Source organism: Triplophysa dalaica, chromosome 13, assembly GCF_015846415.1.
Source record: "Triplophysa dalaica isolate WHDGS20190420 chromosome 13, ASM1584641v1, whole genome shotgun sequence".
Taxonomy (NCBI): Eukaryota; Metazoa; Chordata; class Actinopteri; order Cypriniformes; family Nemacheilidae; genus Triplophysa; species Triplophysa dalaica.
Window position 1 is genome coordinate 4,177,269 of NC_079554.1, and position 72,089 is coordinate 4,249,357.

Genomic DNA, 72,089 nt, shown 5'->3' on the forward strand with positions numbered 1-72,089 from the left:
TCATTTGTTCGTTTTTTATCACTCCGTAGATGTGGTGAGGTTCTTCAAAAATGCATCACTTTGATTAAACAGCTAATAGAGATAATTAACACTTTTTGTCAAAGATTCCGTCCAGATTACACTCAGAACAATCATTAAAAACCGCTAAAACATATACATTCTAGTTTCTGGGATTCTGTACTTTTTCCCAAAGGTGTGTAATAGCACTACATGCTGTAAAACAGTACAAACACTGATTGCCGTAATAGCTCGTCTTTGGCAAAGAACCGTTTTTTTAAATGACGAGATAACTCGTCAATGGTGAAAGAGTTAAGGATTTGAAGACGGTATATGTTGGGAACAATTTGGGTGGGAGGACCAGAAAGGGCAGAGCGAATATCATACATACCTGATGTGTAAAAATCCAAAAATGTATTGCACTCCTCTTCTGTAATGGCAGAGGATTTTGGTTTGAGAACGTGGTTTACAGTGGAAAAAAGCTGATTGGAATTTCCTGGGCTATTTCTGAGGACATCGGAATAGAACTGTGACCTTGCCTCTTTGAGGGACTGTGTATATTTTTGTTGTTGCTCCCGGAAGAATTGTTTGTGAACAGTGAGGGCAGAAACTTTGGAGCGTCGTTCAAGGACCCGCCCTGCTGCCTTCATTTTACGAGCCCATCTGTGAACCAGGGAGCTGAGAAGGTGAAGGTGACTGTTCTTGTTTTAGCAGGGGCATGGAGGTCCAGGAGGCTGCTCAGATGGCTGTTGTAGTAGTCCACTGCTTCGTCAGCTCTTAAAAAGTGTGTGGAAAGATGCTGAAAGTCTGCTGCCAAGAGTTCTGGGTTTATGTTTTTTCAGATAAAATTTAGGCTTAGGCTTGGATAGGCTAGATGAGGATGACATATCCATAGAAATGGCCTTGTGATCAGACACTCCTAGGTTATACACCTGCAGGTTGGTGAGAGGAAGGCCCGATTAACACTTCACTGTACGCTGGGCAACAATATTCAAGGGCCTCGTCATCATGACCCCAGGATCACCTTACCATCTGGCAAAATACAGAATAAATAACAGGAATACAGTAAATATACTCAATATTTTAAATTATAACTAACTGTTATCAAGTGCATTTTGATGTACAGATGTGAAAATGTTCATAGAACTACAAAAGCACCACTATGTTCTCTTGTCAAAGCCACTCACTCATGATGTTATGAAAACAAAACCCATCGGCATCAGTATAATCTGGCAAAATTGACTCACTACATAGAGAGCAAAGGAAGTGTCCTGCATTTTCACCAAAAAATACATAAGCAAACACTTTCTAAGCTTTCAATATTTATTTAACAACATCTACTCTCAACACAAATGTATTGAATTGATAGAGCCATCACAGAGGAAGTCAACAGACAAGACACAAACAAAAATCCATAATCTCCTAGAATCAAGTAGCATCTTGGTCCTCAAATCATTTTAAACAGAAAACACCCTGTAATCTCAGAATTCAACAGGACAATCAAGTTAAAGCGCAATATAAACATTTTGAAATCTACTGTTTTCTCTCAACAACAATAAATAATTTACAGCATTTTCATGGAGCCACTGCAAGGAAAAAGGAACAAATAAATAAAATGTCAAATCATTTTAACTTGTTTTAAAACAGAACACAACCTGTCACATCACAGTTCAACAACACAGGCAGGGTTTTAACATTTACGTGCAAAATAAACATGGAAATCTGTCAATTTCTCTAAATTAGACAAGACAGAAAGACAAGTGCAAGTACAACAAAAACATTTGGAAACGTTGTCTTATATCCATGTCTCTCAAAAGCTTGCAGCAGCAGTACAGGTGAAGTCTCATTCTGCACAAAGTGCTTGAACTGAATAAGTTTGTCTGACAAGGAACCATCCAGATCATTCGGATACGTGGAGCACAGCTTAGCAGCTCTTTCATGCACATCACAATCATTGCAGTCCCTCTAAAATAAAACTACAAAGAGGTCACACATATGTCTATGGGCTTCGATGCACTTGGATATGCACGAACAAAGTCTGTCAATGATGACATAATATGTTTCAACCTTAAATCTCTGACTACTATCAGTAAAAGCTACTTCGCTGTCATCCCTAGACTCGTCTGCAAATTTCTTTATTTTTCTCACACGTCGAGTGTCAAACCTTTAGTTTTGTGTGGCACTAACGGTGCGTTCGGATTCTTCGAGCTCTAGAAACTGTTCACGTAGAATGCTAACATATGAATGCAGTGACCGCAAAAGGCCAAGAGCAGTAGCTAAATCCATATTGCTTTTTTGGAGTTGGTCACTTGTTGCCTTAAATCTAAGCTGTATCCGGTCCTACAAAATAGTCATTATTACTTGTCTCAAGTTTATCAAGTTTTGCGACCAATGCAGCAGCTTCGAGTTTGGTTTGTGTTTTCTCAGTCTGAATCAATTTTCATTGAGAGCTTTTGTGTAGTCTGCTCTGCAAGTCCATCGAGTGGTGCTGAGGGATTTTAGAGTGTATCCAATGTAATGTTCGCTATAATGGAAAATTTAATTCCAGCAATGTTTTGATGCTCTGCAAAATGTATACAGGGACTGCAACAGTTAAAAAAAAGAGTTAACCTCCTCATTATCAATACAGTTAACACCTACGAGGTTGGGCGAATGGGCTGCACACAGTGTATAATAAATAAGTGGGTTTTGTTTTTTCAAGTGCGCTTGGAGCCCTCTGTATTTACCAGACATATTGCTAGTGTTTTCGAAACTTTGGCCATGACAGTTTGACAAGTCTAACCCCAAGCCTCGACCCATTTCAATCACACATTCAGCTAGGCTGCAGCTGTGTGGCTGTGGATGGGCTCAAACCCAATGAATCTTTTCACCACTCTGCCATCTGCACTGACAAAACGAAAAACAAATGTGAGCTGATCTATGTGTGCTACATCTGGTGTTGAATCAACGATTACAGAGAAATAATTAGCGTGTCTCATTTCCTCTGTTATAATTTGCTTAGTTTTGTCACCCACAGTTGAGGACAAGTAAGATGGTTTACCTCTACCCTTATTGCCATGCTTCTCAAGGTGCTCCTTTAAAAAGTGGTCGAACTCCGCAATCAGTTCAAGCAGTCCCAAATAGTTCCCATTGTGCGTGGAGCCCAGCACTTTGTTGTCGCCCAGCACTTTGTTGTCGCCTCGAAATGGCAGTCCTCTCACTCCCAAAAAGTTTACAACGGCAACCACACGTCTAAGGACTTCTTTCCAGTATTGCTGTTATGCCTCACACTGTCCAGCAAGAGAAGTGTCAACTCTGCATGCGTATTTAGACCTGTGCAATAAAGACCGAATGTTTTTTCTGTGTTCTGTACTCTTTTCATGATCACTAATCCTCTCTGGATGCTTCCAATCACAGAATCCACTATTAAATGCATGCTTTTGGGATGACAGGAGTTTGCAGGCATAGCAATAGACTGATCCAGTAAATGGCGAGTAAAGAAGCCTTTCCCTTGGCACAATTTGATTGTTTGGGACACAACAATAAAGCCGATCATTGGTGGGGGAGCGTGTCCTACTCCCAAGTCTGGACTCCCTCACTGATGCAAGATATTTGACAGCCCGGTTCTGGAATGCTGCAGGCCCTCGGAAGATCACCTCTTCACAGTGTGGCTCTGTAACCGGCCCCCACAGTGCAGGATCCCCAGGGACTAGAGGCGTTGAGGTACAGGGGCTGCGCCCAGACTCGATGAGCGGTTATCATGGCGGTGAGACTCGAGACCAATCACCCTTTCCCTCAACGGTCGCACTCGCAGCAGAATCCGGGCCGTCGGTTGAATATGCTGCCGGGGGCTCTTCTCTCTCGGGGCTGTGAACATTAGCCAGCGCCGGCAGTGAAGAAGTGTCCTGGCTAGCTGAGCTGTCCTCGTTGACGGATGCTGCCTTAGCAGAACAGTTGCTAACGTTTACTTGCTTGAAGAAATTCCCTGTTTTCAGTATTTATTTTAAATTTCTGAGTTCCTGATATCCTTCTCCTTTTATAATTTCCGTTTAACGCTCCCACTTTGCTTCTCCATGTTTGCAAATTTTGAGTTGTGTTGTGTAGCGGCACAACCGGCTCAGTGCACTTTTGGCTGGCGTCAGCGCCCTGGGCCACTTAGATTGCCCAATTGCCCAAATGGTTTATCCGGCCTTGGTGAGAGGGGCAGAGTTTCTAATTACCAGGTCCAAGGTGTGCCCCCTGGTGTTTGGACATCAAAAGTTGTTTAAAATTAAAGCAGTACACGAGTAGTAGAAATTCAGCTCAGCAGAATGAATATAGCAGAAACACTGTTATGCAAAATCTTCTTCCCCTTGCTTGGGCCCTAAACCCACTTGGGCCCCTAGTGCCCATTGGATAACCCAGCCCTGTTCCTTGCATGTTGTTATGGAAACAATAGCTCTCGTTACTCGCTTGTCATTGGTCAGCTATAAAAGGGCGCTTGACGTAAGGCATTTCTTCAGAAAAGTTGATTTTTTTTCAACTTCAAAAGAAAGAAACAGTGGCTGTGGTGTTTAAAAAAGTGCTAGGACTGTTTTGAAAACAAGCTTGTATCTTCAAAAAGTAGTCAAATGTAAACATAGCCTAATGTTTGACAGCTGTTTTCTCATAGAAATGTTGATGCCATTCAAATGTTGCGTGTAAAAACACGGGCAAAACCCTGGCTATGCCTCTACCTGGCGCTTGGGAGTTTCACACATAGATGTTAAAGCTGATTTTGCAGACTGAGTTGTTCGTGGAACCAAATAAAATCTCAGTTTACAGCAATGCACTTAATGATGAAAGTACAAGAAAATATTCTTCAAAATAGAAACATTTACGAAAAGTTCATAACAACATTAGGGTGAGTAAATAATCATTTTTTGTTGATATATATGTGTGTTTGTGTGGAAGGCAGCATGGTGTTTCCATTACCTTCAAAAGGTTGAGAGACAGACAAGAGAAAGGGGGAGGGCGACTGTCAAGGTCAAAGGTTAAAGTGTCAATCAATCCTGTTCTCTGACAGTCTGGCAATATTACTTTTACATAGGATTAAAAGAGCAGAATTTATACTCCACATCCTTTAAGGTCTTTGGATTCTTTACACTAACTTGCTCTAAGCTGGATTTGATTTTCATGCAAGATCTTGTGGGGGAAGTCTGTGTGAAGGGGGGGCTGGGGTGTGTGAGGGAGGAAGTCCACAGAGTTTGTTTTACAGGACCCAGAGCTGGGCAGGGCACAGGCGAGAGAACGAGAGAATAGCAGCACAGCCTGGAGAGGCTGAAGTTGGGAAAAAAGTTTCCAGGGGAGAAGCAGACGTGAGAAAGATAGCCTTACAGCGGGGAACATTATCACACTCGCTGCCAGGGTAATCAGACTCTCTCCCGAGGGGAATTATGGCCTCGTTGGTGATCCGAACAATCTGTATTTTCTTCATACTGTCAGCGGTCAAGAACAATGCTTTCTCTCAACAGTTAAATACAGTTCACATGGTAAGTCCTCTTCTTATTGCCAAGAAAACACAAACATTTGTATTCATGTCACTTGGTAAAGCGCAAACTCTTTATCTGTTCCAATAAAATAACCACAGACACGGAATATATATTTAATCAACTGTTTTATTAGGCCTGCTAATATGCAATGTTAAATCCTAAATCATTTTCAGTTTTGACTTAATTAGTAGGAATTTTTACCTTTACTGGGTTAGACAAGACCTATGTTTCTCAGATTTGTGAAGATGCCGAAAAGCAATTACATTTTAGAGAATTTAACATGAACTCCCAACAATTCTATGAAATATGTAAAAATGCAGTCATACATGTTGCTGTTTACTGTAACACATCCGAAATGTTACGTCAGTCAAATCCGTTTTTATTTCTATTGCGAAAAACATCTAGTTCGAAGTTGGTAGTTGGAAAATTAAATCTATTAAACCTTTGAAGTTATGAATGACTAACGTCTAAGCATACATTTTTCCTTGGCTGTTGAAAATGCAACATAGAGAGCTATTTGGCTATTATATGTGTTATATGTTTGAATGTTTCGCAAGAGACATTTCTTTGCATTGAAGTTCTGGGTTCAATTTAAATATGCCATGAAAATTGTAAACTGTTGATAACAGAGAGAGGGGCATAATGTATGTGTGTGTGTGTGTGTGTCATGGTCTGGAAAATTGTTCCCCCAAGCAGCTGTCGAGAGTGTAGATACTGAATGGCTGACCGTGTCACTCCCCACCGGAACCTTGTCAGAGGCAAATGAAAGCCAGCTGGTGCCCTAGTGTAGTGTTCAAGTTGTATCATTGCTCTTGAGGGGTCTCCTCAAAGGAATAGTTCACTTTCGAAATGAAAATTCTGTCATTTTGAACTGTGTGGTTTTCTTCTGCAAACACAAAAGTTATTTTGAAAAATGTTAGTAACAAAAAAACATTGATCCCCATTTAAGGTTAAAAAAAAAAGGGATACCTCAAGCACGTCCAAAACCCCCACCCCCCAAACATGCTCAAAAATAGTATTTAATATTATGAGGCAATTATTTGTCAAAAATATTTTTTTATCACTTTGCAACACAAAAAAGCCATTATAATTCAGAATGGATATTTTGGTACTATCACAATGTTTACCAGTTTAGTTGTCACCTAAACAATGTTTAATCATATTGGTTGATGCTTTGTGCAAATATTTTATGCAAATGTCAAATAAAAAAAAATGGCATCCATTGAGTAGTTTAAAGAGACGGGCAGAGTAGCCAAAATCTTTAATCAAGAAAAACAACAAGTAACTAGAGAAATTGTTACTCAAGTAAAAGTAAAAAGTCACTTATTTTACTTGATTTAAAAGTATGCAATGAAAAAACTACTCAAGTAGCTAGTTAGTTACTTTGTATCTGATTATATACTATATAATACTATATATTAATGGCAATATTTTAATATTATATTTTAATCAATATTTTTTAATTATTATTATCATACGCAGATATCTTCTGTGTTTGTCTTTTCTTTAGTCACTGTCTGCATACTCATACTCAGAAAAGAGAAACACAGAAGAGACAACCATTTCTGTAAATTTAATTTAGTCCCAATATGTCAGCCAGCCAACACCTAACTTATTTAGAATAATAGACCATGTCAAACTAAAGTGAACCTGCAGAGTTTTACATTTACAATGCACTGAACTAAACTCAGAGCATTTCTTAAGATGATCTAGTATTAGAACATCCGCAGTGTCTGACGAACAGATCAAGTGGGCGCAATTTTTATCATTGCTGGCAAACAATATGAGGCTTTTACAGTTTTGGTTTGATAGAGATTCATGTCCAATTCATCCGACACTCTTTGTATTCTGCATTTTCTTAAGTTCAGATCGGGCTGCGAACTGAACAAATCATTTGAACTGATTCATGAACCTATTCACACAGTTTTGCCCATTGTTCAATTAATGCTTTCAAAAGAATCAATCACTCGTGAATACCCCAAAATTTTCCAAAATGTTACTCAAGTAAATGTAACGTGTTACTACCCACCTCTGCTTTTAATTTATAGTCTTCAGCAACAATTAAATAAAGGGGGATGCAACAGTGTTTCATGCTGGCTTCTCATGCTTAACATGCAACTTGTCAGATAACGAGTGGGACGTATGACGTGATATTTATGTGCTCGACACACTCCCACAGCGATCGTATAGCTTTCGGAAAGTTTTATTCGAACATGAAAATCCATTTCGTAGCATATTCTCTTAGTCCCTTATTGGACAAGAATGCATTTGGGTAATGAATGTTATATAAACGGGGATATAATGCTGGATTGACAAAAAAACACAGACATTTGACGGTTTCACTTACTGCATGCGGTTCATGAACGGCATCTTTTAGTGCTTGGTGCACTCCATCTATCAGTTTCAAACAATTTCCAAATCCAGCGTTTTATCGATATTTATACAGTATATACAGTATATATATATATATATATATATATATATATATATATATTAGTATTTGGGACGATATGCAATCTCATCATTGAGATGATATAAATGTACACATATTTATTGTTATGAATACTTCTGTACTACATGTCAAGATGTTTTGTGTGACAACTTTTTCCTCCACAAAGATAAACATAAATAAATAAACTAAATACACAACCATTTACTAGTGATTCGATGACGACTATAGTAGATGTGGAAAGGGAAATGATGATGACACCTCAAAAAACAAAGCATAATCTTAAATTAGTTATATTTAAGCATGGAAGTTTGATTGCTACTAATTGTTTTCAGGCTAAATGGCAAATATTATCTCCCTAATTCTTGATCTATTTTTAGCTCTGATATTATTAGTGAGTGGACAACTAATACATTTTATCACTAGGTAATCTTTATTAGAATTCATTTACATTTGGCAGACGCTATTATCCAAAGCGACTTACATTGCATTGAATTAAACATTTGTTTGACTATCTGTAAACAACAGGAATCGCACGCACGAACTTGGCATTGCTAACGCCATGCTCTAACCACTGAGCCAAAGGAAAGCTATTTATGTGTGATTTCTGAAACAGTGTTTTGATGGCCACCTTCTGTTACAAATAGATGAAAATATTTTAATTAACATACCCAATTAGGAGTTACTCCATTTTTAGCTGTAGTGCATTCCAAACGGATCATAAGACAGCGAGAGGGTGTGTGGTGTATGAAGGTCGTCTTTGTTCTTGGCTGCACTGAATTAAATAGCCCGAAGGTTTTACAATATAGCACAGATAGTTAGCATTGCTGTCATTGTCCTCAATAGCACTGAAGTTATTTTTAAAAGGCATTGGAACAGTTTCTTGTTAGACAACCAATTTGTTAAAAAAGACGCAAAATAAAATTCAAAAAATTGTACTGTATCTAGTTCGGATAAGCGGTAGAAAATGGATGGATGGAGTACTGTATCTTGATAGTACTGTCACATCTTCTTAAGTGATCAATCATGACTCTCAACGTCTCAAATCTTACACACACACACTGCTTGTATTGCTATACTAGTGGGGACATTCCATAGACCTCCAATGATTTTATATCAGGCTTATGATATATTCTGTCCCCTAACCATACCCCAAAACCTAAACATCACACAAATGTGCAAGACATTAAAGAAAAACGAATTGACTGAAAAATAATATTTAGTGAGGACCAGTTAAATGTTCTAACAAGTGGGTTCGCAGTAGTTAACTGTGGTACTGAGAACATTTAGCCGTCAGAAATATAGCTAAACTTGGGAACACACACACAGTTCCTCTAAAGCAAGATTTATCAGTTAGGAAAGAAACTTCTTCCCATGAACTTTTGCTCCGTGAATCCCCTGTGTGTGCATTCTCAGGACAGCCCTTTTAAAAAATACATAGTGCAGCTTAACTAGCTAAGCTTTCTATCAGCTTGAACAATATTCACACATCTAAGTTTTGACATCTTAATGAAAGCTTTCTAAATTGTTTTATGAAGGATGGTTTGATATCATATTGGTTCATTTAAAATATACCAAAAATACAATATTTAAATTGCATACTTGATTATAAGGTCATTGCTTCATAGCTGGAGGAAAAACAACAGGAAAACTGGAGGCGGCCAACACAAACCAGTACAGATTCGGGCTACATAAGGGTCCAAGGGATACATTAGGTCCTAAGTAAGTGACCTAACATGTTAAAATTTAATCTGAATTTTTTCCTAGTCACTGTCAAAAAGCAAGCAAACAAATCATGCTATTTGCATTAGTAATGCGGTCAGGGGGTCATTCTGCCTCCACTTAAGCTCCGCCCACTAAATGCGTCACAATGTTTTACATGGTCAGTTCTTTTGGTTGCTTTGCAAGATGATACTTAAAGAATGATTTGTATTAACTTTAACATATAACTAACATAGTAAAAGTGTGTGTACAGTTCAAATGCCCATGGTTACAGATTATTTAAAATGTTTATAATGTTTTGATGTGATGTAAGAGGACCAGTGGTTTACAGAAGACTGGTCATAAAAATGTTGGGATCATGGGCTCAATTATCATGATCACAGAAACTGTTCAAATGTTTACCATCTATTTTCTGTAATTTGCTTTGGATAGAAGCACCAGCCACTTGCATGAAGGTAATGCATTGAAAGTTTACTTTTAAGCAGTGTTTGAATTGTGTTAAGGCTCTTGGTGGGTCTCCAAACAGTCCTCCAAAAAATAAAAAACAGAGGGAGCAGCCATACAAACATCAATCACATGATAGTTTGGATCATAGTTATTTGACGCAATTACATGCATAAATGTCCTTAAAACATTGATTATCAATTTAAAACCATTCTATGTTTTTTTTTGGTTTGCATAGTAGCCTACATTATTTTATTCACAAAAACAAATTTCTAAAGATTTTGCTTAGGTTCAATGTCTTTCTTGCTGAGATTTCACTCATTGTTAAATCTTAATCGACAGCAATATATTTATTATGAATTTAAAACATTTCTTAAAATTTTCCTGTCCTTTTATTTTCCTTTGTTATTTTCTTGTCCTTTGATTCTTGTTCTTTATATTATTGTAATGCGGTTCTGTTCCCTCTTTCGGAATTTTGATTAAAACAGAATTGGAGAGAGTGAGGACCTATCAAAGTCCATAGAGCCTGTCTGTCCAGTGCTGCCAAACCAGACAGTCGCCGTACGCAGAAGCATATGAGTGTTGTAACGTTCATCTCCCGATAATTTGGATCAAGTTGGCTATATACAATTAAACCATATGAACAAATGCAGAATACGAAAAACAAATGTCATTCCGTTGGGCAAAAGCATAAGGGTAGCCTTCTCGTCTAAGTCAGAGCTTTGCAGAAGTCGACCTCTCTGTCTTCATTGAACACTGTGTTGCGTGCCTTAGCATGCATGGATTTTTCCGATAAAAATGACATTTTAAATTGCATAAGCGTTTTTAGTGGTATTGTTTTAAAAACCAGGGGACCCCCAAGTTCATTATTTTAGACCTTATGAGAGGTGGACTACCCAAGACCCCCCTCTATTCGAACCCTGCTTTTAGGTCCAAGAGACAGTGAAATACAGTTTCCAATAGAGCTGGAACAAGAGTAAAGACTCTGCTGTTTATAACCGCCATCTTAAAGTATTTCCATGTGTGTCCTGTTGATGAAGTAATACTGTGTGCCGAGTTATATTGCTCCCAAGACCATCTGGACAGCCAGTGCATTGAAGTTGAAAGTAGTTTAGCTTTTGCGTCCTGTTTATCATAAACCACATTTGTCAGTTCCACAGCCAGCAGGGACTTACTTAGAAAAAGATTCCCTTTTTTGCCAGTAAGTGATTAGTTCTATATTTATGTTGCTTCATAAGCACTCACATTAAAACTTGCTTATAGCTTGCTTTGGTTATTCAAAAATCTTTCCTCCACCACTAACTCCTGCCTTTTATACCCACATATGTCTTGTTTCTTAATAAAGGTGTGATTTTCTTTTACACAAACCAGTTGAGCACAAACCCCGCCCCTTGAGCAAAAACCCACGCAGAAAATTACCAGTACATGTTCCTTTAATGCTAAAATGTAATTTAATGCAGCGCAACATGTAAAATACAGGTAAAACAACTGTAAAAGATAAATATGGAAAATACTTTTATATTAATACAGTATATTTTGCCCTATTTTTGCTGATTTTTTTGTACATAAACATAACATTGGACATAAATGTCATCACGGGATTAATACTCAAAATAATACATACAAAAACAGCCATAGGAAATAAAGAAAACACAAATATATATGGTGCAGATTAATTCTCTTCTTTAAATTACAGATGATATTCAAAGTCCTTGAAGCGGTTCTGTTTTTACATTTATACAACATATTACTGTATTTACAGAGTTGAGCAATGAATTCGCTAGATACGCGAGCCATGGCATCGAGGGCAGTGTTTGCTCTTTACTGGTTTGGGGAAAAAACCCCGCTAAATAAAACAGCTTTTTTTAGCTGTACCTCCAGTCGGGTGTCCTTTTGTTGACTTAAAAACAAGATGAATTAACAGGTCCTACTTGAGGGTCAACCATAGCACTCATAGCGTTTCAACTCTTCCACAGTGAGTTTTTAACAGATGTTTAAGATTCCATGGCGAAACACCACGCTTGTCAAGGCTTGAGGCAAATGTTTCTGTGTGGTAAGACTGTAACATGGTTTACAAATAATCAGCATTTGATTACTTTTTTCCAAGTTTTGTTTGTGAAAATCTATTCAGGCTCCTCTCATTAGAGTATGAGTATTCTAACCACACTGTTGAATATTTATCCCTTATCTGCTTTAAGTGCAGAGGAGCAATGGTGTCTAACGTTTTGGAAACGTAAACAGTTTCTGTTGCAATATCAAGTTCTTCTAAGTCATCTGATACCTTAAAGAGATGAGAAGTCAAGGAGTTTGTCGAGGAAGCAGTCTTTAGTGGCAGAAGTTACTGAATGGTTTTAGTATATTTACAAGAAGTTGACTTTGCAGCCCTAGTCTAAGATACAAGATCATTACATCCTGATCAGAAATGTCTTCATGATCAGAAATATGCTCTGCTGTATGATTTTAAGGTCATCCACATTAATACCATTAGACATGATCTAAAGTATCATTACGATAGTATGTAGCTCCTGACACATGTTGTGTTACTCTTACAGAGTTAAGAATATCTTTGAAAGCCAAAGGACCAAATAATTTTTCTCATTATCTGTTATTTTCTTGTCAAAATCACCAACTATTAAGGCTCGTCTGAAGACAATACTTGCATTAAATGTGATTGTTACCCTGATGGCCTGTCTCCAGTAGTAGACATTTCAGTTTCAAAAACAGACATCAACAAGTCCACAAAGTGTAGTTATACGGCTGAGACCTTCTCATCCTCCCACTGTGCCATCTTGGGATTTGGCTTTGATTCCTTCCTCACTTCGAGCGACGTCAGTGACATTGCAGGAGTTCTCTCTCTCTTTGCCCTTGCTTCAGTCCAGCGTGTGAAGGATCCAAAAGCACTTTTTATATGAATGCTGCTTTTATAGAAATTGGACAAGGTGTCTGTAATATCATGCTCAAGCCCCTTGTCCCTTAGTTGCACAGAGTGAATTAAACCAACAAATCTTTCAAAGACATCTCAAATAAATACTGTAAATAATTAAAAGTTGACCAAAGTATCATTTCTAGGCAACTCGCTGCACAGCGTTTTTGAGTTTAATTAACTTTTGGCAAGTATTTCACAAAAACTCAATTAACTGAATAATGTCACATGACTGTCAATTGAAAAAAAATAGTTGAACCAACTTAAAATAAATATGCAACAGTTTAATTTCTGAGTTCCCTCAACTATGGACTATGAACTATGGTTAACAAGATTATGAAAGATTGAAAAAGATTATGTTTTATATAACATTAATATATAATTGTTCTATTATTATATACACACTCTTTTTCAAAGATATACTACAAACACACTCTACTTAAGTAATTGCTGGGAACTTTCAAACACGATAATTGTTTTTTGAGATTACACAGTTTGGCAAGTTAGGCAAAATTCTTGACGTGCTTTGGACAATCACTTAGATATAAGTAAAGTCAACAAAATATTTTTGTTGGTACCACATTTAGACTTATTTTGACCGGCACACTTAAAATAATACATTCATCTTCTTCTACTTAAAAAACTTTGCTCAAGTTACTTTATAACCTTTGTTGGGAGAACAATTTGAAGTTTTTTTTTACAGTGAACTTACATCATGTAAGCATGTTACCGAGGTTATGATAGTATCTGAACACCATTTTAATATTGGGGAAAATTTAAATAGAAAATTACGCCACAGTGAAATATTTATAATGTGTCAAATTTGTATTTATTACTTAATCATTTTTGCTTATGGTTATTAAAAACAGTATATCTAATAATATGTGCATCTCTTCATTGCAGGTATGTGCACGTGGCTTCTTTCTGAGTGAACAGGGAACCTGTTTGCCATGTAACTGTAAAGGTCATGCTGATAGCTGCGAGGACATCACAGGAATATGTATTGTAAGTTGTTGTTTTAGATCCTATTTTATTGCCTCATGTATTCACTGGAATGGTGGCAATACATGTAGAAATGCTAAGTAATTTCATTTTTACCTACGTCCAGCCTTTGTGTGCTTTATATTGGTGCTTTAGGACTGTCATGACCACACTGTCGGGGATTTCTGTGACCAATGTGAAGAAAGCTATTTACCTGTGATTCTTCCTGACAACACGTTTGAGTGTAGACCATGTGCCTGCCCACTCCCACTAGAGTCTAACAAGTAAGCAGAGTTACAAGTGAAAATTCTAATTTCTAGCCCTGAAATATTTCAGATGTTTTACGTAATATTGATTTCCTTAATTATTACAATGGAATCGTGTCCTTTTAGAAATTATTTGTGTTAATGTTTTTCTACAGTTTTGCAGATCACTGTGATAAGAGAGGTGATTTTCTGAGATGTATATGTCAGGAGGGCTATGCTGGACAATACTGCGAGAGGTCAGTACTGTTCTCAACCCACATACAGCATGTTGTTTATGCTCCCTATATTTTCCAAATCAAACCTTTACGTAACTATGACAGGAAACCCTGCCATCCAACAATGCCTGGGAAAAAACAGCTGATTTGAAAAAATATAGAATTAGGTTTGACAAGGAAACGGCTAACGTCAAGAGCATTATAATAGTTGGCCAACATTTTGTGCACTGATTGGTTCATATTTGTGCCCTCTATTCATATTTTTATCTCAGTAGTTCTTGATAATTTCTAGTAACGCATGGAACTGTGGCTAAACAGATCAATTGAGGTAACCTTTTAACATATTAAAAGACGCAAGACGTTGAATGAATAAAAAACTAAATAAAGAAAGAATTAAAAGAAAAAACATAACTTCCTGGAATTATCTGAAGACTCCATGAATCATCTGAAGCACATTTTTTTGCGACTCCCGTTGTCACAACTCTCTCTCTGTCTCACTTGGCTCTGGTTGTAGCCAAAAGCTTTCAGATGTAATTGGCAGACGTGGTGCGCTGCAAATTTAAACAAGAGAACCAATCAGAAGGATCTGTTATCAGAATCAGAATCAGAATCAGAAAGAGCTTTATTGCCAAGTATGTTTGCACATACAAGGAATTTGTTTTGGTGACAGGAGCATCCAGTACACAGAATAAGCAACAACACACAGACCATCAAACAATACAAAAAACAGTTACACAGATGATTTAAATAAGGGCCTATGGGTATAAAAAATAAAGAAATACAATACAATAAACATAAGAGTAAAGTTATGTGTGTATGTAAATATGTACAAGTAAAAAATAGAATAGACTATTTCAGTAAAAGGTATGTGTTATATACAGCAAGATGAAATATAATTTACAGAAAAAGTTGTAAAAAAAATAGATAGTGTACTATGTCAAGGATATTGAAGATTGCACTTTATTATTATTGCACCGAGTTAAATGCACATAAGAAGTCTTGCACGCAAGACATTTTTTTTTTTAAATATAATTTACTGTTCAAGAGGTAGATGGCCTGAGGGAAGAAGCTATTTTTGTGTCTGGTTGTTTTGGTGCTCAGTGCTCTGTAGCGCCGACCAGACGGCAGCATTTTGAAGAGATGATGGCTTGGATGTGAGAGGTCCAGGGTGATTTTCTGAGCCCTTTTCCTCTACTATCGTTACTATCCTTTGTCATGTTCTCCAGCTTGTTAATTTTTTGTCGTCAAAGGACTTTATTTCGCATAATCATCCAAGACTAGTCACCTGCACTCAGTCAACCATATCAACTGCCAACAATCACCCATGATCTCGTTTCTCAAGAACTGTTACTTGTCTTGGTCTGTTATTTACCTGTGTGTTGGAATATTATTTAGTTGTCTTCTTGGCATCTCTTTTTCTGTCTCCATCATCCACGTTTTCTTTGGACATTTAGTGACAGTCAGTCACCCCTTGTGTAGAGGTTAAAATGCTGTGAATGTGTGGAGGGCATTGTTGGCAGGTTAACATTTCATAAGTAACTGTAATGTAACTACACATTTTTTTCAGTAACTGTAACAATATTACAGTTACATTTAATTTGTATTTAAATTAAGTAGTTCCATTACATGTAACTATTTACTCTCCAAAACGTCTAATGATTTGAATTAACTGGTTCCCCTCTCAACCCCCAAGATGTGCTCCAGGTTACTATGGCAACCCCATGCAAGTGGGCAACTCCTGTAAAAAATGTGATTGCAATGGTAACTCTGACCCTAATCTGATCTTCAACGAGTGCAACAATGTGACGGGCCGGTGTCTGAACTGTTGGTCTAACACTGCTGGTGACAACTGCGAACGATGTGCACCAGGCTTTTATGGCGATGCAATCAGTGCCAAGGACTGTCGAGGTAAGTGCATCAGAAAGACAATACTTTGATGACAATATGGCAGGTTGTAAAAAGTTGTCCAGATATATCTATACTTGAGCATTTTATTTTCATTTTTCAAAAGAATTGCTAATAGGCTACTGTTAAAGAAGTACTGCACAGAACTGGATTTGCATTGTTTCAAAGCAACAACATAAACAAATGTTACTGCGCACTGCCATTAACTTCCGGTACACATTTGTATACATTTGCAAACAATAGAGTGCCTGTAGATTATTTCTGATAACAAGCTAAAGAAACAGAGAAGAACCGCTACTTGGCTAAACTTGCCTCTCCAATAGTTTAGATTTAGACTGCGAAACCAAAATCAACCCATATGGTTTCTTCAAATGTGAAAAAGAGACTCGACGCATTCAACAAATTGTTTCTTTAATAAATTTATCATTAAACAAATTTTAACAAAATGTTTATTTAAAACAAGTATTGTACAATAAAATAATCATATATATATATATAAACATAAATCAAATAAAATATAAATATGTATATTATTAGATACTAGACAGACCACTAAACAAACACATACCATAAATTAACGACAGTCCAAGCACGTGCATCTGATGAAATGGTCCATTTTTAATATGACATTTGAAATGTACAAAATACAGTTGAAAGAAAAAGTATGTGAACCCTTTGGGCTTACTTGGATTTCTTCATAAATTGGTCATAAAATGTGTTATGATCTTCATCTAAGTCACAACAATAGAGAAAATCAGTCTGCTTAAACTAATACCGCACAAACATTATACGTTTTCATGTTTTTATTGAACACAACATGTAAACATTCATAGTGCAGGGTGGAAAAAGTATGTGAAACCCTAGGCTAATGACTTCTCCAAGAGCTAATTGGAGCCAGGAGTCAGCCAACCTGGGGTCCAATCAATGTGATGAGATTGGATGTGTTGATTAAAGCTGGCCTGTCCAATAAAAAACACACACCAGTTTTGAGTGTGGAAAACAATAAGGAAAACATTAAACAAGAATGGACTTCATGGGAGGACACCACGGAGGAAGCCACTGCTGTCCAAAAAAAACATTGCAGCACGTGTGAAGTTTGCAAAAGAGCACCTGGATGTTCCACAGCACTACTGGCAAAACATTCTGTGGACAGATGAAACCAAAATTGAGTTGTTTGGAAAGAACACACAACGCTATGTGTGGAGAACAAAAGGGACAGCACACCAACATCAAAACCTCATCCCAACTGTGAAATATGGTGGAGGGGGCATCATGATTTGGGGCTGCTTTGCTGCCTCAGGCCCTGGACGGATTACTGTCATCGATGGAAAAATGAATTCCAAAGTTTATCAAGACATTTTGCAGGAAAACTTAAGACCATCTGTCCGCCGACTGAAGCTTAACAGAGGATGGATGATGCAACAGGACAACGACCCAAAGCATAGAAGCAAATCAACAACAGAATGGCTTCAACAGAAGAAAATATGCCTTCTGGAGTGGCCCAGTCAGAGTCCTGACCTCAACCCGATTGAGATGCTGTGGCATGACCTCAAGAGAGCGATTCACACCAGACATCCCAAGAATATTGCTGAACTGAAAAAGAGGAATGGTCCAAAATTTCTCCTAAACGTTGTGCAGGTCTGATCTGCAACTATAGGAAACGTTTGGTTGAGGTTATTGCTGCCAAAGGAGGGTCAACCAGTTATTAAACCCAAAGGTTCACATACTTTTTCCACCCTGCACTATGAATGTTTACATGGTGTGTTCAATAAAAACATGAAAACGTATAATGTTTGTACGGTATTAGTTTAAGCAGACTGTGTTTCTCTATTTTTGTGACGTAGATGAAGATCAGAACACATTTTATGACCAATTTATGAAGAAATCCAAGTAAGCCCAAAGGGTTCACATACTTTTCTTTCAACTGTATATACGTGATAAAAATACACAAAATTTAAAAAGAATGCCTGTTAATAAGAACATAGACATTTGTCTATTTAAAGTGTCAACCTCAAACCATAACATGTCATTCCACTTTTTGTAATCTAGAAATATTAAAGAGTGTCTTAGCTGCCAATTAATTGTGTTGCAAAATGACTTCAACTTGAAATCACATGTTTTCAGACATTGGTAACTCAAGAAGTTGTTTTTAAAAAGTTGACAGGAAACTACAGCAAGTATGTAACATTGTTGTTATTGGAACTAGACAGAATGCAAATTGGTAAAAATGTCAATAAATCATCATGCAATGGGCAAAAAACGGTATGTTGTTCGAAAAAAAAAAGTCTCTTACTCTCTTTTTCAGAGTGCCAGTGCAATAAGTGCGGTACTGCATCATGTGATGACAGGACAGGTGTCTGCCACTGTAAACCTGGAGTTACTGATTTCCGGTGTGATAGATGTGAGGTATAGAAATCACACAATGTATTCTTTTTTTTAAACAATGTTCTTTTTTGTCACACCCATAATGCGGAATTTGCCATATATGCTCAGAAACCATTGGTACATCTAATCCTCAATATCTTTTTAAAATATGTGTTTTTATGTTTTATGTGTAGGAGGGTTACTCTGGATTTGGCAGCTGTATGGGTTGCCGTCGGTGTGAATGCGCCTCTGCTGCCTTACATGCCACTTGCCACCCTCTCACACACAGCTGCCAGTGTCGCCCGGGGGTCAGAGGCCGATATTGTGAGGGCTGCCTGCCTGGATTCTGGGACTACAGCCCGTCTGGCTGCAAGAGTGAGTATGAGATGCATCACTGAATATGGCAGAAAATAAATGCCTGACTGAAGTGTCTTGCGTTCTACTCATCTGCAGTACATTGATGTTGGCGTTTTCAGGTGTGGATGGGTAGCACTTGGACAAAACTTAAAAACGCTTATTTGGACAAAGAGCATTTTAGAATTTAATTCTCACAGATCGGAAACACATTGAACGCTCCAGTTAGTGTACTGTGCTAACAAGGAGATGACTATGAACAAGACATTACAAGAGTAATTTACCTCAATAGAAGTTTCCATGCAGTAAACATCTCCAAGGACCTAAAGCAAACTCCTGGGTTTACTGGATATTTAAACGAACTCACTGCTTAAGAAGGGCCTGTAATATCGTCTAGAACTGCACTCACCCTGCTCACCAACTGTTTTCTACACTTCCCTTTGACAGTTGCTTACATTCCATCATTTACATTTACATTTACATTTACATTTAGTCATTTTGCAGACGCTTTTATCCAAAGCGACTTACAGTGCACTTATTACAGGGACAATCCCCCTGGAGCAACATGGAGTAAAGTGTCTTGCTCAAGGACACACTGGTGGTGGCTGCTGGGATCGAACCAGCAACCTTTGATTTACCAGTTCAGTTGTTTAACCCAGTAGACCACCATCTCCATCCCATCACAGTCAACCAGACTGAGGAATAGTTTCTATCTTACATTTTTTTAGACTACTTAACAGCCAGCTGTCCTTTATCTTGCTCTGCAAACCATTACTACTAAAACTTTACACAGACACTTCGGAAACTGACAACGCTACCTACAACTCTGAGGGGCTTTGTCCACCAAGGCGTTTCTGCAAGCGTACGGCATGTTTTTTCAATTGTTTCCAACGGAAATGCCGCGTTTTTTAAAAACGCGACCAGCTGGCTTTTTTTTTCGTGCTGTGCGTTTTTTCTCACGATCAGCGCCGGCATTCAACCAGTTGTTCAGAGTTGAAAAATGCTCAACTTTGGGCAGAACGCTGCACCTTCAGCAGGCATTTACTGCCGAGCTCCTGGCGTTTTCAGCCACGTAAAATTCCCTCGGTGGATACAGGGCCTTAATATGACACGGCTAAAACGATTATTATCGTTTGTTTTAGATTAATTGCAATGTGTATACACGATTTAAGGGTAAAAAACAATGTATTGCCCCGACTCTCTGAAACGTGCAGATTTTTTGGAACATCAGGTTCCAAAGCAATTGTACTGACAGGTACGTCCACCTTACATGCGTATACGTTTGAGTGATCTTAGTCAAATTATAGCACGAACTGACGTAGATTTATGGGGGTGTGGTTACACGAGTCGCTTCAGGCAGGTCTGTGTGAAAATTCACTTCTGGATAGAATGCATTTTTTCGGACGCTTTAATTCTTGCAATTTTACTTGTCTATTACATGCATGGGTAACTTATAACACACCAGAAGCCACAGAAAAACACGTATTCGGGCCATATGACCCATCTAATACTTCTTGTTGTATTTGTTACTGTCACTTATCGCTTTTCATTTCTCTGTTCACATCTACATACAGCCTCATATTAAAGAACTGCAGTTGGACCCGAGTGTGATTTCTCGGTTTGCTCAGAAGTTCACAAACCAAAATTCAGATATCAGATGAACTTAGATCTTTGCCACATGACAACACATACATTTCAGTAATGGCATTTTTGTATTGTTTGTAGTCCTTCCCTAAACTCATGCCATTCTTTGAGACTTAAATTTCAACATCAAATTAAAACACATCATGTCCTAGGAGATTTCCTCATTTACATCTGAACCGTGAACCTGATGGGAAAATTCATCGAGTCACACCCCTCCCTCCTTACGCAGTAAAGTTCCCATAACCCATGACCCATGATGATATTCTATCTGCACACCCACACAGCTCCATGGCCATCTGCACTTAAGCACAGGGATTAATAGTAATCATGTATTTCCTATGACAGCATTATCTCTCTAACATACCTGGCATAGGCAAAACAGTTGTGCTCTATAGAGGTTTCAAGTATGCGTTGTGTATTTAGATTGTATAGTTCTTGATGTCTGACTGAGATTTTCAACATCTGTGCTAATGTTTATCAAGACACATTTTGCCTCAAAAATTGCAGTCTGATCACTCTTTTCTTCATTTGAAAGTTTAGCCCTCTCCTCAGCAAAGATGTATGACTGATGTGACTATTATGTTTGCAAACAGCTGTACAGTATGTGTAATGTTTTAATCATTAAATATAATATGTCTCTCAAGTATACACTTCTGAATAGTCTAAATTCCTTAATGGACATGCTGTTTACAATTTGCTTCGTGCCATGCGTGCTTTCTGTGATTTAGATGTATAACATGCAAAATGTGTGCTGTTTGTGATTCTGTGCTCTGTGCTCTTTGCCTCAGAATGTGATTGTCCAGAGGAGAATTGTGACATTCACACAGGAGAGTGTCTGCCAGAAGCATCAAACATCAGCGAGTGTAATATTGGTAAGCTCAAGAAGACACATTTAAAAATGTCAAATAAGTCACCGCTGGTGGTCCAGTGGGCTTTTCACCGACATGTTGTTCAGGTCCAGGTTCGAGGTACTTTCCCAGATCCTGTTCCCTTCTACCTCATCCCAAAAATATCCTGTCTTACTCTCCACTCTCTTTTAATACAAGCTATGAAGACCAATAAGAGTTAAAAAAAGTAAATATTAAACTGTTTGTAAAAAAATAACCTAATTCATGAGAATTATCTTTCCAGGTCATTCAGTAGATCATTAGTATTGTGATATACAGTATGTGTATTTGTGTAGTGACAGGAAAACAGGATCTCAAATAGCAAGACTTGCAGTGTAAAGTCTGGTTCTCTTTCTTAGACTTAGACAAAACTGTTTTTAGGTGTTGTTTAAGGGTAAATAAATCAAAATATTTAGTCATAGAATACAATTTGAGTTAAATAGCATGGCATTTTCTTCTCCTAAAGCTGTTGTGCAGAATGCACGAGTTATAATATATTGCAAAAACCTTCCAAAAACTAATTTCCGGGAGGTATATGGTGCTACGGACATGCACAATAAGACAATTTATCAATTGTATGCAAGACATATAGGGACCTTAAAACCATAGACTGATATTATACTCATTTTACTGTTTACTTACAGCATTATACTTAAATTATTTTTAATAAAAAGCAAAAGAAATATCAAGGAAATGACATTAGTCAGCAGCAAGTTAAAAATATGTCTTGCCAGTATTATTTAGGGTTAACAGTAAGAATCGTTACTTGCATAATTAATACGATTTACATTTTATTTATGCATTTGGCAGACACTTTTATCCAAAGCAACTTTCATTGAAATATACTATACATTTGTCTCTGAATATATGCAATCCCTGGGATCGAAACAGACAGGAAAGCTTTTGAATAAAATGAATATACAATAAAATTCAATATTTTTTATTTATTTAAAACAATCATTATGCAATAAATTTCTAAGGTGAATTAATATTTATTTAAATAAAATAAAATATAAATAGTTACATTATTAGCCACTAGCCATACCAATCAACAAACACACACCAGAAGTTATTTCTGGGCCAGCCAGTCTGATGAAACTGTCTATACCTGGAAGAGTATAGTGAGATATTTTGTGTAACCCTAAATGTTACCATTCACATATTCGTTAGCAACGTTGCAGAAAATTTATTAAAATCTATTGGAAATATCCCTGTAGACTGTGACGCCTGTATATGGAGTCTGATCGGAGACATGCGTCAGTCCAACAAAACCCTGGATCTTGTTAGGAACAGCGTGTTGAATATTTCTACTGGAGCTGCTGCCAATGACAGATTGAAATATTACAACTACACTGCACACAGACTACAGGTAACAACACTAAAAATACCCATAAAAGTTTGGGAACTGCAACAACGTATTCATAGTTTTCCAGTGATGTCATGCCCTTAGAGGAATGCTCCCCCTGGAGGGCAAAACGGTGAAATCGTTTTTGTTAGGCAAAATTCTGTATGGTAATTGTGCAATTATATGAAAAAATAATAAAGTTTATCAATGAAAACACAAACTGAACATATTGTCCTTGTACTACATATGGTCAAAAAGTAAAAGAGGAGAGTTTGACGAGAAGCTTCTATAGAATCCCATTCAAGAAAGAAAGATTTCATGGAACTCTGCCATTAAACATGCTTCTCTCCCTGGAGAGGACAAACAATGCCAGCTGTCAAAGTAAAGTCGTATATGCATTTAACACTTCATAAAAATTATATAAATTACTGTCATCTTTACAGAAACGAATCACAGTCATAAATCTTGTGTCTCTATCTTGTGATCTTCTGAAATAGCTGGGATGTTACTGTATATGTAAATAAACTGAAAATGGGAACAGGCAGTGGTGACTCAAATACAGTAGTGTGTGCTATATATGGATAGGTAGTGCGGTTTCTCTACGGAGAGCCTAGAGCAGCTTGCCCCACTGTTTTGCTCTCCAGGTCACCGCAGAAAGTACGTGACTGAAAACTATGAATAGGACACAGACCAAAATACAAGGAAACGTTCAAACAGCAGTTGATGTTAACGTGTTGTCACAGGCTCAGTTTGTAGGTTGGAGGAATATATCTGCAGTGATGAGAGTTGACACCGGGCAGGTGGAGGAAAAAACACATGAGATGCTTACTGACTTGGAGAAACTTGGTAGAGAGGTACCGCTGATTTCAGCACTTCCTGATTTTATTATTTTGTAACACTTCATTCGTTCTCCTACCATTTAAACAGACCTAATTGCAAGGTAATGTTGAAGCCTTAAGAGTTCGATTCTACTACTGTAATTCTGACATGATGACACCTTCCTATTGTCCATCTATTCTTCATTTAGCCTCCCTCTTTCATGCAGCCCTGTTAGCATAATGGAAAAGAATTAGCAATGAAATTTTGCTATATTGATGTGATGTTGAGCTGATGTTTGATGTGTTGTTTTGTCAGGAAGAAACTGTGAAGGTTTTGGGAGAGCGTGTGGATCAAGCAACACTTGAAAGCTCTACTCTAGCCAAGACGCTCAGTTCTAACCTCTCATCCCTTAACATCCTCTTAGAAGGTAAACTGAGACAACTCTCCCAATTGAACATACCTATACACTATAAGTCGTTGACTAAATAAAACACATCTGAAACAAGGAGCCAGTCCTCGTATGTCTGTGGTGTCTTATGACTTTATTAAGAGAATTTAATTGTTATAAATATGTCGTTTCAGACATGATCAGGGATTGGGAGTTGTACAGTGTCCATCAGGATTTAGATCCAGAGGTACAGATGCAGAAAACAATACAGGCTGAACAAATCTTGGGTATGATGAGAAATCGAAACCTTTCACCAAAAGAACCACTCGCTATTGATGAGTCCAAAGAGGCCACTGAATGTGAGTGTTTGTGTTTGGTAAACTGAATAGTGCTTGTGAGGATTCTCATACTCATACTCATACTTATACTCATACACACCCTTAATGTGTGTGAATGTAGTGCTTCGCCGCGTGCGCCAACTGGAGAAATCGTTAATGACAACACAGGGCCGCCTGCCACCAGTGCGGGAGGTGTTGGGTCGATTCACTTCAAGACTCTTACAAGCTCAGGACCTCCTCAACAAGGCTGACGATGCTCTGATGCAGACACTACTTAAATACAAGAACAATCAGCTTCAACTACAGAGGAGACAGGTACATTCCTACAATCACATTAGACTTGAGCTTGCAAAGAATCCACATTGTAGGGCTTCTGTTTAAATAGTAGTACATGTAAAAAAGTGTATGAGTGTACAGCTTGTACAACAGTGTAAATATGCTGTCCCCTCAAAATAACTCAACACATAGCCATTAATGTCTAAACCTCTTGCAACAAACGTGAGCAACCCCTAAGTGAAAATGTCCAAATTGGGCCCAATTAGCCATTTTCCCTCCCTAGTGTCATGTGTCATGTGATTCGTTAGTGTTACAAGGTCTCATGTTTGAATGGGGAGCAGGTGTTTTAAATTTGGTGTCATCGCTCTCATACTGGTCACTGGAAGTTCAACATGGCACATCATGGCAAAGAACTCTATGAGGGTCTGAAAATTGAATTGCTGCTTTACATAAAGATGGCCCAGGATATAAGAAGATTGCCAAGACCCTGAAACCGGAAGACCATACAGCGCTTTCAGAGGACAGGTTCCACTCAGAACAGCCTCGCCATGGTCAACCATAGAAGTTGCGTGCTCAGCATCGTATCCAGAGGTTGACTTGTGAAAACAGACGTATGAGTGCTGCCAGCATTGCTGCAGAGGTTGAAGGGTTGGAGGGTCAGCCTGTCAGTAGGCAGACCATACGGCGCACACTGTGATCAAAAGTCATGGAAGCTGTTATTTGTCAGATACCCAGGAAGTAGAGGGCTATAGACCGATCCAGCCGTTCTCCGTAGTCCTTGAAAGGCGAATTCTGTTAAAGACAATATCTCGCTAGGCACTAAACTTTGAGCTTTATCGTGTTTTTGTTATTATTTAGGCTCTAACAGCAACATTACACACTAACTAAAGGTTGAAAAATGGATCATAGGGAATGTGCTCTTTAAACATTGTTAAAAAGTCAGAATGCATGAAACACTGTTGCACCAACCCTTAAAACCTCAGTATGTCAAACGGATCAATTGCAGATACCCATTTCACTTTACATTAATCAATTTTCAGTAGATGAAAAGGCAATCACAGATAAGTAGGATAAGAAGAGGAAAATGCACAGGGTGGACAGGATGTTTGTGTCACTAAAATTAGACACTCATGACCAACCAAATAATCCACATAAGTACTGTAACGAGGAAGGCGAGACGAGGCAGGGCTGGTGGCGTGAGTGATAGTGGGAATCAGCTGTGTGCAAACCGGCCCGGCATATCTCACGGAGGACATCGGGAGCATAATAAGAGGAGCTAGAGGACTGAGGATGAGTGTAATACAATTCAAAGTAGGGAAGGAAGGAGTCGGGAACTTGCCAACATTTAAACATTTTATAAAATAATAACCAAGTAAATAAACAGCCGGCAGCCCCTCACGGACGACTGCCGGCGAATAACATAAACCACAACTAAAAGCCAGGCCTGGTCCTCTCTCCTTGACGGTCCAGTCGCTCGTCCTATTATGCTCCCGATCTCCTCTGTGATACGAGACTCGATATCACTCACGCACCGGCCTCAACTCACGGTCTCGTCCCGCCTACTTCACTACAATGAGAGAGGGCCATGCCCGGGCATGTGCTAAGTTTGTGTTTATGTTCTTGGAGCCAGCAGTGGACCGTGAGGTGGCGGCCGGCCATTTACTTCTGTGTTATGGTTTGTTTATTTTGATTAAAGTTTGTTTAACGTTCACCAATTCCCGCCTCCTTCCTTCGCTAGTTTGAACTGTATTAAAAGTACATACAATATCAACCCATCAACATATCAACAAAATCCACTCAATACAAAATGTTGAGTGTAAATTATCACAGCAAAATTACAAATGCAATTAATACACTCATACTTGCTTTACACATGCTGTAAGGAGGATTCTAAGGGCAGGTTGTGCATCCACTCTAGAACCCCCACATCACCAATGAGCTCTATCCATGCATTACTTCTACATTTAACACGATAACCCTCTGCAATTTCCGGTTGGGATGACTTTTTTGTGATATATGTTTCTTGCTTTAATGCAGGCACAGCAGCAGCGTTTTAAAGACACTTATGAAGCAGTTAATCAAACTATTGTTACTGCTGAAGAAATCATCTCTGAGGCAAACTTGACCGTGAATGAGGTGGAAAAAATTGTGATGGTAAAGTATATTTTGCTCAACTTTTGATCCTTTTTAAATGAACATTTACTATGTTACTAGTGTTGAATTTGAACTGTATTTACACTGTTTGTAGCGTGTTAGAGGACAGCATGCTGAAATAGATGGGGCCAGGGTGTTGTTGGAGAGAAAAACAGATGAACTGTCCCAGTCAGACAGAGATCTAGTGTTGAACGCTGAGAAGCATGTGGATGAACTACAGCGACATGCTGAAGAACTTCAGTAGTGAGTTTCATTCTACTTCATCTTCCAAAATTGTGAAGACTAATCTTTGTGACATTTGACATTCAGAATAGTGATAAAAGACACCACAGCAGCCCAAGACACGTAAACTTTAATCAAGTTTTTCGAACCCACATTTCCTCTTCAGGAATTCATAAATCTTAATTGTAAACAATTTGCTTTCAGCGTAAAGGTGCCATGTGTAATATTTATTGACAGAAATGCAATATAATACATAACTATGTCTTTATAGGATTTCAGAAGACCTTACATAATGAAGCGTTATGTTTTTATTTCCTTTGCCGAGAATGAGCTATTTCCATCTACATTCACAGCGGGTACCCTTACATTCAATTGGCCATGTTGTTTCTACATTATCCATAAACGGACATACAACTGTGCACAGCATGTTTCGTAAATAAGTTATCTCCTTCGGCAAAGAAGCCAAAACGTGAAGACATCTTTGTCCTGTGTCAGCCATCATAGTGCTTTTAATGGGATGGGTGAGCCGTTGGTTGCATTTCGCAACCTCACCCCTAGATGCTGCTAAGATCTCCACGTTGTTTCTTTAAGTGTACTTATTTACGTATTCAAGACATGACGGTTTGCAGTACTATGTTTAAAATGACTCTCAAATCTCTTTTAGTAATCTAATGGGGAGTGATGCAAATGGACATGTGCAAAAAGCCCTGAGCGCCTTGAATGTGTATGACAATATCGTCAAATACATTGATGATGCCAACATCACTGGACTGACAACGCTCAACATTTCCAGCATGACTCATGACGTAAGGGACGATACTCTGTGCTGCTTATTATTGTGTTATTGCTATAAGTGTTGTTTATTATTGTATTATTGTTAACATTCTGTATGTGTCAGGATTTATAAAATGTTCTTTGCAATATCCTCTGTGCTTGTTCTAAGCAAAACATTAGTTGTTGGGCTTAAATGATCATTCAGATTATGTGGAGAGGTGATATTTTTTATTTTTGTTTGCAAAAAAAAGACGTAATACCAATGTAGAGATCACCTACAAGCAACACTGTACACATCAAGTTTATGATTTTATTTAGACATACCAGGATATTAAAAATATCCAAGGCTTAATATTTACATTTCTCAAAAAAGGGTACTTGGCAGTACCATGGTATACAGTAACATTATATAAAATGCTAAAACCATGCTATTAATTGATTACCATACTAATTATTATTGCCCACATGGTTGTTTGTTCATGGAATTCCAAGCTTAGTGACAGGGGCACCACTAAGGTTTCTTGCAAGAGTGTGTGAGTCCTTTAAATGGTCCTAACTTCCCCCCTTAGAATATTGTAATTGACTTTCTGATGTTTTTCTCAGGCTGTCGATGAATTGAAATCTCAATTGACCTTCATGCACCCTCAGAGTGACAATGTGTTTAAAGAGGCTTCATCCTTACGCTCTGAACAGTTAGGTAAAGGAGAGAGAGGGCCTTTCACATTTTGTTCTGCTTCCTGGATGTACGTTTCTTTTTAAAGTTTTGACTTCTAATGCAGAATGTTAATTTTCTTTTGCAGAAGTTGAATCTACAGTCCTCGACAATAAGAAATACATAGAAGAGACTAATGAAATGATGGAGAGCTCCACCAAAAAACTAGCTAGGATCATTGATGACATCAATGCAATTCAGAAAGGCAAGAAAAACAAGTCTCTGCATGATCCGTTTACATTTAACTTGGCCTATGGGTGATAACCAGAGGTTAAGCTTGCAAAACTCATCAGAAACATGCTTCACATCAGCTAGACATTCAAAAGCCGGATTTATTCTGTAATGACCTCTTACTCATAGTTGATGTAGAATCCATACACTGTAGTTTAATGATATTAAACACAAAATCATAAGGCAGATAAATGTGGTCAAAGAAAAGGCAGTGGTGAAAAACAGGAAGACCATCCAGTGTAAACGTTGAAATAGTCCTCACAGACAAACTGCGACTAAAACACAAACTGACACAAGATGGTTAGGTTGCATTTGCATTTTACTGATTTCCCATAAAGTCTCATTAAAAAAAATCATTTTAAATTCCCTTTTTGGTATTGTTAAATCTTTCCTAATTCAGATACCATTTTTGTTTATGAAATGTGTGTTTCAGATCGAACTCCAAAGCGTCTACAGTTTACTCAGGAGGTGGCTGAGGAAACTCTAAACCGCTCTGCTGTAGTATTGGACCTTTTTAAACCGATTTCAGATAAAGTAAGGGAGTGGAACGACAATATGGAGAATGAGGTGTACTCCGCCACAGCTTTTGACCGCAGCGTTCTGTCTGCAGGAAATGCGGGTATGGTAGCCCACCCGCTTCCACATAACAGATAAAAACTGCATTTAAATGTTGTATATATATTCATACTACATGTGCATACTCAGTCTATTAAGACTTGTAGGAGTGCAGATTTAGCTTGTGATTTGATTAGCTAGAGGGCTCACTTATACACAATGTATTGTTTTATCATTGTAAACCCAAATGTAGTGTAAACTTAAAAAAACACAATAGCTCAAATATATTTAGGGTTCGAGCCCGAAGGGCTAGAAACCTATTGTATTTGTTGTAATTTAATCTTGTTGGGTCTAGTGGGGCATTAGAGGTATATTTGTTAAATCTATCTATTTATTGCAGTGGTTCCCAAACTGGGGGCGGATCCCCTAGAGGGGGCAGGAGGTCTTTTCCAGGAGGGGTGCAATAAGGCTTAGTTATTGTCAGCTATGATTCCCAACATTATAAATCCATCTGCCCGATTACAATGTTGCTGTTTATTGGTATTTGTCCGATCTTTGACTTCCACTGTGCAAGTGACCAGTTCGTTTTTTCAGTAAGATATTACACATTTTTCAGTACTGTTATTACAATGTTTCAAAATAAAGTCGTGACTGTTCTCTCTTTATTACTGTTATTATTATTATGACATTATCTAGATTATACAAAATATAAAATTCTCTATTTTTAAAATTCATAACATTATTTAAAATTATATTTTAGTATAAAGTTATAATATAGTTTCATATAGTTCTAGTGCTTACTGTTTAGAGCTTGCTTAAAAAATATTTTTAATTAAATAAATATTATGCGAGGTTGGAGGTAAAGGACGTTTATTTATAGTCTTTTAGTGTGTGTATGTAGGCGATGGGGATCTAGTGGGGCTCAAAAAACATGTTTCTCTACAAAAGGGGGCCTGGCAAAAAAAGTTTGGGGACCACTGATTTATTGTGTGATTATCTCTGTGGTTATCTATCTTTATGTGATTGTCTGATCTATGTGTTTATTATGTAATAAGAAAGACTTGTTAATGTGTATTTCTGTTAAAGATTTACAATATTTTTGCCACGGGAAATATGAATAGTTTTAAGTGGTATTGATAAAATAGGATTACCTTAAACTTTTTCAGGTTTATAGTATGCAGATGAGTATAACTCTCATACATGTGTTTTACAAACAGGGTTTAGGAGATAGTTCATCCAAAAATAAAAATTTGGTCATGAATTACTCGCTCTCTATTCCATTTTGGACCAATGCTTGTAACCAAAAAGTTATAGGACCCCATTGACCACCATAGTAAGAAATATAACAATGGCATTGGTAACAATGGTAACAAAATTGCCCCAAAACTGTTTGCCGTCCTACATTCTTCAAAATATCTTCTTTTGTGTTCAACAGAGCAAAATTGTATAAATAATTGTTCCTACTATGGTAGTAAATGGGGTCCACTAACTGGTTAAATACATTCGTCAAAATATCTTTCTCTGTGGTAATCAGAACAAAGAAATGTATACAGATGTAGAACAACTCGAAGGTGAGTAAATGATGACAGAATTTGTACTATTGGGTGAACTTACTTCTAAGGGTTCCCTTTATTTTAACCTTCAACGCGTTTACACTCAGACCCAATTTGTGGGAAGGGAAATGTACTTCTGTGTAACATTATATTATCATTCATGACCAGTCAACCACAGAACATCAGCGATTGGCAGAACAAACCGTCTATTCTCCTACAATCTATTAAATGATTAATTACCATCTGTTTATTATATATTTTCTGTTGGTCTTATAAGGCAATCTGAAGGACTGTATTCTTGATGTGTTTAGTGAAAGACTTCACAGATATTGTTCCCGAACTACTCCATCAGCTGCATGTGGTTGAAGAGAAAAGACCTGTAAATAACGTCTCCTCAAATATATTGAAAATTCGAGAACTTATCGCTCAAGCACGCAACGTGGCCAAAAAGGTACATCACAGCTTTTTAAAAAAGATCTCTTGACCATTCCCATAGAGTAAAGAAACTGGAAAAATGCTTCTCAAACCACCACAGAGAAAGTGGGCATGCAACTGTTTATTTATCAATACAAAATCTAAAAATGAGGAAGTTTTCACCTCAAGAAATGTCTATGATTGCAGGTGCAAGTGTCCATGAAGTTTGATGGACAGTCTGCTGTAGAGATTCATCCCCAGACCAATGTAGATGAGCTGAAGACTGTCACATCTATCAGTTTCTACATCAGATTGGATCCAGACAAAGACCCCATTGAGGACCGCTTTCTTCTTTACCTTGGAGACAAGCAAGTAAGTGGGAGAAATGCTCAACTTTGTGTGAAGTACTGAGGGTGAATTATTATTATGTTCACATTAATGTGTCGTCCTTAACTGAACACATCTCTGTATTATTTCTTGGGACAACACGTTTTGTGTTACTTTTAACAAAACTCTTGTTAATGTTTTAAATGGGTTATCACAAACAATGTGTTAAAATACGTCTTTAAATCTGGCACATTGCTCTTATAAGTGACAGTTAACATGATAACTCAACTCAACTCAACTTTATTTATATAGCGCTTTTTACAATTTTCATTGTTACAAAGCAGCTGTACATGAGACACATTTAATACAAGTATGAATTCTAAAGCAGCCCCCCCGGCCAGGCAGATAGTGCAAAACAATATGCAAACGGTGGTGAGGAACCCAAAACTCCCATCGAGAAAAAAAACCTCAGGGGAACCCAGGCCCAACCAGGGGATTCCAGTTCCCCTCTGGCAAAAGCTGCTGCCTCTGCACAAGCTCATCAGTGCTTGCACAACAAGGCTTAATAAAAATATAAAAATTAAAGATTATCATTAACAATCTAATAGCATTTGAAATGTTGTAGAAAAAAACAAAGTTGTCGCGTCCTTTATCCAGCTCTATCCTCTTAGCACTTGTCAGGTCACCGCTTCCCATTCTCAGCTCTGCCATCAGGTCTGGGCATGAACTGCATCCTGCGGTAACCTTGGAACAAAGAGACAAGACTGGCTGAGAGTAGAGTACTGTTCTGCACTCTTTGATGCAACAAGTACATCATTTGTTGTTGGATGTGTTCCTGGTTCCGGTTGATCTAAATAATGCAGCCTAAATCCTCTGAGGATTAATATTATGGAGGTGTAGTGTATGCAAGATTAAAAAGATGAGTCTTTAGTCTAGATTTAAACTGACAGAGTGTGTCTGCCTCCCGGACCGTGCAGGGAAGAATATTCCAAAGTTTAGGCGCTAGATAAGAAAAGGATCTACCACCTGCACTTGATTTTGAAATTCTAGGTATTACCAACTGACAGGACCCCTTAGAGCGTAATGTACGTGGTGGTCTGTAATACAATAGAAGTTCATTCAAATACTGCGGCGCTAGACCATGTAGGGCTTTATAGGTAATAAGCAAGATCTTAAAGTTAATGCGATGCTTTATAGGTAACCAGTGCAAGGTTGACAGAACCGGGGTTATATGCTCATACTTTTTTGTACGTGTAAGAACTCGAGCTGCCGCGTTTTGAACCAGTTGCAGTTTTTGTAATAGGCCCGCAGGGCAACCACCTAGAAGTGCATTACAGTAATCTAGTCTTGATGTCATGAATGCATGAATTAATTTCTCTGCATCTGACAGTGACAGCATATGACGTAATTTAGATATATTCTTAAGATGGAAAAATGCAATTTTACAGGTGTTTGCGACATGGCTTTCAAATGAGAGAGTACTGTCAAATACAACGCCAAGATTCTTAGCTGATGACGAGGATTTTATGGAGCATCCGTCAATCGTTAAGCAGTATTCTTGGTTGTTACGCATAGCAGTTTTCGGTCCAGTAAGTAACAATTCTGTTTTGTCCGAGTTTAGTAGTAAAAAATTGTTACTCATCCACATTTTTAAGTCAACTATGCAATCCTTTATTCGATGAAACTGCTGGGTTTCATGAGGCATCGAGGAAATATAAAGTTGAGTATCATCAGCATAACAGTGAAAGCTAATTCCGTGTCGCTTTATTATATCTCCTAGAGGTAGCATGTATAATGCGAAGAGCAGGGGTCCCAAGACTGAGCCCTGTGGTACACCGTACTGGACTTGTGATTTGCGGGACACCTCATTGTTTATTGCTACAAATTGAAAACGGTCGGATAAATAAGACTTAAACCATTTCAATGCTATTCCGTTAATGCCGACGTAATTTTCGAGTCTATGTAGAAGTATGCTGTGGTCAATGGTGTCAAATGCAGCACTGAGGTCTAGCAGCACCAATAACGAAATACAGCCACGGTCAGACGCTAAAAGCAGATCATTTGTAACTCTGATCAAAGCAGTCTCTGTACTGTGACATGCTCGAAATCCAGACTGGAATTCATCATTAATGTCATTCCTTTGGAGGAAGGAGCATAATTGGGTTGAAACTACTTTTTCCAGAACTTTAGATATAAAAGGTAAATTCGATATAGGCCTGTAATTCCCTAGTTCTTTAGGGTCGAGTTTGGGTTTTTTTAAAAGAGGCCTTATAACAGCCACCTTAAATGCTTTAGGCACATGTCCTAATGTCAGAGATGAGTTAATAATACTAAGAAGAGGATCTATAATTTCGGGGAGCATTTCTTTCAGTAGTTTTGTAGGTATAGGGTCTAGCATGCATGTTGATGATTTAGATGATTTAATGATTTTAGACAGTTCATCGTGATCTACTGTAGAAAATAATTGCAATTTCTCCTTAGGGGTGCTGTAGTTAGTTTGTTCAGCGGATTTCACTACAGGTTGCATTGTTATAATTTTTTCTCTTATATCTTGGATTTTACTTGTGAAGTAGTTCATAAATTCATCACTGTTATGCTGATAATCAGAATCTGACGTCGATGACGACTTATTTTTTGTTAATTTAGCCACGGTGTTAAATAAGAACCTAGGGTTGTGATGGTTTTCCTCTATTAGTGTTGAAAAGTAGGCGGATCTAGACGTTTTTATTGCATTCCTGTAATTTCGAGTACTATCCTTCCATGCTATACGAAATACCTCTAGATTCGTTTTCTTAAAGTTGCGCTCCATTTTACGGGATGCTTTTTTTAGAGTCTGAGTGTGTTCATTATACCACGGTGTTGGGCTGCTATTTTTAATTTTCTTTAAACGCAGAGGAGCAACTGTGTCTAATATTTCCGAGAAAGTAGAGTTAAAATTTTCAATAGTAGTGTCAAAATCGTCAACGTTATTACTCATGCTGGATATTTTAGACAATTCAGGCAGATTATCGAGAAACGCATCTTTGGTAGTTGAAGTAATCGTTCTACCATATTTGTAACAAGGAGTTTGATTTGCAGCCGTAGGCCATTGAAGCAAACATAATATCAGATAATGATCCGAAATATCTTCACTCTGCTGAACGATTTTAACATCGTCCACATTTATACCATAAGAAAGTATTAAATCTAAAGTATGATTACGAAGGTGAGTGGGTCCTGACACATGTTGACTAACGCCCATGGAGTTAAGAGTGTCTTTGAAAGCCAGTCCCAAGGCATCTGTATCATTGTCTACATGGATATTAAAGTCACCGACGACAAGGACTCTATCTGCGGCCAGTACTAGTTCTGATAAGAACCCACCAAAATCTTTAATAAAATCTGTGTGGTGCCCTGGAGGCCTATATACAATAGCTAGAATAAATTTTAAAAATGTTTTGTCCTTAGTAATAGGTGTCGATACGTGAAGTACCATGACTTCAAAAGAACTGTACTTAAAATTAGACTTCTGAGAGGTAATAAAAGAATTCTTGTAAAGTGCAGCGACACCTCCCCCTCTACCTTTTAGACGAGGCTCGTGTTTATAGTAATAATCATGGGGAACGGATTCATTTAGAGTAATAAAATCATCTGGCTTTAGCCATGTTTCTGTCAAACAAAGCATGTCTATTTTATGATCGGTTATCAAATCGTTAACAAAAAGTGCTTTATTTGAGAGAGATCTAATATTAAGCAATCCGAGTCGTAACAGCTGATTATCTGTATTTTGTTCATGTTTGATTTGTTTAACGTTTATTAAATTACTTTCAAGAGGTTTACGCAATATCTTATGTTTGCTAATCCGGGGGACAGACACAGTCTCTATTTTATGTTGTTTGTAAGAAGGGATTATTACATGTTGTATATTTTGTGTATTCTGTAACGCGAGACGGCAAGCAGACAGTTGGTTAAGCCATTCTGTCTCCTTCCTGACCTGGGCCCTAGGTAGTCAGCCTTTAGCATTATTAAGACTGTGTGCCAAATTTCTAGAGAGGAGGAAAACCCCATCCCAGGAGGGATGGAGACCATCTCGTTTCAACAGGTCAGGTCTGCCCTCAAAACTCTTCCAGTTATTTATAAAATCTATATTATTCTGCAGGCACCACTCAGACAACCAGCCATTTAGTGATGATAATCTGCTATAAATCTCATCACCACGGTAAGCAGTAAGGGGGCCAGAGAATATTACAGTGTCTGACATCGTTTTTGCGAGCTCACACACCTCTTTAATATTATCTTTAGTGATCTCCGATTGACGGAGTCTAACATCATTTGTGCCGACATGAATAACAATCTTACTGTATTTACGATTAGCCTTAGCCAGCACATTTAAATTTGACTTGATGTCAGGCGCTCTGGCTCCCGGTAAACATTTGACTATGGTGGCTGGTGTCTCTATGTTAACGTTCCGGACAATAGAATCACCGATCACTAGGGCACTTTCAGCCCTAGTGATAAATGATGCGTTTATATAGATAAACGCATCATATCTATATAAACCTAAAACGTGCTCCCTATGAGTGAAACGCGATGTGTCTTTACAACATGCACATTGTTTTTGTATGTGGCAATACATGGGACAAACGCTTCATATTCATAAAAATGAAAACAAGATTGACATCACGTTTTTAGGAGATCACCAACAGCCTGTTGTGGTTTATATAAGATTACAGATAACAGTATGGATCAATTTGTATAATGATGACAGGGGGGTTCCACGCACACACTGGCGACTCAAATGTAGGTTATATTAACATGTTTAAGTGTATTTTCCGGATTAGGGGGGCTTTAATTAATAATAATTACAATATATTTATTTTATATAGCCTATTAAAAGTTGCTTTCGGAAAGCGCTTCACAGCAGACAGCACATCAGGTAAAACAACACAATGACAACACTTTTTAAAACAACACAACTAAAACAAACAATCCAATCAAGTAATAATACGTTTTAAGAAGAGATTTAAAAGTCGCTAGTGAATTTTCCTCCCTGATGACAGCCGGGAGAGAGTTCCAGGCCTTACAAGCATATGAGGAGAATGCTCTATCACTCATGGAGCGAAGCCATGTCTTGGGAACAACTAAAAGACCAAGCTGAGAAGAACGCAGAATACTGTAGCAAGATTAGTTTGATGCCAAGTTATTCATACTAATGTTCCATTAATATTATTTAATGTCATTTAATAAAATCATTATTATTATTTAGAGGAGGCACGAATAAAAAATGTATTAAAATGTATTAAATAAAAAATTAAAAGGGATTCGTTTTCACGCAAACATCATGTAAGTGTTAGAACTGAAAATGCCCTTGTTACTGAGATTACATCTGTTATTGACACCAGACCCATCGAACGCCAGGTTCTGGAATTTATCTGTCTATGATTAGATTGATAGGTTGAACACTACCTCCACATAAAAATATCAACGACTACTTTTCTAGCCCCGCCCACTGGTTCGCGCATGACAATTCTGAAGTAACACAGGTGTTGGGGAACGAGATAGAGCGAGCAAGCAATAAACAAAGGTTAAAGATAGCTAAGTATTGTGCCACTCCTGGTTGTGGAAAAATACAGTCGCTGTATATCCTTCCTTCGGATTCCGACATTAGTAACGAGTGGTTAAAGTTTATTTTTTAATACGTTCGAGCTCATGTGGAAAAAACATGGAGTGTTTACTCGTTTCATTTCTCTCGTGAAAAAGGCAGAGCTCGACACAGGATTTGTGGAATGACTGAAATTAAAAGCAGTGCTGTGCCTTCAATATTGGATCCGAGAGGAATGGCGCAGAAATCTTATATGAGTAAAACATTTTTGTACTATGCTTCACTATTGCTTTGTAAGAGATCGCTTGTTGGAGATTCGCACAAGATTAGTATTACCTGGGGGCCTCTAGTCATTTGTAATACTTGGTTGTCTGTGATCTTAAGATGGTGCAACTCTGTGATTTGGCGGGCTCGTAAATAATTTATATATAATGATCTTTTTATTTTAATGATTTATCCATGGTTTCCGAATAATGGAGGCTGTTTTGAAGAGTTTTGGTATTATTTCGGGTGCTGGGTGATATCCATTAGTTACTGGGAGTCTCCCGTTTGTTTATTTTTCATGGAAACTTTCTGATCTTTTGTCCGGTTAGGGATCACTGGTCTCAAATGCTGACAGGTATGGTCATATATCATTCAACACCAAACTATACAAACTATACACAAATGCTGCTTTACCTGGAGGAGCCGTCAGAGGTCAGTCATCAGCTGGGACATGAACAGGGTTCTTAGCTGTGGCCTTATGGAGAGGATTGGCTTCATTAACGGGTGTTGTAGTCCACGACCACGAGGATGTGCTCATGACCCCGGCAGACTTTGACAACGGCCCCCCCTAGATCCATCTCAGCATGGCCGAAGGGTGCCTCGATGATGGGCATCGGGATAAGCAGGCTGGGGGTAGGGCGCCGTGGGGACGTCCGCTGGCAGGTGGGACAATTCTGGCAGAATAGCTTGACCTCTGTGTCGATTCCCGGTCAATGGAACCAGTCCCGTAACCTCTGGAGAGTGTTCTGCGGCCCAAGATGTCCTGCCATGTCCCCCCGCCGCTGTGCCGCACAGTAAAGTAGGCCATTTTTCATGACGAAGTGCGGGAGAGGCTGAGGCACAGGGACCCGGTCTTCCACGACTCGGACCTGGTTCCAGCAGTTTTGCAGGGAGCCCTGCTCCCGTCCAAACGCTCCACCGGAAGAAATCTGTTAAAATAGTTTCAGATAAAGGTTATAAAACGAATGTTTTCACCTCGCTTCCGGTGGCCATCAGAGCTAGCTGGTGGGTCCGTAGCCGCGGTGGGTAGGTCTTTTCGAAGGCTCCCGGCGTTCCCGGACCACGGCGGTCAGCAGCCTCTCGAACTCTTGCCAATCACGGCCCAGCACCACAGGGACAGGAAGTTCCGGAACGATGTCCACCTCCACGTGCAAGGTTCTGCAGAGATGGCAATGCGCCGTGCCAGCACATGTAGAGTGTCGCCGTGCACCCACGTAATGGGAACGGTGGCTTTGTACTCCGATTGTGGCCACACAACGGCGGGTAGGACCAGAGTAATAGATCTACCAGAGTCCAGAAGGCCACGATGGGTCCTTCTGGCAATGCGAATGAGCCTCATCGGGGGCCCCGGTGGGCACTGCCTGGTGGAGGTGGCATCTGGCCATCCACGAGCTCGGGACCCTATTGATGGTCGCCCTCCGGGGTGCAATCCCCCATCTCTTTCCCGTGTCTCGACCAAACAAAGCTTCGGTGTGTTCCAAGGCCTTCACCAGCTCCGGTATAGTGAGCCGATCTTCTATAGTGTCCGGGTAAAGCGTGTAACATCCGGTCGATTCCTGTTCACTACGCCACTTGTGAGGCCGTAGGTTCATCCTCAAGCAGCCAGATGTGAACGAGGCGCATCAACTGCGTGGCTTGGGGCTGAGCGGGAGACTGCTCGTTAAAAGACCAGACGTGATATTGATGGGCCGCGCACACGGGGGTTGAGCCGACCTGAGCTAGGGTCACGGCTATTAGCAAGTCATAGTCATCGATCCTGTCGGCAAGAAGGGCGTAGTAGCACTTCCCCCAATAATAAAGGCGCTAGAATGCGAGGCCACTGTTCTTTGTCCCACGCCTCCCGGACAGCGGCGACTTCAAACATTTGCAGGTACGCTTCCACATCATCCAGTTCGGTCATCTTTACCAGCATATGATGGGCCGTAAGTCGAGGTCTGGAGAGCGGCGTACTTTGCGTGTTTGCACCTGTTCCATCCCCGGTCCCTCCCTGTTTTGTCGGGCTGATAGCTGTTCAAAGTATTACTGCTAGTGGACCGTCACATGGGTGAGCCGGCGGAGAACCTCTTCCATCCTCGCCGAAAGAGAGAGAGCGGTTATGTATCTCCTGAGAAAAGAATACACAAGCGGTTGGATAAGTGTTCTCTTACCCCAGTGCCAGCATTCTCCACCACTTGTGGCACAGTAAGAGAAGGCACAGACACAAGACAGCTTAAACTGAGGACCCCGGATGGAGATTTATTAACAAACGTGGAAATGGTGCAAGTGCAGATACCTTGGGTGTCCAGTTGTCTTTGTCTTGCAAGTGCTCGTGTGATCCGTGATAATGTCCCTTTTTAGCCTCTTGATTCTGTTTGGTAGAAAGAACACAACGTTAGTAGGGAGAAACAAAGCTCAACTAGTGTTTGTGACTGTGCAGCTTTTATGCCGGGCTGATTTCCAAGGTGATGTGACCCTGGATCAGTACCCCCACCACACAATAAACACAATAGCCACAGTGAAGACTTCAGACACAGGCATTAAACAGATGGAGGATGAATAGTTGTAAACAAAAAACTTATTGAAAAAACCCTTTAAGAACAAGGGACTGTTCACTTTTAAACATTACATTAACTTTATAAAGACGATAATGCTGATGATCTCTGTTATCTCCTGAACTATGGCAATTGAATTCCTCAACCTTTGCCTACAGATATTTTGTATTAAATTATTTAAACCATGGTACAATCATGTCGTGAACATGTACAGAAAACACTCCATTAAAGCATCTGTAAGCTATAGCTAACCTGTCAAAATGTCAGAGTTTTGGCCTGTTTACACTTGGTGTTTTTTTTGACGTGGGGGCGTTATTCAGACGTGACATAAAAATATTCAGAGAAAAATTTTGTTACAAATATATATAATCATCGGTTTATATTTTACTAAACCCCTGTTGATAGAGTCTAAACATGTCAGTCTATGAACAAATTTACTTTTTTACAAAAGGAAAAAAATGTGGTTGTGGAGTGACAAAAAAGGACAATTTTTTTGGGAAACCGCAAACTTTGTAGGATATATGTAAAATAAAATGCACAATCCTGAAGCAATAATACCCAATGAATGGAGAAGGGATGCCTCTTAATAGAACATAAAATTTTTACTTTATATTATTTTTCATGTGTCCATTTATGAGGAATATGTAGCATTATGCATGTGACAATCCTGAAAAATGGCTCCTACCTGACTATGAAAAATCATGCACTAAAAAATTAATGAAGCAAATGCTTTACAAATTTGAAGAGAGATCTCACATGGGTATTTGAACCACTAAATGTTAATTTCTGTGCTGTTACCAAAGTAAAAACTGTTGGTTAAAACATTATTTATTCATGGTAAGGTTGACATTTTCATGGAATTGCCCAAGGGTAGCGTTTTTTAATAAACAAAACGAATCGCAGCCGAGGGCGTCTTTTGTTGCTATCTACCGGCACATTCTCCATGGCTCCGTGTGAAAGCTTATCTTCATTTGTTTGTGTTTCTGTGTAGGGAAAAAAGGACTTCATGGGACTAATCATAAAGGATGATAAGCTAGTGTACATGTACAAACTTGGAGGAAATTTAGTAGAAATTATCCTCAGCTCAAAGCCAGTCACCTCCTGGCCTCCTGTCTTCAACCTTGTTAAAGTGGAGAGGTAAAACTGCAATCACGATTAGTATATGTTCATTGACAGATATGGTGTGATATTCATAAGCCATTCATTTTAATATGTAAGTTTATACATTTCGTAGACGTATTTATCCAAAGCATGGAGTGTATTTAAGCTATACAAACCCACAGTTTTTGAGCTGCTTACACATTGCCACAGCAGCTGAACTACAGGACAACACAATGTGACATACTATATCCCTAAAACAAAGACATATTTTAATGTGTTAAAATTGCATTTTGCTGTGCATTTTAGATTGACACCCTTTTGATGGTTCTGCTAGGTTGGGCCGCCATGGCAAACTGTTCCTCACGGTTCCAAGTCAAGATAGTACAGCAGAGCAGAAGTTTATCCAGAAAGGAACGGCAAGTGGGACAGACTCCCTGTTTGACCTTGACCCCAAAGACACTGTCTTTGTCGTGGGAGGAAGACCCCCTCATGTTCAGGTGCTTTTCTCTTTTATTATGTATTCTGTGAATTCCTTCATATCCAGGCATGTTTTTGTAGCAAAGCTGAACAGTGTACTGACTTTGTCCATCTATAATACTGTACATATAAGTGTATTTATTTTACAGTTTTAATTGTTTGGAAATAACAAGACTTCACATACTTTCAGCTTCCTAAGGAATTGATGTTGCTTCCTTTAGTTGGCTGCATAGAATTAGAAACGTTGAACAATGATGTCATCAGTTTGTACAACTTTAAGGAACTTCACAAAATGAATGTTGTGGCATCTGTGCCTTGTCCAAGGTAAAGAAATGTTTATTGCTTCCATGTTCAGCTTAAAAGTTGTCTATAGAGAATGGCGTAGGTTTTGAAATGTCAAATATAAATATTAATGAATGGTCAGGAGGATAAAGTCCTTAACTTTTAGCCCATGTTTGATCATTTTTCCTTTCTTACAATAACAGAGTTGAAAAGATTAGTTTTTTAAATGCAGTTGCAAAACTGCGATTTGAGTTAAATTTCTTTACAATGGGCAACAAAATTTTTGACAAAAGTAAACGTTTTAGATTTAGAAGATTACAGGTCAGAAACTGCTGGTGTCCTTTGTGCTTAAGTGAGGTGAAACATGACACTTAACTGTTGGCACTGTTTTATGATCAGTTAATACAGTAATATTTTCTTTTAGGCACAAGTTGGCTTTCTCTCAGAGTCGTGTGGCAAGTTATTTGTTTGATGGCACTGGTTTCGCTTTGGTCAACAACATCGAGAGAAGAGGCCGAATTGGCATAGTCACTCGATTTAATATAGAAGTGCGAACTGTAGCCAACAATGGCATTCTCTTCCTTATGGTTAATGGAGTAAGTATGTGTTCTTTAAAATCTTGTTCTTAAATTATTCTAAATACGAAACATCGCAAGTGTGGATGTACTAAACGACTGAATTTGTGATGGACTTTCTCAGGATAATTTCTTTTTGCTGGAGTTGAAAAATGGATTTCTCCGTCTGATGTACGACTTTGGTTTTACCAATGGCCCTCTCATCATGGAAGAAAATTTAGCCAAACTCCAGATCAACAATGCCAGATATCACGAGGTAACATTTATCTTTAGACCCACTTCTTAGACATTCCTCAACTCTGGTTTTTAAATGTGCCTTTTTAATGTTGTGTTTATGAAGTAATGTAAATAATCGAATTAATACGCATTGCACTTTTTAACACCATGCCATTTTTTTTTTCAGGTGTCTGTAATTTATCATAATTCTAAGAAGATCATTCTACTAGTGGACAAAAGTCATGTGAAGTCCATGGAAAATGAGAAAAAACCTTTACCATTCTCTGATATCTACATCGGAGGAGCTCCTTCAAGCATTCTGCTTTCTAGGTGAGAATTCTCAAGATGCAACCTTTGTTTTAGTAACTTCTTGAAGGTTGTGCACAGATTAGTTAGGAAGGCTGATCCCATAGCAATGCTTTGCTTGTACTATTCAATGCATATCTACAGTATGTAAACACTCCACAGGCCAGAGCTGTCATACCTGACGGGGTTGAAAGGATGTGTGAAGGGCTTTCAGTTTCAGAAAAAGGACTTCAACCTCCTTGAGGAGCCTGGAACCATCGGCATCAGCAGTGGATGCCCAGAAGAATCATTTGTATGTAGCATATCTACTTTTTTATGTTTATTGCCACCTGAATGAAAGGCACTTTACTAGAGCTGTACAGCACTTTTGCAGTCCAAACACCCAAATCACCTAATTGAAAATTGTTTTAATTTAAATTTTTGTTTAGGATGTAAAGCAATTGTCAGTGGCACATGAACAGAAGAGAAACATAAAATTATCTTCTATGGATCAGATTGAAGGAAATTATCTTGTTAAAACTGCTGATACAGATAACAAATTTGTAACATTCTTTATGTCTGTAAATTACAATTGTAAACAAATTAGGTTGTGGCCTGGGATTATATTCAACAAACAAACATGCTTAGAAGTGCTTTTTGTTTGTCATTTATTTTTAGCTTTCAAAGTTTGTGTTGCATGAACACTATTTTGCTGTCATTGTTTTCACAAAACCCATGGTAGCGTATTAGTATTTTATGTTTAATTATTTTTAACATTTATTTTAACGTTAAACTAGATTTTAATTTAGGCTATTCTAGCTATATGAAAAACTCAAGACCAATCATACACATGGCATAAAGCAACTCTAAGCAAAAATACTGTAGTAGCCTATACATTAGTATTTACTACAGTTGAAATAAAAGTATGTGAACCCTTTGGGCTTACTTGGATTTCTTCATAAACTGGTCATAAAATGTGTTCTGATCTTCATCTAAGTCACAACAATAGAGAAACACAGTCTGCTTAAACTAATACCGCACAAACATTATACGTTTTCATGTTTTTATTGAACACAACATGTAAACATTCATAGTGCAGGGTGGAAAAAGTATGTGAAACCCTAGGCTAATGACTTCTCCAAGAGCTAATTGGAGCCAGGAGTCAGCCAACCTGGGGTCCAATCAATGTGATGAGATTGGATGTGTTGATTAAAGCTGGCCTGTCCAATAAAAAACACACACCAGTTTTGAGTTTGCTGTTCTGAAGAAGCGTTGTCTGATGTGAACCATGCCTCGCACAAAAGAGCTCTCAGAAGACCTACGATCAAGAATTGTTGACTTACATAAAGCTGGAAAGGGCTACAAAAGTCTATCTAAAAGCCTTGATGTCCATGTGTCCACGGTAAGACAGATTGTCTACAAATGGAGAAAGTTCAGCACTGTTGCTATACTCCCTAGGCGTGGTCGTCCTGTAAAAATGACTGCAAGAGCACAGCGCAGAATGCTCAATGAGGTGAAGAAGAATCCTAGAGTGTCAGCTAAACACTTACAGAAATCTCTGGCACATGCTAACATTATTGTTGACAAATCTTCAATAGGGAAAACATTAAACAAGAATGGACTTCATGGGAGGACACCACGGAGGAAGCCACTGCTGTCCAAAAAAAACATTGCAGCACGTTTGAAGTTTGCAAAAGAGCACCTGGATGTTCCACAGCACTACTGGCAAAACATTCTGTGGACAGATGAAACCAAAATTGAGTTGTTTGGAAAGAACACACAACGCTATGTGTGGAGAACAAAAGGCACAGCACACCAACATCAAAACCTCATCCCAACTGTGAAATATGGTGGAGGGGGCATCATGGTTTAGGGGGGAGTCGTGGCCTAATGGTTAGAGGGTTGGACTCGTGACCAGAAGGTTGCCGGTTCGATCCTCAGGTCAGGCGGGTAAAGATTGAGGTGTCCTTGAGCAAGGCACCTAACCCCTACTTGCTCCCTGGGCGCTGCAGCGATAGCTGCCCTCTGCTCTGGGTGTATGTGAGTTCATCACTTGCTGTGCGTGTGTTCACTACTCTCTGGATGGGTTAAAAACAGAGGAGTATCTCGGATATGGGTCACCATAACTGACAAATTGGTCACTTTCACTTTTCATGGTTTGGGGCTGCTTTGCTGCCTCAGGCCCTGGACGGATTACTGTCATCGATGGAAAAATGAATTCCAAAGTTTATCAAGACATTTTGCAGGAAAACTTAAGACCATCTGTCCGCCAACTGAAGCTTAACAGAGGATGGACGATGCAACAGGACAACGACCCAAAGCATAGAAGTAAATCGACATCAGAATGGCTTCAACAGAAGAAAATACGCCTTCTGGAGTGGCCCAGTCAGAGTCCTGACCTCAACCCGATTGAGATGCTGTGGCATGACCTCAAGAGATCGATTCACACCAGACATCCCAAGAATATTGCTGAACTGAAACACTTTTGTAAAGAGGAATGATCCAAAATTTCTCCTGACCGTTGTGCAGTTCTGATCTGCAACTATAGGAAACGTTTGGTTGAGGTTATTGCTGCCAAAGGAGGGTCAACCAGTTATTAAACCCAAAGGTTCACATACTTTTTCCACCCTGCACTATGAATGCTTACATGTTGTGTTCAATAAAAACATGAAAACGTATAATGTCTGTGCGGTATTAGTTTAGGCAGACTGTGTTTCTCTATTGTTGTGACTTAGATGAAGATCAGAACACATTTTATGACCAATTTATGAAGAAATCCAAGTAAGCCCAAAGGGTTCACATACTTTTTCTTTCAACTGTATAATAACCTGAATAAGTGTAATATAATATATTGCATTTTGATAGTTTGTATTATTACCTATGGTAATTTTATAAACTGTTGAAATACTTCTGAAGTTTATCTTCGGAACAAAGTCCATTATTACTTTTATACATAAAAATGGCCAGCAGAGGCCAATTGAATATCAGCAGCTAATAACGGCAGATCTGAATGAACTACCATTATTGGCATCGTATATTTGAAATTGTGAATATTGGTTGTTTTACATTTATGCTACTAACACCTCAACATTGAGTGTTAAAATCTGACTTTTTGTTTAGAATCTCTATTTCTATTTTTATCTGATTCGTCACGACACACAGTTTTTAAGTTACGATTTTTTTTTGTATTTAGACCGCTATAATGCAAAATTTACAGTACTTACAGTAAGAACAGAAAACATGTTATATTTCCAGATGTCACGTAAAGCATATTTCAAGGGTGAAGGCTACCTGGGGTCTAAAGATAAAATTTCACCGTTCCAATCCTTTGATGGAGGACTAAACTTCAGAACACTACAGTCCAATGGACTCCTCTTCTACCACAAGGATGGGGTACAATCCTTTTTAATATATTATTTCCCTAATTTTACCACACTGGGATAGTCATTTTTATTGTTTTATAACTACAATAAGGGAGGGGTTGGGTAAATGTATGTCTAATACCATGGTAGATTTTCCCATAATGTTACATGGAGCAAGCTTCTCTCTCTACTCTAGAAAGATGAGTTTTCTCTCTCACTGGAGAATGGAGCTGTGGTGCTCCAGTCTAAAGGAACCAGAGTCAGATCAAATAAGAAGAATTACAATGATGGACGACCACATTTTCTTGTTGCCACGGTGACCAATCAGAAGTCAGTTGCTTACTCCTAATATTAACATGAATAATAATAGTTGAATGAAGAATGTCGATTTTCCCCCAAAAAAACTAAGAATGTAATTGTGTAAAACTGTTATTTTTCATCATCTTTTGGTACTGTAGGTATGAACTGGTTATCGATGATAAAGACAAGCTGGATAAGAAGAAGCCAGCCTCCTCATCAGAGACAGAAAATACTGAAAATATCTTCTACTATGGTGGTTCTCCAGAAAGCCCCATACAGAATTTTACTGGCTGTATCAGTTATGCATACATAAGCAGGTAACATTCTATTCTACAGTTTTACACCACTAACATCTAAAACAAAACCATGCTATAAAACCCTGTGAGATGCCTTAACATTACTATAAGGTATGTCTGGAAAAAATGTTTCGTACACATCTTTTAGACAGCGTAATGGAAGTGTATCTGAAGTATAAATATAGCCGCAAGCTGCAATTAAGGGTCCAGGCAGGTTTAAGAAAATTGGAAACAGGGTCTCAACTGGAGAATGTTTAAGAATAGATCATGTGTGTCAAGTCAATACAGATGCTAAAATACAAATATATATAGTTTTATGTTAGTTTGAACAACTTTTGGAGTGTTTACCTAAAAGTAGAATTAATCGTAGATCACTTTATATGGTTCACTATACACACTAAAATGGCAAAGGAAGTTGGTTTCATGTGTACAGTTTCAATGGAACTAACTTTGCAGTAACATATTTCAGATATCATACATGTATATAGCCTTAATACAAAAAATTCAAATGATCTCACATATAAACTGTTTTTTCATGCAAGTCTCTCTCAAGCAATTCACAGTGCAAATTTAAAGACTTGATGGTTCGGAATTGGTTACAGAGGTTTGTCTGTAATGCTGGGCTGGAATTTGTGGCAGAAAAAAGTAGTTCCCCAGTTCCTTTTAAAAGGAGGGTTTAAAAACACCCAGATGTTCCTTCTCATTTATCTACACACTTTTGCTGTTGAACTATTGTATAAATGCTGTATTAAAGCCATATCGTTCAAGTGGAATTGTGATATATGTGTTTTGGAGTCTAACAATAGTAAATATAAAGTATATTGCAGTTTTTCCTACAGTTTATACAATAACTGTTAGTAATATTACAAAATACGGAATGAACATTGCAATATTTTACAGTATTACTACACTTATTTAGTTTACTATAGTAAGAACAAATGAAAACTACAGTATTTTTCATGTGTGTTAATTTATTCCATTTGTATGAGTTATTCGTATGTCCAGTGATACATTCTGATGAATAAGTTATTCAAAACTGACTTTCAAAACTTTCATCTAGATTTGCGTATTTTTGACATTTTGGTTTATTTTGTCAATTTGATTCATGAATTACCAAAAGATTGCACAGTATCATGAAACTACTTATTCTGATACGTCATCTGGTGCAGTAACAAAATAAGTGTTTATGGTATCGTGACAACCCTAATGTGAATGTTTTCCAGGCAAGACAGAGATATAGAGCCAGAGGACTTTCAGCATTACATTGAGAAAGTGGAGGTGTCATTACAGGACTGCCCGGTGGAGAGACCCCCTGCTGCTATGCTCACTAAAGAGAGCAGGGACTCTTCTAGACATAGACCAGGGCATTCCCGCAAGGTGTATTAAACTTGTACACAAAGTGACTAAGGTTCACTGTATCTACAGTATGTATATATGCACATATGTTTAACGTTGCTGTACTCTCTGTACTCTCTTTCTTCTAGGTTGGCAGGGATGAGTCTAGTCTGGTACATGGCTTGCTAAGCAAGCCTTTGGATGCTGCAGAGACAGAGCATGCCTCATGTTACCTGTCCTCCCACCCACCAGTAAACAACAATGGTCACCTCTACGGTGGTTCCGCTCACAGCCGGCACGAGTATACAGGCGTTGCCAAACTTATTGAATATCAGTAAGTACTGGTGCTCATAGTAGAAACAGGAATTAAATATATGACCACATGCACACAGGAGCAGAATACTTTTATCTGTTCTAATTAAGAACTTTCAATAAATATTTACACATTGTTTCATCAGAAATGAGAGTGACTATAATGATTTCTTAAACTTTTGATTTCTGTACCTTTTTGAAGACTTTGTAAACCTATGGCGTCTGTGAAACAGAACCACAATACTATTAACAACTCGTAATGTTAATACAAGTAATTTAATGACAAGTAATGTTGCAAATACAAAACAACTTGAAAGACTTGAAACAACTGGGTATATATGAAGAGTTTGGTTCCAAAATGAGATACCTCTGTTTTGAAAAACCTTTATTGTGTTAGTTAGCTGTATTTTTTTAGTTTTATGGCTCATATCAAAACACACCAACTGCAGTTAGATTAATATTTATTAGAATACACAATAAAATAACATGATTTTTTTAAACAATTTTTAAAACAGAGTTGGGCAATTCAAACGTTATGGATGTGACATTTTGCGTTATGGACGTGACATAAAAATACTCAGAAAATGAATTTGTTACGATTGTATTGAACAATCTATTTATATTTTACAGAACCCTTGTTGAAAGAGTCTAAACATAAAAAACATATCAGTCTATGAAAAAAAATTCTACTTAAAAAACGGGAAATAAACATGCGTTACGGATATGACAAAAAAGGTTGCGGTTTTTGGGAGACGATAAACTTTGTATGATATGTGTAAAATAAAATGCACAATCCTGAAGCAATAATACCCAATGAATGGAGTAGGGATGCCTCCTTATAGAACATAAAATAGTTACTTTATATTATGTTTCATGTGTCCATTTATGAGGAATATGTAGCGTTATGGATGTGACAATCCTGAAAAATGGCACTTTCCTGACTATGAAAAATCATGAACTATAAAATTTTAAATTTGAACAGAGATCTCACATGGCTACTTGAGCCACCAAATGTTAAAATCTATGCTGTTACAATAGTAAAACCGCTGGTAAAAACATTTTCATGGAATTACCCAGTTATCTTATTTTGGACAGACAGGGCTGATGAAAGTAATGACATATGTGTGTGTGCGATAACACACAAGTCCAGCAATGAATTATTGTTATTGTTTTGTAAGCAGAAAGTCTGGGTGATGTGAGCATGATGTGGAGAATTTTATTAGCTGTGCTTTATTTTGTGAAACCGTTCTACACATGGAATAACCGTTTATAAAAGCTGTTTAAAGTCTTGCTCTACAGTGATTTTGTATGAATTCGAGGGATTAGCTCTTTTTCAGTTCGTTCACCAAAATAATTTGTTCAAACGAGTTCCCTGATTCGCTCACTGTTTGTGCCTATAAAAATAACTTTTTAGTACAAACCACAGGTAAATCAATGTTTGTATAATGGTCATTTAGGTTTTTTACAATGTAACTATCATTTAGGCAAGATATTTACAGTATAACCATTTGTTTTACCATTATTAAGACAGAGTATATGCCAAAAAGGTGACATTAACCATGTCACCATGGTTAATTTTATTTTTATAATGCTCTTCACATTGTGTCTGTTTCTGTATTTGTTGAATGAGAGAGAAGTTCTTTCATGTACTTACGTGCACGAGTAAGAAGTAACAGCTAATTCAGTTAGTCTTCGAATGAGGTGAATGCCATTGCTGGAATGCCATTGGCTCGTGCTATAGACACTCTTTTAAGACTAGACGCTCTCTGTGCTTGAGGGAGAGATTTCAGTGAAGAAGAAATATGAGTCAATGCATTTGAACGAGAACGATTCATTCACTTAACAGATTCGTTCAAGAATAGAATGATTCATTCACAAACGTAACATCACTGGAGAAGTGCTAAATATTTTCAGGTCATTTTGAAACAAAAACTGACAATGGAAGGCTATGAAATAATTGCCACTGCTAACTAGAATTAAAAATTTGGATTATGGGCCTTAGTGAAGCCTGTATACTATATTATCTATTTTACAAATGCTGTGTGCAGTAGAATAATAACTTAATTTCCAATCTGTTTGTATTCTCTGTGTTTTCATCTCTTGTAGATCAAATTTTTCACTATCGCTGAAGACGCAATCGGCCTTTGGTCTCATCTTCTACTTGGCAGATGAGTCTGAGGAGAACTTCATGGCCCTGTTCCTTACACATGGCAAGCTGGTGTTCACTTTCAGCACAGGCCAAATCAATGTCAAAATTAGAACCAAAGAGAAATACAGCGATGGAAAGTGGCATGATGTAAGGAAGCTTTTTATAAGTTTACTGATGACTGTAAAGGTGTAATTTCTGTGCCAAATGAACTGGGGTTGGGCTTTTACAACTTGTTTCCATATTTTAGTCATGTGTTTGTTTATTACTGTGGCTTTTCGCCTCCACGTCACAATATGGTGCAATTAAGGCCAGATAAGATCTTTAGAACATCTCTGGAACAACTTTATTTTAACGCTCAATAAATCACAATTAACACAAGGTCACACATTGCAACACATACATGTGTTATAAATTGTCCCCTGACATAAAATAGCACAGTGTAATGGACACTGCAGCCCACATGGCAAGTGAGAAGCAGAGTAAATAAGACCTATAACATTGGGAGGATACAGTGGCCCTGAACCACAACGTGAAAAAAAAACTTGTGGGGAGAAAAATCAAAGACTTTCTCTCTCTTTCTCTGATTTCTCTCCTTGAAACTGTTCTTTTCGCTCTTTAACTCTTTCACCGCCATTGACGAGTTATCTCGTCATTTCAAAATAAACTGTTCCCCGCCAAAGACGAGTTATTATGGCAATCAGTGTTTGTACTGTTTTACAGCAGGTGGAGCTATTACACACCTTTGGGGAAAAAGTACAGAACCTAGAACGTATATGTTTTAGCGGCTTTTAATGATTGTTCTGAGTGTAATCTGGGCAGAATCTTTGACAAAAAATGTTAATTATCTCAGCTGTTTAATCAAAGTGATGCATTTTTGAAGAAACCTTCCCACATCTACGGAGTGATAAAAAACAAATGAAGATAGAAGAATACGTTTTATTTGGTTTACATTTACATTTAGGCATTTGGCAGACGCTTTTATCCAAAGCAACTTACATTGCTTTATCCTATACATTTTTCATAGGCATATGCAATCCCCTGGGATCGAACCCACAACCTTGCGTTGCTAAGTCAATGGTCTTACCACTGAGCTACAGGAATGCAGCAAGTGGAGCTTTTGTTTAAAACCTGAGACTCTTTTCTTTCATTTGACATATTGTTTGTCCATATATTCTTTACTGAAAATTTACTGTGAGCCATTTAAATTGGGTGAAATGGTAAAAACCGCTGCCGTAGGCTGGCAACTTTTTTAATAAGGCTGGCGGGGAATGAGTTAAAAAAAAATGATAAAAAAAATTTGTTCACTGTTCATAACTTTTTTGCCCTTCAAAACTTTTTCTGCCTCTCGCTGTCCTGTTTGCCCCTCCCCATCTAACATAAGGCCAGCAGGCCAGTGGCGGACCACCCGTGGCAAAGTTAGCGGTCCACTGACAGCAGCAGCCTGCGGTCTACTGGTGTTTTGCTCATAGTTTTTCCAGCAGCAGCCGCCATATTTCAAACAGTGATCCGCTTACTTGTTGATCAGTAATGATTGCTGTCGGCTCACAGTCAGTCTGTGGTTCATAATCGTTCCACCATGCTTACCAAAATGTCCTTCATCACTATATTGGTAAAAAAAAACAATAGCAACTGTAAATGTATTAATATTTTTAGTTAACAGGTTAAATAAACAAATGCATTACATTTATCAAATGCTTTCAACCAACAGTTACGACCACAGGCTAGGGGTGTCGGGATGTAACATTTAAAGAAAGTAATTCCTGTGAGTGCATGTGTAGGCAGGGACTAACACAGACCATAGGCGTAATGTGGGAGTGGGACATGTCCCTACCACTTTTTACCAAAGTCAAATGTGTCTCAACCACTTTCGGAAGAAATTAAAAATAAAATTGCAGAAGGGGTGTAGTAGTGGCCTTTAAACGTTCAAAAAAGTGTGGAAAACGAGGGCAGTTCTGCTTTCTCCGACTTTCCAAATCATTTACGGATTGTCGTTGCTAATATCAGCAAAAAACAGCTTATGCTGGTTAGGTATGTTTTGAAGCAAGGTAGCTGGTTTAAACTGGTCATGCGCTGGTCATGAACTGGTTAAAGCTGGTCCTAACTGGTCCCAAGCAGCAAGTTTATAGCTAAGAACCAGATTAAACCAGCTTAGTACTAGCTAAGGATCAGCACAAGACCAACTTAAACCAGCTACCTTCTTCAAAACAAAATTATAATAAATGGAAACACTAACAACAGATAGTTTCCTGAACTATATAGGCAAATTTAAAAACACAATTTGAATGTCCATGATATATACTGTATTTGACCAAACTGTAGTCTATGCAATACACGTGGCCTCGAAAATATTTTTTTCCATGTTTTCCTCCACATAGCTAGGGCCTACTTGATGGATCCTGATTGTTTTTCAACAAATGCAAGGTTCCCAAACTTAACATATGGGAAGAACACACATATACATTTGTTCTCTTTCAGTATAGTTTTTACATTAACATTTAGGCATTTGGCAGACGCTTTCATCCAAAGCGACTTACATTGCTTTAGCCTATACATTTTACATAGGTATTTGCAATCCCCTGGGATCGAACCCACAACCTTGCGTTGTTAACGCAATTCTCTTACAACTGAGCTACAGGAAAGCTACAAGATCAACTTAGCAATTCTTTTTAATTTTTAATGTTTCTTGTCATGTATTGGTAAGTTTTATTTCAATATTAAAATACCTTATGCATGGCAAAAACATTATTGTTTATATTGTTCCCCATTATATTGTAATTGAGAGAGAAAACAATCATAGAGAGAGAGAGAGAAAGAAAGTATTAAGCTGACAAAGTACACTGTTGCTGTTTAGGGCCTCCAAAGGAGGCTGCCTGGGAAGTAAAACAAGTTGTTTCTCAAATAGCGAAAATTTACATTTGGTTAGAATTTTCCCATCTATGCTAATGTGACCTTCTCTCTATAGATTATCTTCATCAGAGGAGGCAAAATGGGCAGACTGATAATTGATGGTCTGACGGTAATAGACGAAAGTGCTCCCGGTGGAAATACATCCCTGCATGTTCAAGATCCTCTTTACATAGGTGGTGTCCCGCCGGAACGAGCTCTGAAAAACATTCAGGTATAGTATACCCAAACAAAATCATTCCCCTATGGCCCCAGGTGCAGCAAATAATTCAAATAGAATGACAATTATGAGAACAGTCAATCATTTATGTTTATTAAATCTCAGTTACTGTTGTCTTATAGACAGCACGGAATGTTTTGATTGTCAATTTGTCAGATCATGCGATTGAGGCTCAGACATTCTATTCTGTATTGTCATCGAAACCTATACGTTGCTTCCCGATGAGTGCAAAGTTGGATTATTGAACAATGCCCACTGATCTCAAAATCTTCTTCCATACAATTGGTTTACATTTACAGTATTGAAATTATATTGCAAAAAATTGTTCTTTCAATATAAAATTGTTGTCTGACAGTTACCCTTAAAGGGCCAACAAACAACTGACCATCAGTGATTCCTCAGTAAAGCTGTGCTATTTTCTTTTTAGAAGACATCTGTTTCTAGCTTCTCTGGCTGTGTAAGGAGTCTCCAGCTAAATGGTCGCATGCTCAGCACTGCATCCCAAAGTTTTGGGGTCACACCCTGTTATGAGGGCTCATCTGAGCCAGGGACATACTTCACTGATGACGGAGGATATGTACTTCTGGGTAAAATATGATTTTATGCTTTATCGCATATCTCCTATTGAAATCTATGTTTCAGTCACAAAAGGAAACAGTGTTTCCACCATGGCTTCATGACCTCCACATACTGTAGTCACATTTACATTTTGTATCTGTTTTATTCATAAAAAAGGTATTAATAGATAAATTAATCATTTCAGACTTTGCTTGGCGTTTGAATGACTACATAGACAAAACATAAGCCTTACATCACCTCTTGTCAGCTGGCAGTTTGAGACACCAGGTCAAAAAACACCATCGCCAGCAGCCCTTCATATAAGCCATGACAGACAGAGGATGCAGTGGAATGTGACAACATAACACAATGATCTGACTGATGCAAAGATTTAGGACTCAAAGCAAGCAGGGTCTTGGGAAATGGAATTTCACATCCTCATGCGACAGTTGGGAACAATATTCCAACATACACACGTGGTGCTCAATACAATCATTAGTCCCAAAGTTAAGACCAAAGACAGAAACTTTCTGTAATATGCCTCTAGATTTCTTTGAATTATTAATCTTGTGTTTATAGCATGATCCAGGGATGGTGTCTTGACTTAAAGCATGCTATTTTTCTTCAAACATCTAGATGACTCCTTTCATTTTGGACGAAGATTTGAGCTGATGATGGATGTGCGCCCTCGCATGGCTACAGGGGTGCTACTGCACATGTTCGCCGGAGAGCGGGAATATCTCACCATGTACATCTATCAAGGACAGGTCTGAAGATCATATGATAGATTAATTTGACCATCCTATTGAATGTGGTCTAATTATATGTTAGAAGATGTTAGGGATTTTTAAGCTTGTTTCTGCAGGATTTCTCCACTTTTAAAATGGCAGTTTACACTTCATTGTATCGTGTAACTTGTATCCAGTTTTGATCAGTTTATGAAAAACTGCACACAGAAATCTACAGATGTCAATCCGTAACATTGAAGTTATTTGACTGATTTGTTGGTGTCTTGTAGGTGCATGTTGTGGTGAATAACGGCATTCGCGAATTTTCCACATACTTGTCTCCTAGGCAGGGAATCTGTGATGGAAACTGGCACAAGGTCACAGGTAGATAATTATCCAAAAACAATGTATTTTTAAACCGTTGAACAAAAAGCAATTCATAAAATGTTTCTTCACGTCATTTTACTGTACATCGTAAATCCAACTTGGTGAAGACCACATGTAAACAATATCTGTCTGTCTACATTATTACCGCTTTCTAACTTGTGTCATAATATGTTGTGCTTTCCAGTGATAAAAGATACTAATGTGGTGCAACTAGACGTGGACTCAGAGGTGAATCATGTTATTGGCGCTGTCAATGAAGCAGCAAAGGATACTCTTTCACCAGTTTTTATTGGTGGAGCACCAGGTTAGTCACCACTTGTCTCACAAGAATTCTAGAAAATGGAATCGAAGGTTCTAGACTATATTTAGCTTATCCTGGATAAAAGAGAAATGGGTAATTCTTACAAATTAGAACCATTATTGTATCCATTTAAAAACTGCCAATTCCATAGCATTTTTTTTTAAAGAGAAGTCATGATGCCTAACCAAGTTGATATCAGTAAGAATCATTAGACATTGATCAATGAATTACATTTTAATAGAAAATTAAAAACCTAGTAGGCATTTGGAAGGTATAAGTAGATGTGTTTCTTCGCATCAAACTTAATGTAAATATATATATATAAAATACAGTACTTAAAAATGTTACAGAGGATGAGAATATCAGTGATGGACATTTAAAAAAAAATGTAAGAATGTCTAGTAGAACATCCATTTTTTTCAGAATATTTGAATTTTACCAAGTTTAAATGACAATATATAATGCACTCGGATAAATCGTGTCGCCATATGGTGATGATATCTCATCAGAAAAGCAATTAAATAAAATCCTTTCTATCCTTTGTGCAAAGTAGAGAAAACAATTATGTTTATTATGATCATCTTTTGTTTTACCAAATTATATGTTTTATAATTAAAATGCCATTGTGTTACAGTGGATTTGTGAGAATGAACACAGTCTATATATTTGGCACCACTAACACTGTCAGTTCAAATTAAATTGTTTGTTTGACCTACTGACCAATAAAGCTGTTTAAAAAGGTTTTCTCCAGGTCTATTGGGTGCAGGTATTGGTGGAGAAATAGACATGACGGAATAGGTCACCCAAAGTGAAAATTCTGTTAATACAGAAATCTCGCTCCTTTTCACTGGTTTACATGAAATCTTGCTCAGAGTTTATAATTCATTCACATAACTTTTTTTGATCTAGACTCCATGATGCCTCGCAACCTTCTTGGCAGGAGGGGCTACACAGGCTGCATAAGAAACCTGTCTGTGAATGAGTCTCCTGTAAGCTTCAGTAAGGCAGCCCTGGTCAGTGGTGCAGTAGGTGTGGGCACCTGCCCTGCTTCCTGAGTGACGGATTCTGAGACCCCACGCCAAAATAAGTCTTCAATAAAGAACAAAGCAGTAATTCTAATGTTTTATCTAACAAATACCTATTCAACATCATTTAATGCTATTTTATCACAATGCAACAGTTAACTACCATTGTATTGCAAACCTGAGCACTGCATTCACTATTTGACACCAAAATGTCTTCAGTTTTTTTTATTGCTAAAAATAAAAACTGTAAGTTCCAGTTTCATCGAAGTCTTAAAGGACCAGTAGTAAAATCTTGGGGTATCTGACATTGAGGTTGCGAATTGCAACCAACAGCTCTCTCCACCCCTCCCTTTCGAAGCACTACAGAGGTTGACATCACATGGCGAATTTCATGAAGGGACCCACACTGGTCGTTTAAGGATTTTAAACAAAATTGCAATGTCAAAGTATTAACCAAGCCATTAGGAGCGTCTATCATAGGCCAAGTTTTTGTACTTCACTTGACTTGCCACTGCTTTATCTGAAAACTTGCAGATTTCTGTAATATTGTGTCTTTAGTAAAGCTGATGTTTTCTAACATATGTAATGTGTATTGAGTTATTCACAAAGGAATTGATGTATGAGCATACATATTAAACAGAATGATTAAATTCAAATCAATCGTCAAACATTTTTACTGAAAATAAAAAATATGCAAGTTGTTAAAAAATGACTAAAGGCCCTGTGAAACTGAAATTGCGATCGTTTTTACTTCCGTATCCTGACACATTTCCGAGTGAAATGGAATTTTGAGTGAATAAAATAGTGGGCGTGGCTTTTGTCTCTCTCTGCGATTAGATTGGATAAAATCAGCTGTTGCATTTTGAAACGGAACTGGCAGCAGACTGACAGTTGAAGAGGAGGACTTAACCGATGCTCCGCCCAAGTCGTCTAAGATACGTCATCTACGATGAATAGTCATTACAGGACAAAAGTGCATTTTCAGATTCTAACTAAAGATTATGAGGGCACACGATTTTTAAAAAGAGAAGGTATGAAGGAAAGAATGAATGAGGTACACCACTTGTGCTTTAAAAAGGGGAGAATATCGAAATAAACTCTGGGTTTGCCAAAGAAAACCTGCTCCTGACCAGGTTAGGTTCACAGAGTAAGTTACTATGGTTACTGACTCGGAGTATAAGTTAACTCTCCTTTAGAAACAGGCTTGAGTTAACCTGCTTTCTCGGGTTTGACATAGCTCACATTCTGAAACGGAAAACCCAGAGTTTCCGTCATTTCAGGGCTAAAATACTCAGTGTTTTCACTAAACCTCCTTTCTGAAAGGGGTCCCTGGTCAAATCTGCTGTCTCCAAAGTTTTTTTAAACTTTGTGACTGAAGAAAATTACTGTGCATGAATTAGCAAGTCATTCTTTAGAACCAGCACCATTGGCCTATTTTGCCATCATCATGACCAAAAAGATCCTTCTGAATAAACTCAAATGTGTTGGCCATCTCTTTTGATTATGAAAGATCCAACGCATAGATTTAGTCAAACATCAAAGGTAAAGCATCAGAGAGTCTCCGCAGGTCTATGACAACTTCATTCTCAAGGACGATCAAAATCTTATCTAAATTGTACTGAAGAGCAATGCTTGGTCTGACGACTGTCAAAAGGACAACTGATGAATCAACATCTGGCTCTTCTGAATCTTTCTCAATCTAGATGTAACAAGTATTGAAACACAATTACCAAATGTTACTTTACCAGTGTGAAAAAAAAGATTAAAATGCTGTAATATATTACTAAGAAATATGCAGAATACATGATTTACCATGCATGTTTTGAGGTGTCTTCTTTCGGATAAACAGAAATTTCACAGAGAACTGTTGTTCGCCTTGTGTGTACATCATGTTGATCCTTAAAGTTCACATTGAAACCAATGTAAAAAGTGGAACACACGTTTTAGCCAGCACCAAACAATGCTAATTTAACATGGAGTGAATGTCAAAAAGTTGACACAGGCATACATAAAACAAATGATCACAGTAAGATCCCTGACTCTTAAAGGGATAGTTCACTTAAAAATAAAAATTCTGTCATCATTTATTCACCTTTGAGTTGTTCCAAATCTGTATAAATGTCTTTGTTCTTAGACAGAGAAAGATATTTGGAAGAATGCTTTTAATCAAACTGGCCTGCAAGTTCGAACGTCTGGGTATCTGTGTGGAGGGAAGCGAAGCATCTGATTGGTGGACGTTCAGCGATGACGTCAAATTTAGGTAAAAAACGGCACTAGATGTTTGACATTAAAATATTTGATTATGGTTGAATCTATTCTTTCAAGTCCCACTAACTCTAAACATTAGCCTAGTTATAAAAACTCAAAAAAATATTTATTGTTAACTTAAATCTCTAATAGATGTTGAATGAACTCAAAAATAATAGTTAGTTCAACTTTTTGGCACATTTTGAGTACAAGGTAGTCTACTTTTACATTATAAGTTAGTTACACTTGGGTTTAGTGAACTGTTGCATTGGCCACTTTTTCAAATTGACCGAAATAGCCCCCTATACCCTAATATAGTGAAATATTTGAGGGGACATCCATTTTTAGTGGTGTCCAAATTCACAGTGGACATTATTGCGTGCACTCTTTAAATCCCATGATGCATCATAAAAAGGAGCTGCTGCTAACTATCGTGAGGCTCGCGCTGAATTAATCCCCGCGTCTCGACAGAAGATGGCGCCCGCAGCGCTTCAGTGCACTGAGTGTCCGAATGTGGACTGAGGTTTCATTATTTACTTTTATTTCGTTTAATGATTTGAATGATATTTAAGAAGAAATGGTCATGTGTTTATTTTCCAACACTGGCTTCACTTCTTTAGAAAATGCTATCAGAATCCCGTGCTTGCTTGGAAAACGTTATATACATAAATGTAAAGTTATAGATTGTTTTTGGCTCTGGGTTAAAAGGTTTTGGCGAAACCCTATATAAATTGAAGAAAAACAAACAAAAAGGGATTAAAACAAACAATATATTACATATGATTATTAGATCACCATTGAACAGAAATAAAATGTTTAACGTTAATTTATTCCTTTCTACCCCCTTTACTCTGCTAAAAAAAGTACTTTTATATTTTTCTTTGTTATTATTATTTTATTTAAGTTTATGATTTTCTTTTTTTCTTCTTTTTTATGTATTATGTTTACATATGTAATGGTATACATGATATTGAAATGTATCCCATGTAGAACTTTCAATCTAAATGTTCATAATTATTGTAACGTAACTTATAATTTGAAGCAAAACCCTTTTTATCAATATTAGTTAACTAATGTAGGAAATAGTAAATGATGGTATAGGGGGCGATTTCGCACACAGCCTTTTTTTATACGGGAACATAAACATATCAGGATTTAAATCGATGTGAAAGCAGAACTTCCTTTCTCACTGTTATACGTCATCAATGAGCGACAACCTAGATTAAATTTGCGGCGCGAAAAGCGTCGAGTACAGTTTCTATGGCTACGGAAATAAACATGCGATACCTCCGTTTGAAGGTATCGATGGTGTAGTAACTTCAGTTATTCGATTGTTATTACCTCTAAAGATGACGCAGTCCGTAGTAGTTCAAGGTAAGAATGTGTTATTTCTATTGTCAAAACTGCAGCTATAGTTTCTCTCGATTCAGATCTGGCCAAAAGAGATGTATTTAAAACAGACTATGAATTATTGACAGGGCCAATATCTTTACAATTAATTTCTTTCTGTGAGCTTTCATATGTATCTTCCTCGATGTTTTGTCTGTGAACGCAGTTGGTCAGTGCGGGAATCAAGTGGGCTGCCGCTTCTGGGACCTCGCGCTAAGAGAGCACTCTCACGTCAATCAAGTGATGTCTTGCACATTTTTACATCAAAACACTGTCCAACACATGACACTGTATATGTTTCAGAATTTATTTTGTGATGTAGTAATCTTAAAATGAAAATGAGAAGTGTGTTTACTTTTATGCATTAAGGTCAACTTTGGCAGGTTTTTTACAGCCTAATAGGTTATTGCTTGTTTTTTCTTCTGCTGTGCCTCCCAGTCCTGTCTGAAAGGCATTTTATTCCATTAAAACAGTAACTTAACGTGTCACTGTGTCTCTGCAGAAGGGAGTTTATGATGAAGCACTTAGCAGTTTCTTTAGAAACGATGATCCAAGGTAACCTGTCTGGCTTTTAATGCTTTGTCCACCGACACTTTTATCCTAATATAAAAACGATCCTACCCTCCTCACATAAGCACTGATTATTCTTGTGATGTTTTTGCAGGAGAGGACATGGAGCAAACTGCATAGGTGGCAGGATCACCGGTCTGAAGGCCAGGGTGAGCATCTTGCCAGGGGATGTACAATATAGACAAGGGTTCCTCAGATCAGTCCAATTGAAGGCCGTGCAGAGTTAACCTCAACCCCTGAACAAATTCACCTGTCTGCGATTTTGACAGTCATCCTGAGAACCTTGATAGATTTCCGTTAATGTCTGTGTATGCCCGTGTATGCATTATCCATGTGTGTGTGTGAGCAGGCAGTGCTAGTGGACATGGAAGAAGGAGTTCTGGCAGAGATTTTGCAGGGGCCATTGCGGCAGCTTTTCAGCAGCACACAGCTCATCAGCGATGTCTCTGGTTCAGGAAATAACTGGTGAGACTTGTGCAGGATGTAAATTGTGAAGCATCTACACACATACTTGTACTTAAAGTGATACTTCACCCTTGAATTCAAATTTGCTGTTTATTAACTCACCCCAAGGGCATCCGAAGTGTAGGTGACATTTTTTCTAAAAGGGATACTTCATCCATAAATGAAAATTCTGTCGACATGTATTCACCTTCGAGTTGTTCCAAATCTTTACACATTTCTCTGTTCTGATAAACACAATAAAGATATTTGGAAGAATGCTTGTAACCAGACAGATTTTGCCCCCCATTGACTTCCATAGTAAAACAAAATACTTCATCTTTTATTTTCGGTTGAACACAAAAGAAGACATTTTGAAGAATGTAGTCAGCAGTTCTGGGGCACTTTTGTCTTCCATTATATTTTCTCCTATTATGGGAGTCAATTAGGGGCAGGATTTGTTTGGTTATAAGCATTCTTCAAAATGTCTTTCTCTGTGTTCATGAGAACAAAGAACTGTATACAGATTTGAAACAACTCGAAGGTGAATAAATGATGACAGAATATTCATTTTTGGGTGAAATATCCCTTTAAAGTGTCACAAAGGTCAAAGACACATTTTTGGGGACGTTAACAGATACAAACAGTATGTGTCACACATCACTTATAACAGTAATAGCACTCATTAGTTGTAGTTATAAGTGTGTATTGTGGACTTTTTTGCGAGACGTATCATAATTATGATATCAGGATTCTATATTAAGTATAAGAGAGAGATAGAAATAGACATTTTCTTTTTATAGATAAGTTTTAGTTCATTGTGATTCTATTTCTTACCTTTAGGGCAGTCGGGCACCACACATATGGCTCAGTCTACAGAGAGCAGATAGTGGATCAGGTCCGCAGGGCTGCAGAACACTGCGATTGCCTTCAGTGCTTCTTTCTCATTCACTCCATGGGAGGAGGTGAGCTTCTGTCGAATGATCACAGTCATGCTTTCTTTCATTCTGCCTGGGGTTTTCAAAGTACATCTGTTTGTTTAGGGACTGGTTCGGGTTTAGGCACATTTGTGTTAAAGCTTCTCGAAGAGGAGTTCCCAGAGGTCTGTCGGATAGTGACCTCTGTGTACCCAACAGCAGAAGACGACGTCATCACCTCTCCATACAACTGCGTCCTGGCAATGAAAGAACTCACCGAGCATGCTGACTGCGTCCTGCCTGTTGATAACCAAGTATGCCTTTTTTTTAGTACCACAAACCTTTTAAGTGTAATGGATTTTTATATTGAAATTTACATTTAGTGGCCTTTATAGTTTAGCAGTAAATGATTGCAGATTAAGTTTTTAACACTGTTGGTTTTAAAAGTCCCATTATCAGATCAATTCAATTACCATTTGCATCACATGGAAATCACAGTAATATTAAAGGTTAAGCAGTGCTATTTTGAATATTTTTTATGATATTTAAGGACCATTTTCATACAGCAACATGTTTAGTTTTTATATTTCTTTGGTAGTCTTTGGTGGATATTGTTGGTAAGATACAACATATGTCTCACACTGGTAAACCAAGCTGTGTCATCAAGAAGAACAGTACCATCATCTCTGGACAGGGAGGGGTGGTGAAGGTTGAGAAGCCTTTTGATGCCATGAATAACATTGTTGCCAACCTACTTCTTAATATTACCAGGTACTGAATGAGTTAAAGATCAAATCAAACCATTAACTCTGTATTTTTTTGTATGTGTATTACCCTTTTTTTTTTAAATGGAAGTCTGGACAAATTCGAGTCTACTATAAAAAAATTTTTTTCAACACTTACAGTTCAGCACGATTTGAGGGCTCTCTCAACATGGACCTGAATGAGATAGCCATGAACTTGGTACCATTCCCACGGTTACATTATCTGGTGTCCAGTCTTACTCCTCTCTACACACTTGCAGATGTTAATGTTCCACCACGCAGGTCCGTCACCATATGTTTGAAGTTGTTTTACTCAAGTATCGCTAAGTATCTTAAAACACTACTTAAATGTATAATTTAGGTAACATATACTTCACATTTTTGTAAGTAGCATTTTATTTCAGCAAGTGTTACGTGTTTTCAATTAAGGGTGTGTTATTTGAGAAAAATATGTATTTGCAAATTTTCTGGCAGACATTGTACTGGAAAGATGTTTATTTTGTGTATATTAAGAACTCAATTACCGTACTTCAGTTCTCCAATATTAAAATATTATACAGTACTGATAGGCTGATTTCTTAGTCTATCTGTCCGTTTCACAGACAAAATAATTTGCAAAGACATATCTTAAAATATGCCAGTGCCATTGATTTGTATCAAGATGCTCACCAGTAATGTTTTTTACTATACTATTTTTAAGAAAACACCTTAAAGTCCCGGTAAATCGTAAGTTTTGATCGTTTTTACTTGAGTATTTAGACACATTTATGAGTGAAATGGAATTTCTAATGAGGAAAAATAGTGGGCGTCTGTTTTGTCTTTGACTCTGAATTATTTGGATGGTATACTGACAGTTGGACGGGAGGAGTTAAGGGATGCTCAGCCCAAGCCGTCTAACATACAACATTTAAGATGGATAGTCACCACAGGAAGGAAGTACTTTTTTAGATTTCAAGTGAAGATTCTGAGGGCTCACAAATTTTAAAAAGAGAATGACCCACATTGATAAACAATTTACAATTAACGCTGCAATATTTCATCAAAAAATAGGCATTGTAATTTTTTATTTTTCTAGGACTTTAAATATACAAATTTAACTAAAGCCAAGTCCTGGCTTAACCCAAGCCCTACTTGTGAAACCGGGCCTTTAGGTATGCTTTTAAGGTAGAAAAAGTGTTGTGCGTCATGTTATTTTATTAAAGGGAAATAAGCAAACCAGTTAGATCGATATAAAAAAATGCGATTAGAGATACTGTAAACCTAAACTAGTTAATAAGACATTTTTGAAAGCACAGTTTTGTGGTCAGTTCTGATTTATAAAGTCTAAAGTTGAAATTGGTAACTATATAATTAATTATAAGGGGATCAACACATAAACTTAAGTTAGTGAGATATGCTGTGCTGGAGATCTATAGATTTTTGTTGAAGAGCAATGAGTCAGCTGTATTTACATTTATACATTTGACAGATGCTTTTATCCAAAGCCACTTATATTGCGTTATCCTATGAATTTTTGTTTCTTAGTATGTGCAATCCCCTGGGATCGAACCCACGACCTTGGCATTGTTAGCGCCATGCTCTAACCACTGAGCTACTGGAAAGCTACCTGGTATAAGCCTTGTGACCCATACCTCCACTCAGTAAAATGTACTCTCCAGATCCTTGTGCTCTTCTAGCAAACACCATATTTTGGTGCATCCCAAAAAGGCAAAAAATCTCTCTCATGTTCCAACACTTGACCCAATATTTGTCAACAATTGACCCAATGATACAGTCATCTATTTCTATTTCTATTCTAAGGAGTAAAAACGCTATTATTTTGTAATAATAGGCAGTTATTCTTACCTTACTTCTTGACTGACTCTCAAATGATCCGTTCCGCGATTCATCTGCCTAATCCCCTCCTTTCCGATAGCCTAGTCTGCTGCTGCTGTGATTGGTCTACAGCGAATGAGTCTCATGAGCTACAGTGTTTGGGGAAGAAGTCCTAGCCAAACATAGGCAGGGACTATATGTAGTGATGTAAATCCGTGGCTGTTTGCGAATCGGACTAAGGACAACTTGTTGCGGGATTCAGAGTCGACCCCTTTTTCCAACCCAATAACTTTGTTATTCATTTAACTTCGGATTAACAATTTGGCAGACTGCTTACTTTAAAACATGGCAACACAACACACTGGATGAAATGTCATTTTCATGATCTCATGTTATGTACTCTTTAATGTAAATATAAGTCGTTCTGGGGTGCGTTCCTCAACAACAAAACAACTTGCTGCTTAACCACCACAGTATGCATTGTACAGATTCACACAGACTTTTGTTTTGTGCAATGTGGGTAACATATACTGTAAGTTTTTAAGAACATTCCGATTAATTCGTTCCAATATCTTCATGCAATCCCTAGCTGCTCTTGATGCACTAGTCAGAAGTTAATACAATTGAAATATATCAGCACAGCAAAGAGTTAAGTTTAATTTTGTCTACTACTTGGTCTCTGTGTTGTAGGCTGGATCAGATGTTCTCAGATGCATTCAGTAAGGAACATCAGCTGATAAGAGCTGACCCTAAACACAACCTTTACCTGGCTTGTGCTCTGATGCTGCGTGGAAACGTTCAGCTGTCTGACCTGCGTAGGAACATAGACCGGTTTGTCTCTTCCTCCTTTTAGTCTTTTTATTCTGCTTATTTATCACGTAGCAGCCAAATCCCGTCATAACCCTGTTAATCATTTTAGTATACAATAATATTAAATCATTTTGATATACATTAAAAAAGTCTGTGCATAAGAGAAATAAATCTGTCTGGCATAGTTGTATCTGATGAGTACCACTGACTGGTCTCTGGACCTGAAGAGGAAGTTTATCCATGATCATTTCCATATGTTTAATTTAATACATTCTACAATTTCAAATATCATATTGCCTTGTTTTTTTATTATTTTTTTCAGTCTAAAGCCCACTCTGCCTTTTGTCCAATGGAATCAGGAGGGATGGAAGACAAGCCTGTGTTCTGTCCCTCCTGTGGGTCACACACATTCTCTATTAGCATTGGCCAACAACACTTGTGTCCAGTTTGCCTTCGGTCAGCTAAGGGAGCGTTTTGTGAAGCTCTACCGAAGAAAGGTACAGCGTGTCCCAAAGCCACCCACAATGTGTCTGTGCATGTAGACTAAGGAGCAGATTAATGTTAATGGCATTTGTTTTGCGTCCCCAGGCTCACCTGCATCACTATTTAGCAGTGGATGGTATGGAGTCAGCTGGATTCACTGAAGCGCTGTCATGTCTCTCAGATCTTATACAGGACTACACACACCTTGAATGCCCACTCATGCCAAACGCCCCCAGACTCTCCATCGCAACATGATTGTGTGAAAGATGTATGCAGATACAAATGTTATGCTTATGTGTATATTAATATAATTAACTGTGTTTATTTATAAATCACATGTCAATAATCAGTGTTTTGATGTAAAATGTCTCTTGTCATAGACCTTAAAGTGTGCAGTGTGTAATTTATTTAAATGTTCAGATATATTTTGTTATCTCAGCGTGTAGGCGGGAGACATTGACCCTTAAACGAGAGCAGCGTGATTTTGCTAAGAGATCCTGAATCTTGTTGGTCCTGACACAACATTTCTTTCAAAGAAATGCCTCCTCAACCCTAAAATTGGGAGGAAATTATAATTTTATAAGAATATAAAAATAAACATATGGTGTATACTTATTTCTTCAGTTAATATGGCTCTGTTGCTTGTCACCTCCGCAGTAGCTTTATTTTGCCCTTTTTTCTCACATTTGCTGTGGTTAGATACTGTATATCAAAAAGTAATTTGGTATGAAAATTATGTGACAGAGACTTGAAGACATTTTATAAAAATTAACTGCATAACTGCGAGTTATTATATCAAAGTGTTGACAGGATGGATTGTTTAATGTGAATGAGTTCTTTATGAGTTATCTTTGCCCATATGCAGGAATGTGTTTTTAATAAAAGCATTCCTGAAATGAACATGATTCATCCATTTGGATAATTTATTTTGATAATGATTGGACCCATTATTCATTTAGAATATAATATCCTTCGAATCAGATGAATCTTATTTTTACAAGCAAAACATCACATGACTCATGATTTTTAAAAACTGTGTCCAGTTATGCAAAACACAAATAGGGCATCTATCAGTCAGAATGCTTCCTATGACCAACAAAAAAATTACCCCAACTATGAAATTGCTGTAAGTGTACTGTAACTGTAGCAGCTGAGATTTCAGCCAGTCAAATTATGGTCCAGTCGCCCAAGAATATTGATAGTTTAAAGAATTTTGACATCACAAACAATAATAGATCTGTGGCATTTGCAACAAAGCTACGAGAAGTCATTCACTGACAATAAGAGTTGGTGAATTAAGGTAACAGCAATGATCAGAGATTCACTTTATACAACTGAGCATCAATACAATGATGTGATGACTAGTGGGAGCGCATACAGTAGAGGTTATGGGATATCTTTTCACATCGTCTCACACTCACAGGGGTTTTGTGACTGAGATGTTGTGAAGGCACATTATCCAGATGCAATGTTTGACGTGTTAACACATTTGACATGTTCAAATCAATTCATAAAGACAAAAATACCTTTAGGGCTAAACAATTTAAGACAAACATTTAGAATCTGTAAACAGCAATGTATTGGCCATGTTTTCCTTCCTGTGCGTATAAAGTTTTAATAGCACACATATTATAGAAAACCTCAGGTACAATTTCAGAATGATCATCCCCCAGATTTCTGTCTTCGTGTCTGTTTTATATTAAGTGTAGTTCTGAAAACATGTCTTCGGGATCATTACACTTCTTTTGACACACACAGGAAATGATCCACTGCATTTTCCATAGTACATTGGATCCTCCTTTGCAGCGGAACTCTATCTTCACGATTTTTGACTTATTGGGAATGCAGCAGCGTTTGTCCGTGCAGATGCCACAGTACATCGGCCGGTACTTCTTAACACTGGTACAGCCAGACAGAACCAGCTTCTCAGCTTTATTCTCCTGGAATTTCGGTCTACAGGTCTTTCCTTTTGGCATCTGTGCATGAAAGAGATAATTATTGGCACTTTTCATAGGTTTCAAAATAGGGAATAAAAATAATTCTAAAATCAACACAATCGCATTCCAAATGTTACATTTTAGTTCGCTTGCTTGATATAAAAGTATATAAAAACAAATTTGGACCTTTTAGTGACTGTTTTCATCCTAGTGTTGGTTGTGATTAGGGGAAATGACCTACTGCATGCTTGGTTTTTACGAATAATCGTATTTTATTGTACAATTCACATGACAATGTATTAATGCCACCTTGTAAAACATTTACCTTTGAGATCAACACTCTTTAAAGAACTAACCTTTTTATAATCTGAACCTTTTTCACGACAAAGAACCTTTTGTGAAACAGAAAGCTTCTTTGGATTAAAGGTTAAAGGTTCTTTATGGAACCATTTGGATCAAAAAGGTTCTTCTATGGCATTGTGAAACACCTTTATTTTTAAGAGTGAAGTACATTTGTAAATGTAAATAAACCTATGTTTAAATGAGTAATTAAATCTTTTTAAAATCTGTTTTCTTAATTTAACTTAGGAAACAATATTGAAAAGCTCGCCTATCATCACCATCACATTATGTTATTTTTTCAGAAACTTTCGTTGTCATGTCATGACCACACAAGCTTCTTTAATGTTTGTTTCCATCGAGACCCATCGAAATTCATTGGATTTATAACACTTTTAAAGTTTGTCTGGCTTCAGTGTACAGCCTAAAAAAGGATACAAGATAGTGTTATTTTAATAATTGGAGACAGTTTTGTCTAATCTTAATGAAATTAGTTCCCCTCAATTCTCTTAGAATATCCACAAGTCTATTTCATTTCTTCTTCCAGCCACAAAATATAAGAAAATTACCTAAATCATTTAAATTCATTCAGATCAAATCATGAAAATGAAAGCAACAAGGTTGGATTTGAAACTCAGCACTCTCTGTTGTGAATGCTTTTTATCAAATACTAGATAGGCTAGTCAGTGAATTTACAAGGTGCTTCTCTACAGATGCTAACAGTGTACTAACAGCACATGTCATTGTTAGACAATCCAGTTTTATGGCATCACTGGAGACAAAGTAACCCAAAGATTCCCCAAGTCTGACAAAAAGAGGACACTCGAGGACACTCTAAAAATACGTAGGAATTAATGTTTCTCATGTTTCTCCATATAAAGATGTGTTTATGGACTTGTACAAACTCTTTATATCCCTGACACCTCCTGTGACATCTCTTTCATGTGAGAGATCTTTCCACTATCTCCGAAGCTTGAAAACCTATCCGAGAAGCAACGATGGGGATGTAGCTTTTGACCATCAATACATGAAGAGGGATGCGATGATCATTGATGCATTGCTGTCAACCACAACAACCACAGCATTGTCCTGATGTAAGACTTTAAACAGGAAGTTATTTGGCTCTGTAAATATACCCACAGTGCTATTGGTGTATTTATGTTTTCTTGCCTTTAATTGAAATTCTAAGTTGTCGGTGAATGTTTAGAATAAAATGTCAGTGAATGTTTACAGTATATGTAAAATATTTTATTATTTAATTTGGAAGCTAAGAATTTCCTAAAATTAAATATAGTCGTTTAGTTGTAGTTAATACAATAACTTAAAAGTTATTTGGTGCCACCCTTAGGCGCACAACCATCAGAACCTTCATTGGAGAACTTAGAGAAGGTCGTTTGGTAAAATGAGTTCCGCACACTTTTCACCTGAAGAAGTGATGGGGAACAAGCCAGTGGAGGGATTGTGAGGCTGGGAAACATCTCAGCTACGATTGTAACCACTCTTCCCTTACGAAGGGAACAAGACATGGAACACTAGGGTTTAGAACATGAACCTATCATCTTTGATTGTAATTTCAAAAGGCCAAAAAAAATCGCTGAAACATGCCATTCTCTAATCCATTCACACGGGGATAAAAGCACAATTTATTTCGGTTTTGTGATAAGGAATCTGGGAAATGTGTGCCCGTCACAATAGCAGTCGAAACAGTGTTGTGGCATGAGGGACGCTTCTTCATCGGGAAACAGTGTTATACTCATAACGGAGATATTCCCTTCCTGTCGTTCAGTTATTTCCTCTCTAATAATAATTTGATGTTATGAAGATCAAATATTCCTGAGCTTGATCAAAGTCTGATATATGCAAATCAAACTATTACTTTTCTGTAATGCATGTTTTTTTACACATTACCTACTAAAAAGAATTAACATTAGTTCCACATGAAGCACACTAACCATTCGCCATTTCCATATTTTGTCATGCTGGGATGTTTCATTTTTATATGTTCCAACATCCATGTTGTGCTTCCATGAAATACCATTTCCATTGTGTCATATATAACACATGTCAGCATTTTATGTATAGTTTTAATACTAGTTCAGCTTCAGCTCTCTAACTGATAGCACGGCCTCTTCTTCTATTGGATACATTTTAACAATACAGTGGTAAGAAATGTGAAAGTATTCATTATCTTAATACAAGCTAAATTCATTATGAGAACGTATTACCTTTTTTTTGTATAACATTATAAACAATGAATATATCTAATTTTATATAGCCTGCAAAATTAATTATATGGTCTTGACATATAGGTAAATAAATTCCACATACCAATTATATTTGGTGTACTTAAAGTCTTGCAACCAGAAGTTGCGATCGTTTTTTACTTCTGTATTCTGACACATTTCCGAGTGAAAAGGAATTTCAAAGGAGAAAATTACTGGGCGTGGCTTGCCTACAGTTGAAGGGGAGGAGTTAACGGTTGCTCCAGCAAAGCCATCGATTTACCTCATTTGAGATGGATAGTCATTTCAGGGTGGAAGTGCAGTTTCAGAATTTAACTTTGGGACTTTAATCTTCAGTGAATTTATCACCAACTAATCACAAAGCTAAATAAATGAGCTCAAAATAATAATCGGTTTCGCATTATACATTTATCAGCCTCTTACTTTTTGATTCTACTTTTATGATAGATGGATGCGCTTTTTCAAGCTTCAAACTGAGACACAATCTAATGCAAAGAATGCAAAGAAGGAGTTGCCTAAGGGACGATTCACATTTTGCGTCTTTTGCGTGCGCAGTTTCGTTATTTTAAATGTAGACACGCGGCATATGTATCAAGTTAGAAATAGTACATCTACAGAGTGTACATAGTACAGAGTGGTGTGCACACACCACGGGTCATTTGACTAGCTAAAGCAGCTTGCGTTTTCTGTGCGGTTTTAGACGCAAAATGTGAATCACCCCTTACACTTTTTGGGGTGAACTTCATTTAAAATTGCTCAAAAATGTAAAAACAGCATAAAATCTGGCTCGCAAATATTATATTTTAAATTAATCCAGTAAATTATTTTTATGGCAACTGATAACCATATGTAAACATGTTATACTAATAAACCATCATGAGTGGATTGATGCTTACCTTCATCCCTTTCAGAGCTTTCTTCTCACACGGTCTGAGAAGACAAAGTCTGCGCTCTTTTCTCATCTCGCACTTGCTGTTGTCATTGTTGACCCGTACAGAAATGCCAATGCCGCAGGTGCGTGAACATGCTGACCAGGGTGTAGTCTGCACTAAGCAGTTCTTCTTCCAGGCTAAAGGAGGATCCCTGTAAGCTTTCAGTGTTACAGTCACAAAGCACTATGTCATCTCACAGTACATATACAAACACCCAGCCTTACCTCAGGCCCATGGTTCTGACAAACGTTAAACGGAATTGCAG

The 72,089-nt window shown here is 37.8% G+C and overlaps 3 protein-coding genes across 4 annotated transcripts in view; 2 read left to right on the forward strand and 1 right to left on the reverse strand.

Annotated features, from left to right (window-relative positions):
- The first annotated feature begins 5,226 nt into the window (after window positions 1-5,226).
- lama4 (laminin, alpha 4) lies at window positions 5,227-57,518 on the forward strand. Of its 2 annotated transcripts, none has more exons than XM_056764202.1 (40): window positions 5,227-5,486; window positions 13,928-14,029; window positions 14,162-14,289; window positions 14,427-14,507; window positions 16,180-16,394; window positions 18,697-18,797; window positions 18,950-19,130; window positions 21,542-21,625; window positions 22,858-23,009; window positions 23,729-23,839; window positions 24,120-24,231; window positions 24,387-24,551; window positions 24,652-24,845; window positions 26,844-26,960; window positions 27,055-27,203; window positions 27,847-27,988; window positions 28,560-28,653; window positions 28,757-28,873; window positions 29,333-29,518; window positions 31,319-31,458; window positions 31,629-31,793; window positions 41,116-41,261; window positions 41,560-41,722; window positions 41,893-42,026; window positions 42,409-42,580; window positions 42,684-42,815; window positions 42,963-43,105; window positions 43,244-43,373; window positions 46,316-46,453; window positions 46,619-46,752; window positions 46,881-47,039; window positions 48,242-48,395; window positions 48,503-48,687; window positions 50,772-50,961; window positions 53,777-53,932; window positions 54,366-54,525; window positions 55,133-55,263; window positions 55,515-55,608; window positions 55,796-55,915; window positions 56,822-57,518. In XM_056764202.1, exons 1-40 carry the CDS (start codon window positions 5,391-5,393, stop codon window positions 56,965-56,967), a joined length of 5,619 nt encoding a protein of 1,872 aa, XP_056620180.1. In that variant the 5' UTR covers window positions 5,227-5,390; the 3' UTR covers window positions 56,968-57,518. The 2 variants fall into 2 exon arrangements, with proteins under 2 accessions (XP_056620180.1, XP_056620181.1); XM_056764203.1 differs by having other exon boundaries at window positions 54,369-54,525.
- Window positions 57,519-60,399: 2,881 nt separating this feature from the next.
- tube1 (tubulin, epsilon 1) lies at window positions 60,400-67,273 on the forward strand. The gene is made up of 12 exons (XM_056764533.1): window positions 60,400-60,558; window positions 60,740-60,813; window positions 61,076-61,128; window positions 61,238-61,292; window positions 61,493-61,608; window positions 62,428-62,549; window positions 62,628-62,815; window positions 63,100-63,272; window positions 63,407-63,547; window positions 65,771-65,911; window positions 66,213-66,387; window positions 66,479-67,273. The coding sequence occupies exons 1-12, from the start codon at window positions 60,534-60,536 to the stop codon at window positions 66,626-66,628; spliced, it is 1,413 nt and encodes a 470-aa protein (XP_056620511.1). The 5' UTR covers window positions 60,400-60,533; the 3' UTR covers window positions 66,629-67,273.
- Window positions 67,274-67,777: 504 nt separating this feature from the next.
- Window positions 67,778-72,089, reverse strand: part of ccn6 (cellular communication network factor 6) — an 8,858-nt gene continuing 4,546 nt past the window's right edge. Inside the window, exons 4-5 of the mRNA XM_056765019.1 lie at window positions 71,789-71,982; window positions 67,778-68,349 (exon numbers count right to left, since the gene is read on the reverse strand). Of these exons, the coding sequence (XP_056620997.1) occupies window positions 68,068-68,349; window positions 71,789-71,982 (476 nt within the window). The 3' untranslated portion in view covers window positions 67,778-68,067. The remainder of the gene's footprint in view (window positions 68,350-71,788; window positions 71,983-72,089) is intronic.

Excerpts from the sequence above, each read along its gene's own strand:
- lama4 (XM_056764202.1), top strand. The coding sequence starts at position 5,391 with ATGGCCTCGTTGGTGATCCGAACAATCTGTATTTTCTTCATACTGTCA. Across the intron at positions 26,961-27,054 it reads AGGTGGAAAAAATTGTGATG|CGTGTTAGAGGACAGCATGC; the intron begins GTAAAGTATATT and ends CACTGTTTGTAG. Across the intron at positions 41,723-41,892 it reads GAAGACCCCCTCATGTTCAG|CTTCCTAAGGAATTGATGTT; the intron begins GTGCTTTTCTCT and ends ACATACTTTCAG.
- tube1 (XM_056764533.1), top strand. The coding sequence starts at position 60,534 with ATGACGCAGTCCGTAGTAGTTCAAG. Across the intron at positions 61,609-62,427 it reads TCTGGTTCAGGAAATAACTG|GGCAGTCGGGCACCACACAT; the intron begins GTGAGACTTGTG and ends TCTTACCTTTAG. Across the intron at positions 62,550-62,627 it reads CATTCACTCCATGGGAGGAG|GGACTGGTTCGGGTTTAGGC; the intron begins GTGAGCTTCTGT and ends CTGTTTGTTTAG.